General features: G+C 44.1%; 1 protein-coding gene across 1 annotated transcript; it reads left to right on the forward strand.

Annotated features, from left to right (window-relative positions):
* The first annotated feature begins 14,242 nt into the window (after window positions 1-14,242).
* LOC130864362 (histo-blood group ABO system transferase-like) lies at window positions 14,243-59,257 on the forward strand. Its single transcript, XM_057754619.1, has 11 exons — window positions 14,243-14,312; window positions 14,401-14,507; window positions 14,932-15,065; window positions 15,295-15,365; window positions 15,848-15,958; window positions 17,019-17,120; window positions 52,578-52,647; window positions 53,293-53,349; window positions 55,119-55,154; window positions 55,644-55,778; window positions 58,417-59,257. Exons 1-11 carry the CDS (start codon window positions 14,243-14,245, stop codon window positions 59,105-59,107), a joined length of 1,584 nt encoding a protein of 527 aa, XP_057610602.1. The 3' UTR covers window positions 59,108-59,257.
* The last annotated feature ends 12,627 nt before the right edge of the window (window positions 59,258-71,884 follow it).

A 71,884-nucleotide genomic window follows, 5' to 3' on the forward strand; every position in this document is an offset into this window, starting at 1 on the left:
AACCTGGAACATGGAATTTTGGCTAAACGGGCTGCCTGGCAATCCCGCAGGATCTCTAAGTCTCTCTCTGCCATTCCCGGTGCTCTGGGGTTGTGGATGTATGTTTTCTTGTCTTCCCTTTACATGGGTGCTGGGTATTTGAATTCATTCATGCCCCGGAAGCACATTATCCACTGAATAGAGTACACATCCCCCACATTCCAGCCCTTACAGCTTCGTTTTAACCATTCATTCAGATCTTTTCCAAATCTGTAAGGTGTTCATTGAGTATCATTATTGTTAGGAAAAATATAATAAGAGGAGTGGCTCTGCCAGGGCAAAAAAGTCCAATTATGTCAGATCAAACTGAATTAAAATGCCCATCATTTTATTAAGTACGGCAATCTCGGGTGGCCAAGTGCATGATGGGGAGACAGGAAAGCACAGAGCCCATGCAAACCCAGAACCACGTGTTTCTCTTCTTGGAGTCCACTTATATACCCTATGGAAGTGGTGTGTCATTAAATTTACTTTGACAATTATTTTTATTGGGAATTGCCTCTATGTTCATCGGGAAGATTCACCCATACCTTTGTGTGTGTGTTTCTAGCATTAGCCTTAGAATACTGTCATGAAGAAGGATGCTTAAAAGAAATCCCACACTAGCTCAGAATTGAGAATAATAGAGGGTTATTTAGAGGTAGACTCACAAATCAATATTCTCTGCTGGAGTGGAGAACAGCACCCAAATCCCGCAGCCAGAAAAGAGGCGGACACACTTTTTACAGCGGCATAAATAGTATAAGAGGCCACACCTAAGTGGGCAGTTACTTAAAGGTTACTGGCTGTAGGATTTTCTACAGCACCTCCAGGTTTGTGAAAGTTAATTCTCTTTCTTTGGTGTTCATCCTTATTTAAAGTCTAGTAGCATTATGCAGTGAATCTATGTTGGCCTGGGCTTTAGTTTTGGGGGATGTTTTTATTACTGTTTCCATCTCATGCTCAGGATAGAACTCTGAATTTTTTTGTTTTCTTTTGAACTTTTAAAATCATGGTTGTCTATGAAATTATCTATTTTTTATAGCTCTCAACTTACTTGAATGTAAGTTTTTAAAGCATGCCTTAATGATCCTTTGACTTTCATTTGGTGTCTGGTAAAACATCTTCCTTTTATCTCTAATACATTAGTGTTTCTTTTTTCTTTTAATTAGTTCAACTAATTTTCTTCTATCTTTTTCATTTTTATTGAAGTCTCACTTTTTGGTTGACTTGCTCTTTCCTTTACTATCTCCTCAGTTTCTCCATCATTATTTCTTCTTCTTCTTCTTCTTCTTCTTCTTCTTCTTCTTCTTCTTCTTCTTCTTCTTCTTCTTCTTCTTCTTCTTCTTCTTCTTCTTCTTCTTCTTCTTCTCCTCCTCCTCCTCCTCCTCCTCCTCCTCCTCCTCCTCTTCTTCTTCTTCTTCCTCCTCCTCCTCCTCCTCCTTCTCCTCTTCCTCTTCCTCCTCCTCTTCTTCCTCCTCCTCCACATATTACTTGGAAACTTCATATGTGAATATATTGGACTTATGTCCAGAAGCCACCCTCTCCCTTCCAATGGCCCCTAGAATCATCCACTGCATCCTCTTCCCAAATTTATGATTATGTCACAGTTTCTCTGCCTTCTCCTCCCAGCCCTTGTTCTCCTCCTGCCCATCCTCCTTCTCCTCCACAAACCATGAGAATATAGTGCTGTGCACATGTGCATGGGTGCCCATGCAGTGAAGCAAGGGCAACCACTATGGGCAACTCCTCTGAAGAAAACTTCTGTAACTCAGCAGTAGCCAACCCCCGACCAAAGCTCCTTTGATTTTCTAGCCGACAGCTCTAAAGGCTTTCTAAAAGCCTAAGGCCCACACACTCAGGGTTCTCAAGGTTCCTTTTTTAGTACCAGTTTCTTCTGTTATTTCATCTTCTTGTTATTGGCAAAATGTACAACAGAAGCAACACAATGGAGGAGGAATTTATTCTGACTTGTGTTTCAGGAGCTACTATGCCTCATGGTGGGGGAAGGCATAGTGCCTGAAATAGTTGAACCAGGGCAATGTGAGATGGGGTCATGGCTTGTTTACATTTTTTTAAAAAACATATTTATTGATTCTTTGGGAGTTGCACATCCTGCATCCCAATTCTGTTCACCTCATCAACCCACATATTCTCCCATCATCCCTTCCACACCCCCTTACAAAAGGAAACAATCAAAGTAAACAAGAAGCAAACAAAAGCAAAAGCAAACAAACAAAAAACCCAAACCAAACCAAAACAAAAGTCACAACAGAAAATTCTCTTTGTTTCTCTTTCTTTCCTGCTTCTTCAACACCTCTACATTTTTCCTGGTGGCAAGGGAGGCTTCAGTGTGTCATACAGTACACCTCTTTGTACCATCAGTTTTACTGTCAAATGCTCATTGCAATGGGTCACCGGTCTGGTTCAAAGCCTTTGGTTTCTGGTACATCATCATCACTGGATTTTCCCAGGAACTCCTCTGGGATATCCTGTGACTGCCACAAGTCTTGAAGATCCACAGGAACAGACCTTCCACCAGCTCTAGCAGGTCCTAAGTGGGGTAGATGCTAGGGTGGGTCAACTCAAGGCCCTGCTGTGGGCCTGGATGGTAGCCAAGCTAGTCAGCCCAGGCCCCTGGAGCCATCTGCCTTGGGTGGGGGGGTGTAGTCAACTCCCCTACATGCATGACTTCAGGATCAGTTCACCCTGGCCTGTGGTGAGGGGTGGGGACATCTCTCCAGCATGCAGGGTCCAGTTCTTTTGCTGTAGTGTCCAGCGAGAGGCAAGGCTGGCTTTCCCAGGGCCAGTGAAGGGCGTGGCCATCTCACCATGGCCCTCTGATTTCATTTTGCATGGGTCCTAAGGCTTCCTGAGATGACATGAGCTGCAGACATCCACAAAGACCCCAGTTGCAGCTGGCCTAAGGACCCAGGCATGGTCTTCTGCGGTAGCTTTGGCTCGGTTGGCTCTGGGTGGAGGGTGGGAATGGTTGCAGCCCTAACCTTGAGCCTCCATGTGACCTTTGGTGGAAGTGTAAAACCCTGACTTCAGCACAGACCTCAGCCATGGAAGAATCATGAACCCTGACATAGGCCTTGATGCTTGTTTACATCTTGAGGGATCAAGAACTGCTTAGACTCAGGTGGATTCTGCTGGGATCCCGTGTCTTCTCAGGCGGCTTCAGAGCCAAAGGTTTATGTGTTGCCCAGAAAAGTTCCTTCATCTGGTGCTGATGTGTGCAAATACAAGAACCTGTGGGAAACACCCAGGTAACACACACACACACACACACACACACAGGGACATAAGCACAGATACGTATGCCTAGATGCACAGAGATTTGCACACACAGACCCTCACACACAAATGCACACACACAGAAACAGAGGTGCACATACAACCACATATATACAACACATACCCTAAAATGCACAACGACACAGGATCACACACAGACACACACAAACATGATACAGGTACAGATATGAACACACATACACTGATCTGTTGACACACAGAGACACATCTGGTCACAACATGCAGGCTCACAGACAGTGACATGGAGAGATAGGTACCCACTTACCTGCACAGACAGAAACAAACTTGTGCACTCTTGTATTTGTTGCCCAAAGACATATGCAAAGGCAAACACACACACACATACACATATATACACACACATACACACACACACACACACACACACACACATATATATATATACACACACATACACACACAGGCACACATCTCCACAAAGCAGGACAATGAAATTTTTTTGTGATATGAAAAAGAAGAGGGAAGTGAGGGGTGAGGACCCCTGAGCAACTGCAGTCCTGGCCTGACTCCCAACTTCTCTTGCAGTGTGGAGAGAGGAAAGGCAGTTGATCTAAGTACTGCTATAATTGATTTGGGCACATTGTTGGGAGCCAGCTTCTGGGTGACTAGGACCAACAGCATGCGTGTGGAGGGCAAGAGATGTCTTCAGGGACCTTATGAGTCTAATGCAGTGGGGAAGACAGGACCCAGGAGTCAGGGTGCTGGAGGGAGAGGGCACAGCTCAGTTCTCAGAACACAGTTGTGTGTCCAGCACTGCTATGTGGAGAGGGAATGGTGTGTGTGCTTGGTTCTGGGAGTTCTGGGAGAGACTGGGACTTCAGTCAGTGCCCTGACACCCAACCTCTCTCAGAGTCTGGAAAGAGGAAAGGGAGAAGCTCTGAGAGGAAGTGATCATTTTTATAGGAGACACATGGCTGTGCTGTCACTCATTCTGACGAAGTCCATCAGGGGGAGAGTGTTATCAGAGTCAGAAGTTCTGCTGAGAATCTAGAGTCTGAAAGAGAACCAGGGCTCCCGTGCTCCCACCCTCATATAGGTCCCATTCCCAACAGAAAGGGAGCCTCTATACCTCCCAGTTTCTATCTTTTAAAAGAAATCAACTATTTAAACAATTGAAGTAAAAATTTTGTGCTGTGTCAATCAGTCAGTGCTGGAAGGTCATTTGACAAGATTCTGAGAAAGAACTGTGTGAAGAAGAGTCTCACCCTAAAGCTAGCCACCAAGGGTCTCTTCCCTCATTTGGCCATTTCCTTCTCCTGAGGCTGACTACCAAGGTCCAGTTACCAAAGTATTGACAGCTAGTGACCAAAAGTACTCTTTGGCTCACCTAATTAATGAGTGCAATTAAAATTAAATACATCATCCTAACATGGGTTTCCTTCTCATCTTTAAAAACCACCGTTTGCCTATGGACCACAGCTGTCTATTCAGAGCCAGTCCTTTGTCTCCCCCAACCCCTCTTGGGACAAATACTCCTTTTCCCTCTCCCTTGTTCCCTTCCCCTTCTCCCTCATCCTCTGTCTCCTGTCTTTGTCTCTTATTCCCTGCCCTTTGTTCCTCCAGGACAAGTTAATCTCCTCTTTGCTGAGAACTTGGTCTTGTGGTGTCTTGAGCCCAAACTAGTCCCTCCAGTAGCAACTATCCGGCTTGGTGAGCCAGCAAATGAATATTGTTCTCGTTTGCAGTGTGTGGGTGAAGTGGTACTCAGAGGTGATGGAGGAAGGTCATTGGCTAATAAAGAAACTGCCTTGGCCCATCTGATAGGGCAGAATTTAGATAGGTGGAGTAAACAGAATAGAATGCTGGGAGGAAGAGGAAGTGAGCTCAGATGCAAGACAGCTCCTCTGAGAGACAGACGCCATGCTCTCCTCTCCAAAGCAGATGCGATGAAGCTCCGACCCAGGATGGACGTAGGCTAGAATCTTCCCGGTAAGCGCTCCTTGGGGTGCTACATACATGAACAGAAATGGGCCAAGCAGTGTTTAAAAGAATAGAGTTTGTGTGTTGTTATTTTGGGGCATAAGCTAGCCAGGCAACCATGAGCCGGGCTGTGGGAAGAGGCCCACAGCTCCCTACTACACAGAGGGGTGTGGGTGACCCCAAACCAGCTGAATTACTTAAAAGTCTTACCACAGCTTGTTGGCAGCCCCCCTACATGGATAGCTTGTCTCTTTCAGCTAACTTTTAACACTCATATTCTAAAGCACCTCCTGAGATGGGGAGACCTTGTGTAGCCTCGGGGAGACAGAACTTCGGGAGATGGTCTGTTGGTGCCACCTCCTCCTTCTGCGAGGATCCCTGGACTGGCCTGGTCTTGATGGCTTCTTGAGAACCACAGCTGTCACACACAAATGGTGGTAGGTATTAGAATTGGGGGATAGTGTTCCACAACAGGCCTGTCCAGGAGCTCTACACTCTCCTTTCCTATGCAGGAAGGAGATGGTTAGCCCATTCTTCTGGATCCTCAGTGTTTGAGAGCTACCCAGGGGTTGTGAGCTCCCAGATGCTCATCCTCATTGAGTCAAATGCCCTTTGCACCCTACATCTGGGGTGAGAATACTTGTGTTGATTTCTTTGGGCATTGGGAAAATGGGCGTGGACCTTGACTGGTAACCTGAATATCCCTGAACAATGGACCCCACTGTGAAGCTAGGCTGACTTTCCTCCATTGAGAGAACACAGACCATGGGATGGAGACACTTGCAGGCGGGCCCTGTTCACAACAGCTCCTGACAGAGGGGAACTGTTGTTTCCTTCAGAAGGGTTTCATGTACCCTGGATGCAGACACAGGATTCATGTGTATTGAAGAGGTTTTGCTTGAGAGCCAGTAGATGGGTAAGAGACTGAGCTCTCTGCTGTGGAAACTCACTGGAGGGCTCTCCTAGATTGGGGTGTGTTACGAGGAGGAATGCACTTTAGTAGCCAGCCCCACAGTGACCTCAGGGAGATGAGGACACCTTGTGGAACTCTGATGGAGGAAGGTCATTTGTCAATAAACAAACTGCCTTGGCCCATTTGATAGGCCATTCCTTAGGTGGGTGGAGTAGACAGAATAGAATGCTGGGAGGAAGAGGAAGTGAGCTCAGATGCAGGACAGCTCCTCTGAGAGACAGACGCCATGCTCTCCTCTCCAGAGCAGATGCGATGAAGCTCTGACCCAGGATGGACGTAGGCTAGAATCTCCCGGTAAGCGCACCTTGGGGTGCTACACACATGAACAGAAATGGGCCAAGCAGTGTTTAAATGAATAGAATTTGTGTGTTGTTATTTAGGGTAGAAAGCTAACCATTCAGGAGCCGGGCTATGGGAAGAGGCCCGCAGCTCCCTACTACAGATGGCGCCCAACGTGGGGCACTGAATCTACAGAAAGCCTGAGAAAGCTTGGGAAAGAATAGAGTAAAGCATGTTTTCTTCATAGCAGCAATTTTTTTGGGTCTGCGCTGCTTGCTAGATGCAAGCAAGCGCTCTCATCTAAGAGAGGCTTCCTGACTCAGCTTTAGCTGCAAAAACTTGCAGCTCTCTTAAGAGGTCCTGCCACAAAACACTTAATGGTATTGATAAAAACTGAAGGCATGCTTTTCGGTTTTTAGCCGTAGCAGAAAAAAATGTGCTGTTTAAAAATGCCCTCTTTCTGGGTCGTCCTGCCAGGGCAAACTCTGACTCTTTGAGGCAGGAGGTCAGCTACAGAGAGAGCATTTGAGTGTTGTAGCTTGTTTGCTGGCAAGGACCTTGAAACGCCACAGAGTTGTGGTGATAAACATGGCTACAGCCGGTATCTCCGCCATGAGGCTGGAAAGCTAAGGAATGGGCTGGATCTAGCCGGCAAAGCCACGGCTTTAATCCTACCCATATTGCTCAGTAATTTGAAGGCTCATGTGGTCAGATAAAAAAAGAGAGATATGCAGTAAAGAGAGACTCAAAAACAAAACAAAAGAAAATTTCTAAATGATTTACAGTGTGTAAAAAATATATGCAGGCTAAAAGACAGAAAGGAAGAAAGTAGTTGGGTGTGGTAGTACACACCTTTAATCCCAACACTTAGGAGACAGATGGAGATTGACCTCTGTGACTTCAAGGTGTGGTAGCACACGCCTTTAATCCCAATGCCTGGAAGGCAGAGACAGAAGGATCTCTGAGAGTTCAAGGACAGTCTGGTCTACAGAGTTATTCCAGGACAAATATATACAGAGAATATAAAACAAAAATAAAAATAAACAAAATAGAGTTAAAATAAAGCTGAACAAAGATGGAAAATACACAGAGAAACTTGAATCTTGATACTGTATGCTATTATGCTCTCTTTGAATTGTTTGAATGCTGAGGAAGGAGCAACAGATGCTGAAAGATATTTGTTCATAAATGCTGCTGAACTAATCCAAGATAGATATTTTCAAAATACCTTGACTTCAGAATTTGGATCTAAGGATATGATACTTTGAAAAAGAGTTTCTTCTTTTGTTTTCACAGAGGATGGGACACTGTGGATTGCTTTTATCCCAATATGGTATGATGGACCACGTCCTCCTGAAGGGTTGCTGTGAACACCTTCAAAAAATTACTTTGCTCAACTGCCGACTGAGAGGAACCTAGCACACAGGTTATACCATGAAAGACCTGATTAACAGCGCCCCCATTCAGCAGGAAGCAGTTTGGAGAGAAAAAACTGCGCCCATGTTCCCAAATATTGTTTATAAATGTTCTTTTACATTTAAAGAGGGAGATGATATAGATGTGAATAATTTGCATTGATATGAATCTTGGTTTACTGATATTAATTTAAGGTCAGTTTTGTTATATGTATATGTATTTCTAGTATTGATTAAGGTATTGTGATTGTGCAGTTCACTTAAAAATGTAATGTATATAGGTTGTTTATGGATAATTATCAATAATAGTCAAGCTTGTAGTTATGTTAGTTAGATTTTCTAGATGTACAATGTTTTAATAACTTAGGGTTTTTCAAGACAATGAGACACTCTGCTCCTGGCAGCACCAATCTACTTCAAGAAGAAGATGATGGGCATCGAAGAGGATCCTTATGGAGTTTGATAGCCATGTGGGCAAGAAACTGCTCTTGCCTGGACTGTTGCATAAACTGGACACAAAGAACCCGCAGAGAGAGGACTGCTGAATTTGCCTAAAGGTGAGATGATCTTTCAGGGTTCCTGATTCATGAAAGAGTCTGCAAGACATTCTGCAGGACACAGCAGATAGTGATTGAACTGCCTTTGAAATTTCCTGCTTCGTTGAAATGTCTGCTGGATACTATGGGCCTGAAGGCCAAAGATGGATGCCCCAATGGTACAAGAGAACTTTGGGTGACTGTCCAGGCAGCGAGATTTCTCTGTCACTTCTAGAGTTTCAGAAGTTTCTTGTTTACTTAGGTAATATTATATCCTTCTGGAGTCTTTGATGGAGTTGAAGAATAGTTAGTTATAGTTATAGTTTTCCTTAGTTATGATAAAGATAAAATAGATGCAAATACTGTAATTTTTACTTGGTAACTGTTTTGTTATATGTAATTTTGCTATGTTAAAGTTAAAGCCTTCCTTTTTTTTTGTTTAAACAGAAAAAGGGGAAATGATGGAGGAAGGTCATTTGTCAATAAACAAACTGCCTTGGCCCATTTGATAGGCCATCCCTTAGGTGGATGGAGTAGACAGAATAGAATGCTGGGAGGAAGAGGAAGTGAGCTCAGATGCAGGGCAGCTCCTCTGAGAGACAGACGCCATGCTCTCCTCTCCAGAGCAGATGCGATGAAGCTCTGACCCAGGATGGACGTAGGCTAGAATCTCCCGGTAAGCGCACCTTGGGGTGCTACACACATGAACAGAAATGGGCCAAGCAGTGTTTAAATGAATAGAATTTGTGTGTTGTTATTTTGGGGCATAAGCTAGCCATGCGACCGGGAGCTGGGGCGGCATGAACACAGCCAGCAGCTCCCTACTACAGAACTCAGTGTAGAGAACAGCTTGGGAGGCTGGGTCACAGGGTGGCTTGTCTGCTGGACAGGGTGGAGGTGGGCTGGATCTAAGGGCCACAGGGTGTGTAGCTGGTTTATTAGGCTCATATGTATTGACTAAGCTTCTAATGTAGTCAGAGCTGTATGCCTGGTCCCAGAGTGAGGGGAAACTATGGCTGTGCTTTATTGGTAAGGTTCTGGCGTCTTTCTCCTTCAATAGCTATGTGGTGTCTGCCTGATTCTGCCTTCTTTCTCTTCTCTCTCTGCTGGATTTCCCACCTTGCTATATTCTGCCCTGCCATAGGCTAAAGCAGCTTCTTTATTAACCAATGGTAATAAAACATATTCACAGCATACTGAGGGGAATCCCGCATCAGCGGCCCCCAAATCACCGTTTGTGCTATCCCCTCTCTAACCTGGTCTCTGGCTATCTTCTTCTCCCTGTCCTACCATCCACTCCCTCTTCTCTGCCCTCCAGTCACTTCCTGTTACAGCTAGGCTCTGTCTGCCCCTTCCAGGCTCCACTGAATATTCCTCCCTCTGGGAGTCCTCCTCTGCTTCCTCATTCATGTCTCATTCCCGTCACTACCCTCAATTATGTCTTTAAATGTCCCCTTTGTACAGATGACTCAGACAACTGAATCTACAACCCCTTGTGCCCGTAGTGATTGATCACCTTGCTCATGGCATATGCCACACTTGTAATAATATATAATTAAGCAATTAGGAGATAGGAGCACCTAATAGAGCAGGGATAGTTGATACAATGAATACCGAACAATACAGTGTAAGGAGAGCTAAGACATTGAGGGTTGCAGAAAATCAGTGTGGAAGGTGTCATATATGGGGAACCCAAATAACTTGACAATTCTGGTTTTGTTTGTAGACTTACTGGATTCTTACACAGAGACAGTTACACCATCCCCACATAGGGTCTTTTCTCTTCTTGTAAATCTATATATTTTTTATTCTCCTACTAACCCTGAATCTATATTTGGAACTGAAGAGACAAAACTAAAGCCATTTTAAACCTAGGGCCCATCTTTGTGAGAGTGTAACCTAGCAGGTACCTCACCCCATGTACTTGTGAATTCAGAGAAAAGCCACAACCAGCCTAAAGACCACCTGGCTGCCCAGAGACTAGAGGACAGCCCATCAGAAGCTAGACAAACAAGCTATTTTTTTTTTACAGTTACTGGATGGTTTTGTGGAAAGTTACAAAAATCCCCTCTTGACTTAGCACCAGCTATCCCCATGCCCCAATCAGTAATGCCAAGGCACGTAACTCCCTGTCTGTAATTTTTCCCTTTAAAGATCCCATGCGCTGTGAGCTCAGGGCCTTTCTCTCTCGCCTGCTACATTGGTGCATGGGACAAGGCCCCTGCTTGCAAGCCTGTACAATAAATTGCATGGGAAGTTGGCTCCGTGGTAGTCTTGCTGGGAGGGGGGTATCTCACGACTCAGGCTCAACAGAACCTTCTGCATTACATGTACACAGGGAGAGTGGGCATCCTCACTGGTCCTTGTTGCTCTATAAAGGGCCATATTGCACAGCAGGAGTGGCCCAGATCTTTTGTAGAAGCTCTTCTTCAATGTAAGGGTGAGACTCTTCTTCACACAGTTCTTTCTCAGAATCTTGTCAAATGACCTTCCAGCACTGACTGATTGACACAGCACAGAATTTCCTACTTCAATTGTTTAAATGATTGATTTTTTTTTTAAAAAAAGACAGAATCTAATGTAGCTCAGGCTAGCCTAAAATTTAGTATGAAATTGAGACTGGCTTTGAGCTCCTAATCCACCTGCCTCTGCCTCCCAAGTGTTGGGACTGTGCACTACCACACCAGGCAGCTTTTATCCAATTAGGAACTGCCCTAATTAGCTGTAGTAATTCATGACACACCTGGGCTTCACCAGAGCGCACTACTGGAAACAGAAAAGAGGAACACAGGCACTGAAAGTGAAAGTGAGATCTATGATGGTTGTGACAGGCACTGTCTTCAAAAAATGGCAAGAGAACCAGGTTGGTTGGTCATTGTCACTTAACCACAGCCCATCTCCTGACTGGCCGCTTATGCTTCAACCCGAGTGTATTCTATGGGCGAACATTCAGAGTTACGGATACACACCTCTCAATAATGAATGAGGGACTGGAGAGTTATCTCATCTGTGAAAAGCAGATGCAACTCTTGTAGATTACCTGGGCTCCATTTACAGTACATACTTAGGGCTGCTCACAACTGTCTGTAATTCCAGTTCCAAGGGGAATCTAATGCCTTTTGCTGACCTCTACCTGCAACTGTGTAGGGCACATATATATGTGGGAAAAAAGACTTATACACATAAAATAAATGAATCTAAAATGGCTAAAATAATCCCGTTTAGGGAAACAATCTTTAGTATACACGATGTAGGTAATCTTTTAGGTCAGACTGCTCTCCAGGAGTCTCAGATGCATCTTGTTCTAGGTAATTAGATGACAAGTCAGCACAAGCTGGGGTCATCTGGGAAGTGCAAACATCAACCAGGAAAATGCCCCCACATTATTGGCCTGTAGAAAAGCCTGTGTATTTTCTTAATTGGTGGTGGATGTGGGAGTGTACAATTCAATGCGGGCAAGGACCACTGGACTGGAGGTTCTTGGTGCTATAAGAAAGCAGGCTGAACAAGTCATAAGGAACAAGTCATAAGGAACTCCTATGTGACCTCAGCATCAGCTTCTACCTCCAGGTTACCGACTTGAGTTCCTGCCCTGACTTCTCTGGGTGACGGATTATGAACTGAAACAAGTTGCTTCTGGAGATGGTGTTTTCCCACATCAACAGAGACCTAACAAAGACACACCTCAGTCGCAGACAGTTCCCCTTGTGCCTGGTGCTGTTGGCACCAACAGAAATTGTATTAACCATCTATTCTGAGTAAAGCCCAGCCACTGTCCTTTGCAGCGAGGTACCTAGGAATTAGCCAGACAGAGAAGGGGTGGTCAAGTTGAGGTTAAAACTCAAGGTAGTGAGGGTCACAACCTAAAGCAATGAAAGCTGGAGCCATGGAACTGGCAATCCCTGCAGGAACTGCCACCAGAAAAAAGGGGAGGCCTGAAGAGAAACGCCTTAGGCCGTGGGAACAACACAGGCCAGGACTTCTTTCGTCTCTGGCTTACCATCTCCATAAGGTCTATCCAGGCCTGAGCACAAACGCCTGTTGACTCTTTTTTTTTTTTTTTAAATATTTTTATTTATTATGTATACAATACTTTTTCTGTGTGTCTGCAGCCAGAAGAGGGCATCAGATCTCATTTCAGATGGTTGTGAGCCACCATGTGGTTGCTGGGAATTGAACTCAGGACCTTTGGAAGAACAGGCAGTGCTCTTAACCTCTGAGCCAGCTCTCCAGCCCCGCCTGTTGACTCTTGAGAGCATCTACCATGAGTAGATCTCCACTTCCTGTCCTACCTCTTGTCCTCCCAGGGTTACCTGCAGTTCCCTGCCTGCCCCCCATTCCTGATGGTGTCTTTTATCACTTTAACTTACAGGTGTCTATGAACATAGCTTGAGAACTTGGTAGAACTCAGTCCACTGGGACACAGGGAAGGACAGGTAGATAGATGATGGGAAGTGGCTGTTAACGTGCATCAGCTGCCCTTCTTATTGCATAAGACTCGTGGGGGCAGGCCTCACCTGTCTGTCATCTGCATGTGGCTCTTATGGTTTGGCTAAGGGAAGAATCACACACACCACTGCCGTAAGTGTTGACATCAGTAGGTCCTCACAGTGATGTGGAAGGTGTCTATGGCTTGGTCAGCAGGACAAAGTACACAAAGTCCTTGGCACCCTGGGTGTGGAGACTCCAGGCTGCTCACTAATCTCTGGTGCTAAGGAGCGCTGGCCCCACCCTCTCACATCCAGGATGTCAGGCTTCCTGTGCAGTAGCACTGACAGGACTGGATTATGGCAGCTCCTCAGGGCAGTCCAGGGCTTGCCATAGGGTGCACATTCATATTGTTTAGATATCCTTGAAGCTGTCCAAACTTGGTCTACAGAGGCACAAAGGCGCCTTTGTGGGACTAGAACCTCTCTCTAGAGCTCAGGTCAGATGGGACGCAGGACATCAGGATGGGGAGGGGCAAAACAGAGTTCCTGATGGAGAGTGAGCTAGGCTGAGACCGGAAGATGAGGTGGCCAAGGCACCAAGGCCTTGTTGGGGATGAACTACAGTGGGCACACTTCTCTGTAGTGGGCACAAATTGGTGACTGGTTTATAGCTAGAATTTTCCCAGCTTCTGGAATAAAGGGTGAACCCCAGGGCTCAAGGCTCTACTCGGGAGCTTGGAATATAATTGGGTAGATAGATGGGTGATGGTTCTAGAAGGGAAACAATAAGGGTGAGCCTCTGTGAGGTAAGAAGTGCGGTAAGAGAGCAGAGCTGCCTGGTGCACAGCGTGAAGCTCGTCAGGTGACTGCGGTCTCTAATGTTCCTATGTGGTCCCTCCCTCTAAGAGCAGTCCAGGTGCAGGAGCTCCTGAGCTGTCAGCCAGATCCTGACACATCAAATGTGTCCCTACTCACATCTGGGGCAGGGTCACCAAGTAGCATAGGGCCATGTGGCGGGTGCTTAGTGCACAGCTTGTGCCCGGGCACTGACGGGGTTGTGTGTGGTTAAGAAGCTCAGTCCTTTTCTCGGCTTCTGTGAGAGAGAAGCCAGCTTCTAGATAAGATGGCCAAGGGAGCCAGGGGTGGCTGGGGAGCGAGCGCGGGAGTGGAGAAGGAGTAGGAGCAGCCAGGTCCCTCCCTTCCTGGCTGCCTGTTCTCTACTCCCGTCCAAGAGTCATTTCTACTCCATTGTGGGTTCTGTGTATGCAGCACCTTTGGACGGTGCAGACATTGTAGGGCATTGTGTCTTTAATCTGCAGTAGATAAAGAATGATCATCATATCGCCGCACAATAACCTCCATGCCCATGACGGACATGGATTTGTCGAGGTGGGGTGTGGTCAGTGCCATTTGTGACCATAAAGGGCATTCTCCAAGGAGCCAGCACAGCCTCATTTTGTCATCCGTGTGACCTGCCTTGTCTATAGGACAGAGCCTGGAGATGAAGAGCCTGCTTTTGACTGTTACACTGTTCGTCCTGGTGACTGTCCTATGTGCCCAGGATGACCTGCCTTTCCTCTCAGAAGACAAGAACGTGAGGCAGGGAGCGATGGTGGAAGGGGATAGAGAGAATGCTTGACTGTTGTCCAGTGCCTAAGGATTGGAGCCGGCACTCATAAGCTTTTTAGTTCTCTGAGCCTGGTCTCTAGCACTGCACCTCAGCCTGGAGTCTTGTCTGCTCTCTACTGCTCTGCTGTCTCTATTGCTGTTCCAGCAGGCATGGGTCCTCCTGGACTACAGAGATGGACCCACAGAGATGTCCACAGACACATTCTGCCTAACTAGAACATGGGTTTTTGGTGAAACTTTAAGGAACACAGAACTGGGGAGTGGGGGCCAGACCATGTCAGGGGCTTCAGACTGGGCTCTGAAATGTTTTTCAGACTCCTTCCCATGTGCTGGAGCTTGGACTGGGGTGTATTGGGTGTACACGGTATACAGGGCTCTGTTCATTACAGGTCTCAGGGATCTGGTACAGGAAAGTCATAGTGAGTGACCAGAACATCACAGAGCCGAAGAGCCATGTGGAATCATTCCCTTTTGTGGTGAGAGCCCTGGAAAAGGGAAACATGGAGGTTACGGTCTTTTTCATGTGAGTGTTACCACCGTGAGTCTTCCCAGCTCCCTTCCCCTCTCCTCTATGCTTTGAGTGTTGATGACAAGTAGCTTCATGCTTTAAGGGGACACCATCACAGCAATCATTTGAAAAATCCTGCCTGCACTTGAAATGGGGTAGACAGGTCACTTACTCATCGTGCAAGCCGAGCAGAACGCAGGTGTGGGCCCTGCAAGACACTGCTGCTGTGCTTCCTGTTTTCCAGGTTTGAGGAGGAGTGCAAACAGATTGAAATCATGCTGGAGAAGACAAAGAAGCCTGGCCAGTACAGTGCCTGTGAGCTCGTCTGAATTTCTTCTCCCATTGCCGTGATAAAACTCTCTGTCCCAAAGGATTAGGGAAGGGGCGTTTATTTCAGCTCACTGTTCAAGGTGCAGTCCATCCTGGTGGAGAATTCATGGCAGCTGGTGCTCGGAAGAGCTGGGTATATCCCATCTACTGCCGGAAGAAGGGAATGAGGGATGCATGCGTGCAAGTGCTACCATCCTAGACCAGTGGTTTTCAACCTGTGCGTGGTGATCCCTTTGGGAGTCAATATCAGATATCCTGTTTATCAGATATTCACATTATGATTCCCAAAAGTAACAAAATTACAGCAATGAAGTAATTTTATGGTTGGGGTCACCACACGATGAGGAACTGTCTTAAAGGGTTGCAACACTAGGAAAGCTGAGAATCCCTGCTCTACCCAGCTCCTTAGCACAGTCAGAACAACGTGTCTGGAACACTGCTGACCTGTTTTCTCTGTTTATCTACAGTTTGGGGCACGAATCTCATGTACATCTATGAACTGCCAGTGATGGACCACTACATCTTCTACAGTGAATGCCATTTTCTTGAGCAGAAAGTTTATATAGGAGAGCTCATAGGTAGGACCCTGGGTACCCCATGTCCTGTGTGATCTCCATCACCAGAAGCCAGAGGATGTGCAGTAGCTACAACTTGGCACTAGGGACTAGAATGCTTAGTACAGAAGACTTGATGTGTATCTAGGTTCTGGACACCAGGTGCTGCCTGTGCAGTGGGCAAGATTTGAGTGAGAAGGGTCAGGTTGATGGGGACGTTCAGAGAAAAGGACAGATATAGCCCTCAGGGCCATAACAACTCAGGGTGGAAGTTCCAAGCAGTGAACTATAGGCTGACTTTTCCTGTCCTGACTGCTTGTTCCCAAATAACCAGCAATCACTTCACAAATAACTGACTCAAAGACTTAATATAAAGTATAAATGCTCAGCCAATAGCTCAGGTTTATTATTAACTAGCTCTTACAACTAAACCCATTTCTATTAATCTATGTGCTATCCAAAGGCTTGTGGCTTTTACCTCTACACCATTTTGTGTGTCCAACTAAGTTTTCATCTGGCTGAAAATTCCTCTGACCTCACCCTTCCTCATCCCATCATTCTCAGTTTGACTTTTCCACCTAACTTTATCATGTTTAACTACTGGGCAGTCAATTTTATTGTTTATTAAATCAATCATAGTGACATATGTACAGTACCAGTGTACCCAGTGTACAGAAGGATTAAGCCACTGAAATAAACTGTCCAGTACCATTTTCTGGGGTCTCAAATTTCAGGAAGGTCAGATCAAAGGGTTGGGTCCAAAAAAAGACCTTTGGTTGGCAATGTCCCTTTGGACTTGAGAGACAGACTGGTATCCCTGTGACCAGGGTGCTTCCAGGTCATGGTGCAATTCTGTGCAGCCATTCAGAATATATCCCATCCTTTTGTACCTCCCTGCAGGCTATGTCCTTCTTCTCTATTCATACCCCATCTCCCTGTCTTCTCTAAGTGCCCCCTCCTCTCCTGCCTGCACTTGGCCCAGGGTAACGCCCCTAGTGCTGGGCAGTGATCCTGCCCTTGTACCACTGACTCCCTGCAGCACTGTGCAGTCACAACCCTGTGCTCATCTGGTCTCTGCCCCCAGGGAAGGATCCCACAGAAAACCATGAGGCCCTAGAAGAGTTCAAGAAGTTCGCACAACAGAAAGGCTTCCCACCAGAAAACATCATTGTGCCTGAGCAGAGAGGTGAGAAGGTGACTTTAGAGATCACAGACTAGACCACAAGAGACCATACTTTCCTGTAGTTACATAGAACTGTCCACACTCCTCCTGTTCTTCTGTGTCAGCCATTATTCAGAAACCCTTGTGTTTCTCCATGTCCCTGGTGTCTCTTTCTGTCTCCATTTGCCCTTCTCTTCCCTCACCACATTCCAGGTCTTGGTCATGATGACATCTAAGCTGTGTGTGTGATGGGCTCTAGGTCTTTTTCAGCACACATCTTCAACCCTGGATTTTTCTTTGTTTCTACAGAAATGTGTGTCCCTGAAAACCACAATGGTAAGTGACACCTGGAAGAAACCTAGGACAGCTCAGACTCCATAGTACTTGAGTTTTGTGGTTCATCTTTTGGATCCTTAAACTGAGATACGAGAGACTCTTTGTATCCAGGTATGAGTGGCCTTTCAAGGATGTAACCACAAGCAAAATCCCAGGACACTTGGGAACCCATTCTTTTTACGAGACTCCTTCCCATGCCATGGACTCCTTGTGGTCTCATCTCCCACCCAACACACCCCCTACTTAGTGACCTACTTAGATGCTTAGTGACCTGCTGGTAAACATGGAAGGCTGTACTTGAGGATTATGAGTGTCTGGCAACATCTCCACAGTGTCTGTGGGAAGGGAGTTCTCTGAATGGCATCTGTTTCCTATGAGTTCCATTCTACTGCTCTCATTGTAGAAGGAGGGGCCTCATCTCTGTCCTCTTCCTGTCACAGCTGTCCCTTGGAACTGCAAATTTTGAGTCAACTCTGCACCAGTTAATCGCACTGCCTCTCCCAGAATACTTGTCTCCCTGGACCACCCAACCCTGAGACACACCCCTCAAGACCATCTCTACCCGCTGGACCACACTTCTGCTAGGACCCTTTGTCCCACTCTAAACCCAAGTAAAGCCTTAAGCAACCATTTTGGACTCAGTGTGTGCTTTGAAGTCTCCTCTAAGCTCCTCTAAGCTCTATGACAAGGTTGAGGAGCTCTGGGACCCAGTAGGTACCAGATCCCAAGGTCTGACTACCTCAGTCCTGTAGGATATAGGACATCCTAGAAGGTCATATGATTGGACAACCCCTGCCCTCCCCCCTACGGCTTCAAAAGGTGTTTGACTTTGTGGAGAACTTGGAAACCTACTGGGTTGGGAACAGCTGGGGAGATGGTGTTACAAGTGCAAATGTGTGCAGGTTTCCACGGGGATCTTACTCCAGTGGGGACTTTGGGGAATCTATGAGAGGCCATGTTGTGGGCTCTTAGCGCACAGCTTGTGCCCGGGGCACTGACAGAGTTGTGTGTGGTAAAGAAGCTCAGTCCTTTTCTTGGCTTCTGTGGGAGAGAACCTAGCTTCCAGATAAGATGGCTAAGGGAGCCAGGGGTGGCTGGGGAGTGAATGCTCCTATTCATGCTCTTAGCCCTGTGCTCTTAATGGTTTTTCTACTGTGTGGGAACCCTGGAATCGACCTGTCCCAGGAATGATATCTCCCACTCAAGGTCCCTGTCCTAGACTGACTAGATCTGCCTGCTTATGACAGAGAGAGGCTAGCCATGACCAGGAATCTTCCTCATTTTCCAAAGTATCGTGTTCCTCCAGGTGGTACTGGGACCCTACCAGAGTCCCCTCTGCATATCCTTCCATCTCATCTCCTACCACGAACCCCTTTGCTTGTTCCGCCTCAAGGGTGGCATCCCCCTCTAGCTTCTAGGCAAGTGGTTCATAACTCGCTGGGCAGGAAACCTGCAAATTCATTATAGATAGCTATTAAAGCCTGGTTTCTGGAAACCTAAACCTTACAAGACTCCTGTGTAGTAGGAAGCATTGTGTTGAAGAACATGTGTGTGCGTTGCCTCTGCTGCCAGAGTGAAATCCAGCAGGACTGACAGCTGCCTGGGTAGCACGGAGTCTCATAGGAAAGTTGCCTGTTCTAAAGACTCTAGAAATAACATAAAGTCTGCCAAAACATAGAATGGCACAATGTTCCCCTTGGCCTTTGTCTTCCCCTTCCCGTCCTGCCCTGAGGGTGTGTGCTGTGCATTGCTGTGTGGTGGACTCTGTCTGTCACACTGTGCTGTGCACCTTGAGTCACCTCAGTGGACACTGCTGGGTGGAGGACCCTGGGAGGCTAAAGTGAGATCCTCATGAGGTCCTTTGTGTTTCTGTCTGGTTACTGGGTTTTCTTCATCTCGTGGTAAGACATAAACTTACTTTCCTTGTCTGAGAAACCTTTTTTTTTTTTTTTAAAATCAAAGATTGTTAGGTCATCAAAGGCCCATATTGTATCAATCACTCCCTTCCCCTTTTCACTGATTAGCCAGTTTTGTAAGATTATGAAGACATCCACCCACCAATGTGAAGAGACACAGTCACCACCTACACTCAGGATCAAAGACAGAGTTTGTTTTAGTTACTTTTCTTTTTTTTTAAATGTGTTATCTTTAGGTTTTCTTTTTTTTATTAATTTATTTATTTATTAAAGATTTCTGTCTCTTTCCCGCCACTGCCTCCCATTTCCCTCCCCGTCCCCCAATCAACTACCCCTCTCTCATCAGCCCTAAGAGCAGTCAGGGTTCCCTGCCCTGTGGGGAGTCCTAGGACCTCCCACCTCCTTCCAGGTCTATTAAGGTGAACATCCAAACAGCCTAGGCTCCCACAAAGCCAGTATGTGCAGAAGGATCGAAACCCAGTGCCATTGTTCTTGACTTCTCAGCAGTCCTCATTGTCCACTATGTTCAGTGAGTCCGGTATTATCCCATGCTTTTTCAGACCCAGTCCAGCTGGCCTTGGTGAGTTCCCGAAAGAACTTCCCCATTGTCTCAGTAAGTGGGTGCACCCCTCATGGCCCTGAGTTCCTTGCTCGTGCTCTCTCTCCTTCTGCTCCTGGTTTGGACCTTGGGGTTGTAGTCTGGTGCTCCTATGTGGGACTCTGTCTCTGTCTCCTTTCATCGCCTGATGAAGGTTAATATCCAGGAGGATGTCTATATGTTTTTCTTTGAAGAAAACACTATCCTGAGTGAGGTAAGCCAGACCCAAAAAAAGGAACATGGGATGTACTCACTCATATTTGGTTTCTAGCCATAAATAAAGGACACTGAGCCTATAATTCGTGATTTTAGTTACTTTTCTAGTGCCATGACAAAAACACCATGGCCGAGGAAACTTACAGAGGAAAGCATCTAGAGGGCGCTTACAGTTTCAGAAGGTCCATGACCACCATGGTGTGGAGCATAGCAGCAGGCAGGCAGGCCTGGTGCTGGGGAGTAATGAGAACTCACATCTCTTGATCCACAAGTAGATGGCAGAGAAAGAGAAAGACTCAGAATGTCATAGACTTTTGAAACCTCATAGCCCACTCCCAGTGACCCACTTCCTAATCCTCCCCAAACAGTTTCTCAATCTGGGAACAAATTATTCAAACTATGGGTGCCATTCCTTTTTTAACAAGTTTTTTAATCGATTCTTTGGGAATTTAATATTGCGCACCCCAATCCTACTCATGTTCCAGTCTCTCCATATTTGCACTTCACCCTTGTAGCATTCCCCCACAAAAAGAAAATTAAAAAAGAAATCATAATAAAAAACCAAAAAACAGAAATAATAAAAGAAAAAATTAAAATATCAAATAAAAACAAATAGACATAGAAAACAAAACCAAAAACAACAAAAAAGCAAAACAAAAACAAACAAAACCCACTTCCCTCCTCTGTCTTGCCAGTGTCTCCATCTCCTCTTCATGCACTGTAGTGTCACTGAGAACTGAGGTGTGTCACCAAGTAGACACTTTGGTTCAAATAGCTTTACTTGCAAATACTCACTGTGTAATGAGTTGTTGGTCAGGTTCAAGGCCTCTGGTTTCTGGTGAATCATCAATACTGGACCCTTATAGAAATTCCTCTCAGATACCCTGCTGTTGCCCTGAGTCATGGAGATCCTGAAGCTACGTTTCTGCAGGACCTGCCCCTTAATGTGTCCCAGCAGGTTATAAACGAGTTAGAAGCTGGTGTGGGCTAACTCAAACCTTGGCTGTGTGCCTTGATGGTAGCTGAGTTGGTCAGTCTGGGCCCTTGGGACCACCCCCTCAGGCAAGGGGTGGAGTCAGCTTTCCAACACCCTTTGTGAGGGGTAGCACCAGCTTTTCTAAGTGTGGTGTTGGGGGAAGCTCTCCTATGAGGGGAGGGGTTAGCTCTCTTGTTTTGGTGGCCATTGTGGCCAGCTCTCTCAGGGCTAATGAGGGTAGGGTCCAGCTCAGTATGACCCTAGGACCACAACACACATGGTTTACATGGGTCTCTTTGTTAACACATGCAACAGACATCAACACAGACCTCAGCTGCAACAGGACCATGGACCCAGCAGAAGCTTGGGCCTAATTGTCTCCATGGTCCCAGGCAGTAGCACAGGTCAGTCAGGTCTTTATGGGCCCTGGTAGCAGTGTGGTCCCTGGACTCTAACATGGCCTCAGGTGACAGTCAAGACCCCTGGCATCGCATGCCCTTGATGGTAACAGGAACCCGTGGAGGCCCAAAAATGTGAGCCTATTTCCACCTTGACCAAAGGGAAGAGAGTTGGAACTCACTCCTATTCCTTCAAGGTTATTGTCTGTTTCTACCTCAAACAAAGGTCCCACCTAGATTTAGATCAGAGAGTTCTCTGAGGTTACTGTCAACAGATGTGGCTAATATCCAGAACTTGTATTTCAGGAATAGAGAAGTAGATATGTTTCTACCTCAAACAAAAGTGTAACAATCCAACTAAGGATTCCACCTAGGGAGTGGTTTGCCTACAAAATGTTTTGGTCTGGGGTATGAATGTGATTTGTTTTGTTCTAGCAACAAAGTGTTTTCCTAAGAATGTAGCCTGCAACCTTCAATTGGTATGTTGACTTCTTTGTATCATGTTAATGCAGTTTTTTTAAAAAAATCTTACTCCTACCTTTTGGGGTCTACTTATGAGTGAGTATATACTTTGCTTGTCTTTCAGGGACTGTATTACTTCACTCTGAATGATTTTTTCTAGTTCTATCCATTTGCCTTCAAATTTCCTGATGTCACTGTTTTTTTAATAACTGAATAGTACTCCATTGTGTAAATGTACCACATTTTCTTTAGCCATCCCTCAGTTGAGGGCCATCCAGGTTATTTCCAGGTCATGGCTATTATAAATAAAGCTGTTATGAATATAGTTGAGCAGGTGTACTTGTAGTATGATTGAGCACCCTTTGCATATATGCCAAGGGTGCTATTGCTGGGTTTTGAGGTAGATTGTGTTGAATCTGCAGATTGCTTTTGATAAGATGTGTATTTCTTTAAACTTTCTTTTTATTTAATCTTCATGCCTTTCACATCATGCATCTCTATCCCATTTATTCCCCATCTCTGTGTATCTATACTCTGCCCTTGCAGCCCCCTGACAAATAAAATTCACAGTCTTTTGTTTCTTGTGGAAACAAAAACATAACCTCTTCCCCAATGCAACATACTTTTTGACTTACATTTTGAAGTTAAGACATTTTAAAAATATATATAGGTTGGTTTAATTTAATAGCTTTTATAATCCAATGCCTCTCAACAGCTATTGTTTGCTCATAATCAATCAAAAAATTCTTTATTTTTGACAAGCTAGCAAGAAAATTTATTTCTTAAAGATCTTATTTTTGTCTTTTGTTAAGGTTAGAAGCAGAAAGAGCCTTCAATCTTAACATCACACTGAAAAGAAACATTACAATTTTAATTGTTTATTTCTTGAACATCTCATAGATAATAATTGTGAAATGCATTAATTAGTTGAGAAAAACTGTATAAATTGTAACTCTTGTTGCTCATTAAGCAAAACTGCATTCTGCATTTTAAATTCCTGTTATCAGGAATAACAGTTCAAAGAATAATGAAATAAGTCATTTTCTTATATTCATAGCACATATTTGTTATTGCCAATTTCTTAGAAAAAGAAGCTTACACTGATTAATTTGAGTGCTTTTTCATTAGTATAAATAAGATGTTAAGTAGTGTAAGAAATTGCTGTAATACTGTAGACTGAAGCACTTTCAGTGATGTTTTTCTTTTCTTTTAAAAAAAGAAAACAAACTATCTTCTTTCATTTTACATACCAATCCTAGTTCCCACTCCCTTCCCTCCTCTCAATTCCTCTACCTCCCCCCCAATCCCCTATCTACTCCTCAGAGATGGTAGGGTACATTGCTTTGGGGAAGGTCAAAGGCCCTTCCTATTATAACTAGACTGAGCAAGGTATCCATCCAAAAGAATAGGTTCCCAAAAGCCAGTACAAGCAGTAGGGATAAATCCTGGTGACACTGCTTTTGTTGGAGGATGCTTGTTTGTTCATGCAAAATAATCACACAGAAACTGTATTAAATAAATCACTGCTTGGCCTATTAGCTCTAGCTTCTTATTGGCTAGCTCTTACATCCTAAAATACCCCATCTCCATTATTCTTTTTTATTGATATTTATTGAGCTCTACATTTTTCTCTGCTCCCCTCCCTGCCTCTTCCCTCCCCACTTCAACCCTCCCCCAAGGTCCCCATGCTCCCAATTTACTCAGGAGATCTTGTATTTTTCTACTTTCTACTTCCCATGTAGATTAGATCTATGTAAGTCTCTCTTAGTATCCCATTGTTGTCTAAGTTCTCTAGGATTGTGGTTTGTAGGCTGGCTTTCTTTGCTTTATGTTTAAAAACTACCTATGAGTGAGTACATGCGATAATTGTCTTTCTGTGTCTGGGTAACCTCACTCAAGATAATGTTTTCCAGCTCCATTCATTTTCCTAAAAAATTCAAGCTGTCGTTATTTTATTTTATTTTTTTTGCTATGTAGTACTCCATTGTGTCATTGTACCACATTTTTCTTATCCATTCTTCGATTGAGGGGCATTTAGGTTGTTTCCAGGTTCTGGCTATGACAAACAAAGCTGCTATGAACATAGTTGAGCACGTGTCCTTGTGGCACAATTGAGCATCCTTTGGTTATATACCCAAAAGTGGTATTACTGGGTCTTGAGGAAGATTTTTTTCTAATTTTCTGAGAAATTGCCACACTGACATCCAAAGGAGTTGTACCAGCTTGCATTCCCACCAGCAATGCAGAAGTGTTTCCTTTTCCCCACAACCTCTCCAGCATAAGTTGTCATCAGTGCTTTTGATCTTGGCCATTCTTACAGGTGTAAGATGGAATCTCAGAGTTGTTTTGATTTGCATTTCTCTGATGAGTAAGGATGCTGGACATTTCCTTAAGTGTCTTTCAGCCATTTTAGGTTCCTCTGTTGAGAGTTCTCTGTTTAGGTCTGCATTCCATTTTTTTTATTGGATTATGTTATCTTTTGGTATCCAATTTCTTGAGTTCTTTGTATATTTTGGAGATCAGACCTCTGTCTGATATGGGGTTAGTGAAGGTCTTTTCCCATTCTGTAGGCTGTCGTTTGCCTTGTTGACCATGTCCTTTGCTTTACAGAAGCTTTTAAGTTTCAGGAGGTTCCATTTATTAATTGTTTCTCTCAGTGTCTGTGTTGCTGGGGTTATATTTAAGCAGTGGTTCCCTGTGCCAATGTGTTCAAGTGTACTTCCCACTTTCTCTTCTATAAGGTTCAGTGTGGCTGGCTTTATGTTGAGGTCTTTGATCCATTTGGACTTGTGTTTTGTGCATGGTGATAGATATGGGTCTATTTTCATTTTTATACCTGTTAATATCCAGTTACGCCAGCACCACTTGTTAAATATGCTTTCTTTTTTCCATTTGGTATTTTTTGCTTCTTTATTAAAGTTCAGGTGTTAGAAGATGTGTGGATTGATATCTGGGTCTTCTATTGGGTTCCATTGGTCCTCCTGTCTGTTCTTATGCCAATACCAGGCTGTTTACAGTACTGTAGCTATGTAGTAGAGTTTGAAGTCAGGAATTGTGATGCCTCCAGAGGTTCTTTTATTGTACAGGATTGTTTTGGCTTTCCTGGGCTTTTTGCTTTTCCAAATGAAGTTGTGTATCTTTTTTTTTTTTTTTTTGAGGTCTTTGAAGAATTTTTCTGGGATTTTGATGGACATTGCATTGAATCTGTAGATTGCTTTTGGTAAGATTGATATTTTTACTATGTTAATTCTGCCTACCCAAGAGCATGAAAGGTCTTTCCACTTTCTGGTGTCTTCTTCATTTTCTTTCTTCAAAGATTTAAAGTTCTTGTCATACAAGTCTTCCACTTGTTTGGTTAGAGTTACTCCGAGATATTTTATGCTATTTGTGGCTATTGTGAAGGGTGTTGATTCTCTGATTTCTTCCCTAGCCCTTTTATCATCTGTGTACAGGAGGGCTACTGATTTTTTTGAGTTTATCTTGTATCTTGCTACATTGATGAAAGTGTTTATGAGTTGTAGAAGTTCCTTGGTAGAATTTTTGGGATCACTTATGTAAACTATCATATCATCAGCAAACAGTGAGAGTTTGACTTCTTTTCCAATTTGTATCCCCTTGATCTCCCTTTGTTGTCTTATTGCTCTAGCTAGGACCTCAAGAACTATATTGAATAGATATGGAGAGAGTGGAAAACCTTGTCTTGTTCCTTATTTCAGTGGAATTGCTTGGAGTTTCTCTCCATTTAGTTTGATGTTGACTGTTGCCTTGCTGTATATTGCCTTAATTATGTATAGGTATGTTCCTTGTATCCCTGCTCTCTCCAAGACCTTTATCATGAAACTGCCACACTGACTTCTAAAGTGACTACAAATTTGCACTCCCACCAGCAATGGAGGAGTGTTCCCTTTTGTTCCACATCCTCTCCAGCATGAGTTGTTGCTTGAGTTATTGATTTTAGCAGTTCTGACAGATGTAAGGTAGAATCTGAGAGTTATTTGAGTTGCATTTCCTGGATGGCTAAGGTGTTTCTCAGCGATTTGAGATTCTTCTGTTGAGGATTCTATCTTTAGATCTGCACCCCATTTTTAGATTGGATCATTTGGTTTGTTGATATCTAATTTTTTGAGTTCTTTATATACTTTGGAAATCAGCCCTCTGATGGTTGTCAGGTTGGTGAAGATCTTGTCTCATTCTGTAGGCTGCTGTTTTGTCCTATTAACAGTGTTCTTTGACTTACAGAAGCTTTTCAGTTTCAGGAGGTCCCATTTATTGTCAGTCTTCATGTCTGTGCTATGGATGTGCTGTTCAGAAAGTTGCCTCCTGCAGCAATGCTTTCAAGGCTACTTCCCACTTTTTTTTTTCTTTCAAGTTCAGGGTATCTGGCATATTTATGTTGAGGTCTTTGATCCACTTGAACTTGAAATTTGTAAGTCAATCTTGCAATCTTCTACATGCTGACATCCAGTTAGACCAGCATCATTTGTAGAAGATGCTTTCTTTTTTCCATTGTATAATTTTGTCTTTTTTTTTTTTTTTGGTGCCCATAGGTGTTTGGGTTTACATCTGAGTCTTTAGTTAGAGTCCATTAATCAGCTTCTCTGTTTTTATCTCAATATCAAGCTATTTTTATTACTAATGCTCTGTAGTAGAGCTTAAAATCAAGAATGGTGATGTCTCCAGAAATTATTTTATTTTACAGGATTGTTTTAGCTATCCTAGATTTTTTTGTTTTCCCTATGAAGTTGAGTATTATTCTTTCAAAGTATGTAAATATTTATGTTGGGATTTTAATGGGGATTGCATTGAATCTGTAGACTGCTTTTGGTAAGATGGCCATTTTTACTGTGTTAATTCTACTGATTAATGAGCATGGGAGATCTATCTTCTTCTTTTTTTTTTTTTTTACAAAATATTTATTTATTTATTATGCATACAATATTCTTTCTGTGTGCATGTCTGCAGGTCAGAAGAGGACACCAGACCTCTTTACAGATGGTTGTGAGCCACCATGTGGTTGTGGGAATTGAACTCAGGACCTCTGGAAGAGCAGGCAACGCTCTTAACCACTGAGCCATCTCTCCAGCCCCAGGAGATCTATCTTCTAATATCTTCTCCATTTCTTCAAAGACTTGATGTTATCATACAGGTCTTTCATTTACTTGGTTAGAGTTAGACTAAGATATTTTATATTATTTGAGGCCATTGTAAAGGGCATTGACTATATGATTTCTTTCTCAGCCTGTTTATCATTTGTATATAAGAGGGCTACTGACATTTTTGAGTTACTCTTGTATGTAGCCACTTGACTAAAGGTATTTATCAGCTGAAAGAGTCACCTGGAAGAGTTTTGGGGGGCCATTTACTATCATAGCATCTGAAAATAATGATACTTTGACTTCTTCCTTTCCAATTTGTATCCCTTTAATTTCCTTTAGTTGTCTAATTGCTCTAGCTAGAATATCAATTACTATATTGAATAGATATGGAGAGAGTGAACAAGCCTGTCTTGTTCCTGATTTTAGTGGAATTTCTTTGCATTTTTTCCCTTTAATTTGATGTTGGCAATTGGCTCACTGTACTTTGCCTTATGTTTAGGTATGTTCTTTGTATCTAATAGTGGGCAATAGAGTGAATACTTGTGAGCTATTATTTATGGATAATTTACATTGGTATAGTTTTTGTATACTGATACAATTTCAAATTATATTTGTTATTTTTGTTTACATTATTTATACACCTATGAAAAGTTATTCTATCATGTTGTATTTATGTATGTTTCTACTTCTGTTTAGGACATTTTTTATATGGATACAACTTTTAGGATATATTTTTATATTGCATTATATATTACTCCTACCTCTGATCAAGATACTTATACATTGTTTACATTTTGAGGTCATTATCCTCACTTGTTGCACATTTGTGTACAGATTATTTAATATTCTGACATGAAGTCTTAGTATGTAAGTTATACCGGTATTAAATATTATAGGTCAACAGTTGTTTATGTTTGTTGTACATACAGTCAGATTGTTTAGGTTTTTTAGATACATAGAGATTATATTCTGTTTAGATAGGTAATCCTCAACCACTTCAAGAATCTGTAGAACATGGCATTTAAATAACTTAGGGTTCTATTGATAGAGACATGGTTGTTTGTGACAGCACCAATCTATTCCTGAGAGAATGTTAAGTGCCAAAGATATTCCACTCAGAATTTGTTTTCTTCTTGGCACAATTTGTCTTTGGGCAAGGAACTGCCTATACCTCAATCACTGACAAAATACATGGTATCTGGAAACGGCTAAGCAGGACATAAGGCAAAAAACTGTCAAATCTTGCCAAGACAGGGCAAGATGGTTCTGAAAAATTTTCCACCTCTGAAAATGGTCTGTCAGTTATGTTAGGCCTTAGCCAAAGTTGGTTGCTTCAATGTTGCAAATGAGGCTTTGGGTGATTGCTCAGGTAGCTTATTGTCTCTGTCATATATTGCTCTTTGGGAGCTGCTTGATTGTACTTCCTGCTCAAGTAATATTATCTCCCTTTTCAAGCCTTTGATGGGGTTGAAGATTACATAGTAGTAGTTACTGTCCTCTTATGATCTAGCCAAGTCATTTCCTATACAAGACTTAGACTCCTTAGGATAGTGTGGGGGCCATCCATGATAAACTAAGTCTGGGCAGGGCACCCAAAGGAAGTTCTTTACTTCCAACCGTTATCACCTGGGACTCTGGCCATCGATGAATTTAAATGGAATCTGAAGTCTCAATAATTTACCCTGAGACAATGCCTGGCAGGCCAAGATTGCCCAACCCCCACCCAAGAGCAGACCATTTAAAGGAAATGCTCTGGCATTCCAAGAGCTGAAGATAGAGACACCTGCCAGTGCACCTCAACAGGACACCCCTAAACAAATGTCAGCCAATCAGGGGCCCTAAACCTCAGAGACCTCTCACCCCCACCTCTACTACTATAAAAACCCTATTCTAATTGAGCTTGGACTCTCTGGGTATTCCACTACGTTGGACATGCGGAGAGACTGAGTTTGCAAACTTGGTTAAAATAAAGGCTCTTTGCTTTTACATATGTGACTCTGTCTCCTTTGTTGGCTTTTGTGGGGACCCTGTGGATTTAAGCATAACAGACAGAATGTTTATTAAAACATTTAGCACACATTCCTTGTTTAATATTGTTTAAGCTGGTTGTAATTCTAATTATACTTGACATCTGTTCCTAGTGTATATACTTTTGTATTGGGTTTGGAACTCTCTTATTTAAACAAAAGAAGGAGGTATTGTGTGAGCTCATTCTGCTCTTTCAGCCAATAGCATTTAAGATACCAGCCCACTTGGGTGCGGTCTCTGATACTGTAAATGCAGCTGTAAAGTGTGCTCTCTCTCTTGCTTCTGGCTCTCACTTCCTGCTCTATTCCTGCTCACGTAGAGAACTGTTATCTAGGACAGTGATCTGTAAATTTCCCTTAAATAAATAACCCATTATTCATAATTCTGAACTCATGTGGGATTATTTTGTGACTTCCGCCATCATCTGGATATCTCCAGAATCTTTATTAGGAAGAGGTGTTGGATTTTGTCAAAGGTATTTTCAGCATCTAATGAGATGCTGTATTTTTTCTTTCATTTTTTATGTGGTAGATTATATTGACTGATTTTTATATGTTGTACCATTTCTGTGTCTCTGGCATGACGCCTGCTTGGTCATGGTGGATGATCTTTTTGATGTGTTCTTGGATTTTGTTTGCAAGTTTCTTATTGAGTATTTTGCTTCAAATTTCATGAGTAAAATTGGTCAATAATCTCTTTTTTTGTTGGATCTTTGTGTGGTTTGGTCATCAGGGTGACTGCTGTCTCATAGAAAGAATTTGACAATGTTCCTTCTGTTTCTATTTTGTGAGTTATTTGAAGAGTACTGTTATCATCTCTTCTTTGACAGTTTAGAAGAATTTTGCACTAAAACCATCTGGCCCTGGGCTTTTTTTTTCTTTTTGTTTGGAAGACTTTTAATAACCGCTTCTATTTCCTTAGGGGTTATAGATCTTTTCAAATTGTTTGTCTGCTCTTGATTTAACTTAGGTAAGTGGTATCTATTAAGAAATTTGTCCATTTCTTTTAGATTTTCTAATTTTGTGGAGTACAGGTTTTTGGTGTACTACCTAATGATCCCCTGAATTTTCTAGGAGTCTCATGTTGTCTTCTTTTTTGTTTCTTATTTTGTTGATTTGGATGTTCTCTCTCTGACTTTTAGATAGTTTTGATAAGGATTTATCTATTTTGTTTCTCAAAGAACCAAATATTTGTTTCATTGATTCTTTGGATTGTTCTCTTTGTTTCTATTTTATTGATTTCAGCCTTCAGTTTATTTCCTGTCTTCTACTCTTCTTAGGTGTGTCTCCTTTTTGTTCTAGACCTTTCATGTGTGCTGTTAAGTCACTAGTATGGGATCTCTCCAAAATCTTCATCAAGGTACTCAGTGTTATGAACTTTGTTTTTAATGCCACTTTCATTGCGTCTCATAATTTTGGGTATGTTGTGAATTCCTTTTCATTGAACTCTAATAAGGCTTTAACTTCTTTATTTCTTCCTTGACCCAGTAGTAAGTCAGTAGAGAGTAGTTCAGTTTCCACGAGTTTGTAGGCTTTCTGTAGTTTGTGTTGTTTTTTAAATTCATCTCTACTCCATGGTGGTCTGATAAGATATTGGGTTATTCCAATTTTTTTATATCTGTTGAGACTGGCTTTGTGGCTGAGTATATGGTATATTATTTTGTGTTTGTGTGAAATGTTAAACTATCTCTTATGCTCATTTGATTCATAACATCTGTTAGTTTTGCTTTTTCTCTATTTAGCTTCTGTCTGGATGACTTATCCATTTGTGAGAGTGGGGTGTTAAAAGTTTCTCACTATTATTGTGTGGGGTTCTATGTGTGATTTAAGCTTTAGTAATATTTCTTTTACAGTGTGGCTGCTTTTACATCTATCTATCTATCTATCTATCTATCTATCTATCTATCTATCTATCTATCTGGTTTTCCAGGCAAGGTTTCTCTGTGTAACAGCTCTGACTGTCCTGAAACTCAGTTTGTAGACTAGGCTGGCCTAGAACTCAATGAGATCCATTTGCCTCTTTGACCAGTGTGCAGAGATTAAAGACATACATCACCTTGCCCAGCTTATTTCATGTTTTAAAAGATGATGTTTGAAGTTATAGCTTTTGAGGGTATACCATACATCTATCCACACTATATCCCTGCTATTGAAAAGTTGACTTTTGTTTTATTTATTTCTAGTGTAATTTTGAGACCAATCTTTTTGAAGCAGCTCTTCATGTCCTTTTCATGCCTTTAAGACCAATACCACCAGGGTTAACTCTTACACTATCAAGTTTAAGTGCCAGAAGGAGCTACAACCTTGGCCACCTTTGGAACATAGACTCCATGTTCTTGCAGCAAACATTTCCCAGAAGATTTCACCTCATTGATGCCGGTCTCCTCTTCATCACCACTAATTTTTCAGCTCCAGCTGACCTGTGCCAAATATCCCATAAAACAAGGGCTTTACTTTAGTGACTCTGGCCTCTTGTTAATTACTGCCAATTCCTCAGCTCCTGCTGACCAGAACTACAGATTCTTCACACAAATAGCCTTATAGAATCTTTGCTCTCCCTGAAACTTCATAAGCCAGGCTTCCATTGTCTGTACTGCTCTCAACATTCCTGTCTTAAAAGCTCTGACAAAACAGCTCATTAATCTCTCTCAATCACACACACACACACACACACACACACACACACACACACACACACACAGTACATATGGGATTCAGTAGAATGGCTTATAGACTGCAGTCCAGCTACTCCAACGATGGTTGGGTGTGAATGGAAATTCCAAGAATACGATTGTTGCTGTGTCGATGAGACTGAGTATCTCAGCTGGTCTTCAGTATATGCTGGAATCACAAAGAAGCATACTCCAAAGCCAGTGAAGAAATGGGCTTGCTATCAAGGTAAGAGCAAGTAGTAAAAAAGCGAAAACTTCCTATTTCCATGTCCTTATACAGGTTTCTAGTTGAAGGTGTGGCTTAGATATAAGATGTGTCTTCCAGCCTCAATATCTGGATTATAGGTATGTGTATTACCACCTCAACATCTGGATTAGAAGTAGAACTTCCTAATTCAAATAAAACAAAATTTCCTTCACTCCTATGCTCTCCAATTTTGGATTTTAGCTAATTACAGAGGTTTCTAGACAATATTCTAGACAACAACAAATAGCCACCACAGGCCAATATGGACATCACATAGTCTGTGCTGCCCATTATAACCACAATCACCAAGCTTTTGGTGATTCTGAGCAGCCACCTGGTCTCTGCTCCCTTGGGGCCCAATTAAACCCATTTCACTTAAATAATACAACTGAACAGCAGCATCTCCAGCCCTAAATTCTGGCACAAGGAAGAGTGATAGCAATGCTCTTCAGATGTCCTGGTGACCTTCTCACCATTTTGCATCTCATAGGATTAGAGAAGAACATGTATTCTGGGCCTCCCCATTGTGGAGGATATGGTTTTAGACAGTGTGCCCACTCTAGCATTGCAACTTTCCTGAGCCTTAAAATCCCCTCATCAGCACTAAGCCAAGGGATATCAGGCATCTCCAACTCCTTTTCAGTAGGCCATCTTTTGAAAGATGCTTTATCCAATCATTCAGACTGACTTTTGGCACCCCCTTTAACTGTGCAAGCTTCCATATTGATCCCGGAATCTCCACTCAGAGGACCTGTATCAATAAATTCAACTTGATATAGTTTTATGTTCCTTCTACCATTATCCCACAACCTTAAAAATCCACTTCCACACATATTCTTCAGACTTCTGCTTGAATGAATTAGCAAATTTATTAAGCACTTTGGTAGTGCAAGATATCTCCTCATGTACTACACTTTCTACCTCCCCTCTAGGAACCTGCTTTGCCTCAAGTTTGGTGTAGGTCTAGAGGCAACTAATGGTGGGCCCCAATATCCGTACTGCTTTGCTTGGCATTTCCTTCAGAGAAAATCACTGTTGGTTTAACAGGCAATGAAGAATTAATTTCCTCAGTCAAAGGTGAAAAAGGCAATATTTCAAGGGGTGGACCTGAGGATACTATTTCAGGTGAGATTAACTCTTGAGAATCTGAGGGTTCAAAGTTCTCATTTTCATTAGGGTCACCCTACACATCCTTATCCCAAAGTACACAATCTCATTCTTTACCAATTAATGCTCTTACCTTAACCACTGATACCCTCTGACACAGGTATGGATGTTGGGGTCCCATATTGGGTTCACATCTGTTGGGGTCCAGCCTCAATTGGGTTCTCATATTTCAGGATAGGGGTATCTGGATTAGAAATATTAGATAGGAGGAACAGAGATACAAAAGAAAAGAACAGTGATGCAGACTAGAACTGGGAAAGTAATCCAGTGAATACTGAATTCACCAGCATCTATTTTTCATATGCTTATATACCCCAGTCCAAAAGGGAGGGAAGAAGGCAAAAGACTGCTTTAACATGATACAGTGAACAAACAGAGCAATTACCTGCTTCAATTTCTGAAACATCAAGCAACTATACCCTGAGTTAAGCGTTCTGTTTTTTAGGCAGACCAAGCATCCTATAGGCAGCCACTCCCCAGGTCAAATCTCCTGTTATATTCTTAATGGAGAAGAAATAGGCCTGAATTCTCTAATCTTTGGTCAAGGTGGAATGGATCCAACTCTGTGAGTCATTTCAATATCCAAGACACTAAACAACCGTATCCTAGGTCAAGACACCTTGTTTGTAGACATACCTTAAGTCAGGACTCTTGTAAATAATCTTAAAAGAGCAAGAGCAGGCTTAAACTCTCTGACCTTCAGTCAAGATAGTTCTTGTAGTAGGAGGCCGCTTGCTCACTTCCCGGCCACCCAGACTCCTGAAATAATCACACAGAAATTATTATTAATTAACAATAATTATTATTATTTAAATCACTGCTTGGCCCATTAGTTCTAGCTTCTTATTTGCTAACTCTTACATCTTAATTTAATCCATCTCCATTAATCTGTGTATCACCACGAGGTCATGGCCTACCAGCAAAGTTTCAGCCCATCTCTCTCCGGTGGCGGCTCCATGACTTCTCCCTGACTCTGCCTCCTTTCTTCCAGCATTCAGTTTAGTTTTCCCCGCCTAGCTCTAATCTACCCTATCACAGGCATAAGGCAGTTTCTTTATTAACCAATGATATTTATAGCATACAGAGGGGAATCCCACATCAAGTGCAGACCCACTTCTGTGGGCCCCTACATGTGGAGAGGAATTTTCACTGTAATTCAGTCATGAGAGACACATTCGCCAGCAAGAAACTAAGGGAGTCAAACATGTGTAAGGTTCTTCCATGGACTCCTCTCTATCTGGGCCACTTCACGAAGGTGCTGTCCACTCAGTTATTACTTCCTGGAACTGTCTTCCCAGTGATATGTCTTAGTCGGTTCTAGATCTTACGAAATTGACACTTAAGTTTAAGCACCACAGTAGAGTTGACTGGTTTTATAAGGGTGGGTTTTATGAATTCTTTATGTACTTTGAATGATAGTCCTTCATCAGATAATCAGTAACTCTTATTGTCTACATTTCCTCCTGAGTTATCGTCTATAAACCATATTTGCATTTAAACCAGTGAGCTGTACTGGATTAACTTTTATGAAGGCTGGGCAGTGTCTTACTTACTCGTTTTATGTGTGTGTGTTCAGACAACCCAGCACTGCCCTTTCTCCACTGTATTGACGTTACTTCTCTGCAAAAGACCAGTGAGCTGATATCTGTGGGTCGATGTCTGAACTCTTGATTCTGCTCCACTCGTCTATGTGTCCAGTCTTTCAAATACCACACTGCCCCAGGTAGTGTGAGTCCTAAGGCTTTATCCCTCATTACTGTGTCAGCTTGGATTTTTAGCTTTTCCACATATATTTTTAAAATTCAGTCGTTTTTTTCTTCCCTAGACACCATCTTTTACCTCAGGCTGATGTTGGACTCACTACGTAGCCAAGATGACCTTGAAATCTTGATTGTCCTGCCTCCACCTGTAAAGTGCTGAGATCAAACTCTTGCTTTGTATATGCCAGCTGAGACAAATTCCCCAGTCTTAACTAGCTGTTTGATGCTTACAAAAATAACTTGCTAAGATTCCGATGGTGCTCTATTGATTCTGTATCACAGACTGGGAAATGCAGGTATCTTGGCAGTTCTGAGTCTTCCAGTACATAAACCATTCTCTCTCTCTCTCTCTCTCTCTCTCTCTCTCTCTCTCTCTCTCTCTCTCTCTCTCCCTCCCTCATTCTCTCTCTCTAATGGGCCAAGTGAAGAGAGGAAGGAGAGAGGAGCCTTGGGTCTTGCTTGGCTGGTTTCCAGTTTCAATAAGCTCTCAGACAGATAGTGGAAGCCTGAGATGGAGTGGCTAGGAGGGAAGTGAAGGTTGATGGTGAGCTATGCTGTGGGCCTAAGCTCCAGCTTTCTGGCTCACAGTATGCTTCTATGCAATGCAAGGTTGAGGCCCTGGAGCCCAGGCCCCACAGGAGTGAGAGGATGAAGGCAGTTGACTGGCAGTGATTAGATTATAGAGAAGAAACATGAATTCAGAAAAATTAATCAAGGTGAATGGGGCACCAAATTTCATTCTGTTGGACCTTGTTGTCTCTGGGTGATTCTGGGTTTCTCACCTGCTAAAAGTGGATCAGAACATCATTGAGAAGTAGATGTGCAAAGGAGTCTCTAAACAGGCAGGGAAGTACCACCTGGAATAGGGTCCCTACCTGCACTGAGTTCCTTGTGCACCTGCCCTTGCTCTTTATAGGATTTAATGTCCCCGCCCTGCCCTAGGGGCCATCAGCCAGAGAACAAAACTCTCTAGGGACCTTGGGGTTGGAGCTGCAGAAGTGTGCAGCTGAATTCTGAGACCTGGAGTTGCAGGGTGTAGTTGGCCATGAGTGTTAAGGGTTTCTATTAGGAGCTGGAAGATGGGAGAGAATATCAAAAAAAAAAAAAAAAAAAAAAAAGACAGGAGAGGAGAACTTTGGGGAGGGTTGATAGAGTAGGAAGGAGCCAAAGTTGAAGAAGACAGTGGGGGCAGATCTGGGGGACCACAGCAAAGGCAGTGGAGCCTGACTGCAGGGGGAGACATCCACAGTCCCTGGGCTCTTAGATGTCGGTGAGATACTGCCTGTGCCTATGGGGATACCTGGCTGAGGCCACTTGGTTCCTGGAGACACACCTGGGCAAATCAGAAGTCTGCTAGAGTTCTTAACCCGCCCACAGGTGTTCAGGTCTGAGCTTTCTCTCCTGAGGGTGGGGTCCTGCAGTGTGCCTGAGGTCTGGGCTGTGCCTAATGACTTACTGCTACCCAGGAATTGAACCATGCTGGGCCCTGCCATGGACCTCCGAGGTGAGCTGAGGGGTGAGGAAGGGGGCTGTGGGGTCCCTCGGTTTATTGCTCATCGTCTGGTTGGGGCTGCATTCCTGCTGTACCAGGGGCTCAGAGGCAGCAGGGCCAGGCCTGCTGGGCTGTCAGCACCCTGAGGGTCCCTGGATCTGTGTGTTTGTATTTGTGTACTAGTGAGGAGAGTGTAAGTGGGGCAGAGGTCTGGGTCATGTGGAAAGTCCTAATCTGACTAGGCAAGGCTGCCCTGAAAGTACGTTGAATGCAAGTGGCCTCTTTGTCTCCTGGTCATCTTCTCTATCTGCCTAGGCATTCCAGGACAGAGGTGGTGGCCAGTGGCCATGAAGCTAGCCTTCGAGGGGCTCAGCTAAGTCCATGTCTCCTATGGGAAGAAGGGGAGGATGGAGGCCAAGGGAAGAATCTCCAGGTGGCTGCATGGCCAGTAATCCTTTAGGGGTTACTGGGCTGGAGGGGAGGTGTGATGGGAGGGAGCATGGGGCTGGCTCCCCAGGATTCACCTGCCCAATCCAGGATCATTTTGATAAAAAAGAATACTCTTGGTGTTGTACAAAAAAAGACATACAATCAAAGCAAAATTAATCCAGGAAGGGAATTTCTTTTTGCACAAAGAGTGTGCTACCTGTAAAGTGGGATAACAAAAGACACCCCACCCACCCCATAGGGTGAGTAGTGACTGTGTCTCACCCCATTGGTGGGAGCTGGATTTTACAATCTGATGCTGTTGGCTTATTACTAATCAGCACAAAGGGTAAGGGTGTGATAGAATCAACAGGCGCATACACCAGGGTTTTACAAGCAGAGGGAGGCTGGAGAGTGTTGGCTAGTAACCTTGGTAGGAAAACTAATTTCTCATACTCCCTTTTCCTCCTGTGGTAAAACACAGACCAAAAATTACCATCTTAACTGCTCCCCCACCATATCAAATAAGATAGTTTATTTATGTGTAGGATGTGTCCTCGTGGGCGTGTGTGGCAGTCAGAGGACAGCTCTGTGGAGATGCTTCTCTTCTATCTCCTGGGCTCCAGGGCTCAGACTCAGCTTATGCAGAAAGGCTCTCTATACCGAGCCATCTTACTGGCCAACCCTAGTATTTTTAAGTGCAAGGCTCCGCGTCTTTAGACACATTCACACTAAGGTCAGGGAGGAAGCTCACTGCTGTCCCCTAATCCCCAGCAAGGGGCACTGAGGCCTGACAAGGTTCAGTGTGGGTGCTGCAGGTCTCCCATACTTTCATGGCAGGGCCCAGGATGGTTCAGTTTCTGGGGTGTGAGTTGGGATGGGGTTGCAGCTGGGAGAGAAAATAAGTTGTGCTTGAAGCTGTAATCCAGGGTCAGGCAGTGAAGGTGTGTGTGTGGGGGGGGGGCAGGGTGACCCAGGATAGCACTGGGGTGCTGTGGGGGCAGGGGAGAAAGATGATACAGAGGAGTGACCAGAGCAGCTAAACCAGGAGTGTGTGGAGGGCTGGAGGCCCAGGGGAGCCAGTTTGTCCTCCACTGCCAGCCATGGTTGCTGTGTAAACTCTCAGAGGACAGAAGAGAGAACCAGGTCAGCCCCCCCCCCCCCCCCCCCCGGTGCCAGGAAAACTATTTTAGAGGCCAGGACTGGGGATGAGCAGATGAGAGAAAGCTGGGGCTCCTGACCTGGGCAGATTTTTCCAAGTTTCTCTACAAAGACAAGGACAGACATGTTGGAGTTTGGTGGTGGAGGAAATGTCACCATTTGTTGTCACCATGTGTTGTCACAGAGCTCAGTTGGTTTCCTGTAGTAATTTATATCCTGCTCAGTTCTGAGATCTCTTATTGTCCTGGGTCCCCACCCACCATGCCTAGTGCCTAATGCACCTAAATGCCTGCACTTTCACCTATTCTATGGATCTCAGCGTGGCCAAAGACAAAGTAAGCACAGCCAAGACGTAAAAGGGAAACACCATCGCCCATGACAGCAGAGAAAGAATGGGGGTGCAAAGCAACGTACTTCCTGAGTAAATCAAGCTTTCAGTAAGGGACATGCGCAGTCCTCCAGAGCTCACCCACTCCTGAGCAGAAGCTCACATGCTGACACAGACCATGGCTTATTTGGTGCTAGGTTTAAATGGGTAGCATTTGAGTTGTCTTTCAGTGATCATTGTTACACTGTTACCACCCCCCAACCTCCAGAGATGGTCCTGCAATAGGACCAAATCTCATCCTAAAGGTGGATGACCAGACTAACCCACCTGTAACACTTCATAGTGTTCCAATGAGTGAATCACTATGCAATGAGAGTATTTAAATTTCATTGTGAGCTCCTATCCCAACACCTAGTTTTCTCCATTCCCCAATTGTCTGTGTGCTCCTCAATCTATCACCTCCCTTTTAGCTATATTTTTATTACAATGATGTTTGGTAGCACTCTTAGACCACATTAAAAGCTTACCTGTGGGCTTCCATTGCCTATGATCAGCACAAGAAGGCCTATTTGTAGTATAAATGACCTTGGTAAGGATCCCAGGCTCAAATGCCCAAGCTATTACAAATTTTAGCATGGCCTTTGATCTTTCTTGGTACTCTGGCCAGTCTGTAATCCTGGGTGATAAAAAATAATTTAATAAGAGCAATACATAATGGGTGGAGGGGGAACGTGAAACCAATATAGTTATAAGGAAATCCATCCGTGGGTACTGTGGCAAGTAAGGGTTCAGGCAGGTGTGCAGTATTATTTAAAAATACAGTCGGGATCATCAAACCAAGTGACAGGATGAATGGTAGCAGGCTTAGCAATATGTGCACGGAAGCAGAATCCACTGAATGTCTGCTGATGAGACCCTCACAATGGACAGATTTGCAGGGGAAAAGGCTGGCCCAGGTCTCCTAGTTCCTGCACCCTTTAACAGGTGTCTCTCTCTTTTCCTTGCCTCCAGGCCAGGGGCAGGGTGTTCAGGCAAAGACATTTTACAGCCTCTGTAGGAGGCTCTGCTGGACCAGGATTGGACATTTTATCCCCCTGAACTACAAAGACAGTTATATTCATGACTTATACAGGCATACCTCAAGTTAGAAGGTCTTGAGTCATTTTCATATGTGCCTGCCTGTGGATTTTGCCAGAATACTTATAGGTAATGTATGAGAGGAAAATCCCACAAAGTGCCTTTACAGAAGAATATCCATCATCACCTAGAGAAAAACATTAGGGTTATGAGGAGTTACTCACCCTCCTTTTCTGATGCTGTAGTTTTAACAGTTCATTAGCCAGCTCAACAATAGTCCTGCGGGATTGCCAGGGACGTCAGTTTTGTGCAGAATACCTGGAAAGGAACAAAAGTTTGGAAAACTTCTGAAGTACATATTGCTGTTGGTAGGCTGGAGCTGTGGCGTGATGAATCAACCACAGAGCTCAACAAACCCACATAGGGGTTCATTAGAAACAGGGTAAGGGGGAGAAAGTGTGGTCGGCCGGGCCAGGAGTGGAAAAGGGACAAATGCGCAGGCAGAGCTGATGTGAGGAGTTTTGTTGGGGAAAGGGAAGGGAATGGGAAAAGGGAGAGAGGAGAAAATAGATAGACAGAGAGAGAGAGAGAGAGAGAGAGAGAGAGAGAGAGAGAGAGAGAAAAGAAGCAGGAAAAGTCCTGTCTGCCCTTTCAGAGGAACAGTGAGAAAGAGAGACCAGGAGTGGGCAGAACTTACTTAAAAGGGAAAGCTCGCTCATGCGTACAGAGTCATGCACAGTCAGGCAACGCATGACGTAGCCACAAATGGTTGTAGGGCCCGTGGGCTGGCTAGGTGTTTGTATGAATGCCGGTGGACCAGGGTCAGAATAATGCTGGAATCCTAACATTTCCATCTTTTTCTTATTTTAAAAAGGTGGGGAAATTAAAGGGGCTAGCAGATGGGACAGCGCTGAATTTTCAAGACAGCTTGCAGCTGACTTAGCGGGCATTTTGGGGGCCCTGAAAGAGCTGGGCTGTTGGTAGATGGTCATTTCACTGCTTTCCTAGGCTATGTGGAACCTCCGATATTTCTTGGATCTGGCGAGATGCTGTCAGCAGAAGATAAAGTTAAATTTAGGAAGAAAAAAAATTTTTGTTAGGTCCTGGCAATTGAGGGAAGGGCATGTCTGACCTGTTCGAAGTGAATCCAAGTCGACCTTTAGCTTTTATCTTTATATAAGTAAACCTTAAAGTACCTGTTCCTTTCCCCATATTATGGCATCACCTTAACCTTCAGGAGAGACAGGTGATTGATTTTGGAGGGTACCCAAGCAACTTGACGGTCTTTGTGACTCCAGCTCTGTGGCTAACAACTGGGAGTCCTGTAACAACAGCGAATTGATTTGATTAGGAGTTTTGAATGGGTCATTGGGGGTACATGGAGGGCAGGTTAATGAAGCAGGGTGTAATTATTAGAAACAGGAGAACATGGATCAGCCTCGGGGGAGGAACGGGGAGGAAGGAGAGCGTCTGGAGTTCCCAATCCAACAGAGTACAATTGTGAGGTGAAGACTCATTCTTCTGAATTTGGTGTCCTCCAAAGCTTAAGGGAACCGGGTGCTGTTGGGGTTACTGTGTATGGAGGAGGATGAGCTGGGGGTGGAGGAGTAAAGGGTTTGAGATGAGATAAATGAATCCAGGAGGGAGGGCTTCAAGCTTAGCAGCTGTTGGAGTTACCTATCATTTAGGGGAAAGTGGTGAGGGGCGTTGATCTGGAGGAGAGAGAAGGACCTGATCTCCAGTGTTGACTTGAGATGGACAAGGGTTGGTACATGGTCACGTAGGGTGTCCCCAGTAGGGAGGGGAGATGATAAAGTAGGGGTTCAATTGAATGACAATGAGGGAATGGTGTTTAGCAACAGAAGGGTTTTGTGTGTCCCAGACTCTGGGTCCACCTGAGAGGCTATCAAAGGAGATGATAGGTTAGAACCAGTAGGATGGGTGGCTAAGAGGAGAAGGAGAGGAGTTGCTGGGCAAATCTGGGGTCAGGTGAAGGTGGGATCAAATGAGATAAAAGCTCCTACTTTTGCTAAAAGATTCCTTCTTAGGAAGAACACAGGACAGGTTGGCACTACCCAAAATGAAGGAGTGAGAGGAATACCCCCGAAAATGCAATTGAGTGGTGGGGTCTGATGAGGTAGATAAGGCTTTCCCCTTACCCCAACTATAGGGAGACGAGGAGAGGTGGGTCCCCAAAACTCTCTCATGACCAAGTATGTGGCACCAGTGTCCAAAAGAAAGGAGATGGATCACCCTGATACCATGATGTCCACCCGGGGTTCCCTATTGGAGATGACAGTGGTGGTCAGGTCAAGAGAGCCTGGGCCTTCTCAGTCATCCATGGTCATGTCTAAGAAGTCAACTGGAGCGTGGTCTGTGTTTAATGTCTCCATGCCACAAAGTGCATGGAGATAGTTCGCTGACCAGTGTCCCTCTTGCTGGCACTTTGGATATGGTCTACATGGCCCACAGGTATTAGGGAAAGCCCAAGCTCAGTGCCCATTTTGATCACATTTGAAACAAGGACCAGGAGATCTTTGAGCCCCAGAGGGCAAGGGATCCTGGGCAGACTCTGAGCCAGGTCAGATGGACTTGGCCAGCATCTGGTATTTATGTTGTGGGCCTACTCATCCCTCTCATGGTACACCTTAAAGGCCAATGCTAAAACCTCTGCCTGTAGGGTAAGGGGTCCTCTCTCTCCAGATGCCCAAGCTTAGTCCTAATGTCAGAGAAACTCTGGAAAAAATAAGTCATAAGTGGTTGTCTGGTCTCTGGGTTTTAGGGTCTAAGTTAGTATACTTTAAGAGGGCCTTTGTAAGGTGTTCTAGGAACTGAGATGGATTTTCCTGTCTGTCCTGAACTATTTCCTGAAGTTTTTCATCTTTTACTGGGTCGAGGGCAGCCTCACAAAGTCCTTCCAGGAGGCAGGTTGTAAACTGATTTCTAGCTAAAGTACTCTCCTGGGGTATTATAGTCCCAATGGGGGTTACAATCTGTGACAGCCTCTGCCCTAACTGGATGAGCTGCATTAGTCTGATGAACTTCATGTGCGTGGGCTCTAGCCTACTCCTAAACTCACCTGTGTTCCTCAGGTAGTAGTTTGTTAGTTAAAATCATATACATATATATAGAAAGGTGAGATCATAAGACTGGGTGGCATATTGGAATTCCTTTATAAAAGTGGTAGAGTTAGAGGTATAAGATCCCAGTTTCTTTTCTATTTGAGAGAGTTATGCTAGTGAGAAGGCGACATGAACTTTAACCAGTCCATCCACCCCGGATACTTCTCACCAGGGGAGAACTGGACCTGACTTGGTTGACTCAAGCAGGGGCTCATAGCAGCATGAGAACAGGTAATGGTGGCTGAAGGACGGTGCAAGTGTTGGGTGCCAAGAGTGGCCTGGTGCTGGAGAGGGAGAAGGAGCTGGGGGGCAGTTGGATGTTGAGGATGAAACAGTGGGCATTCATTAGCAGGATGTAGGATCTAAAGTAGTAGGCGTTTCCTCTGGCTCAGGTTCATATCTAGAAAAAAAATGAGATGGAAAAGATAGAGATGACGTTTTGCACTGAGACAGAAGAATGCCTGAGCATATGGTAACTCCTTCTGTTTGCAAGTTTGGACAGATCCCTTAAATTTCGGAATCTAAGGAGCCATAAGGCAGCCAATTTGAGTTATCTTAGGGGATATTTGGGCCATTTCTTAGTACAGAGGCGAGTGAGTTTAGGGGCCTTTATACATGGCATTAAGTGGAAAGGTTTTAAGTTTTCTGAAAGGCATCCCAGAGGGGCGGATAGGCTTATACTTTCACAGCTTTGTTTCCCATGAGTGTGGCAGGAAGATCCAAAAGCTTTTTTTTTTTTTTTTTTTTTTTTTTTGCAAGTAAGGATCAGTGCTATTGTCTCAGGCCATCAATTTTATTAGTCAACGAAGTTATAGGGACCGAGGGGATGTATACTCCAAAGGCACAAGGCCAAGAAGGTGACCATACCCTGAAAGGACCCGTAGATCCAACAAGTGAAGCCATCACTCAGTGAGGGCAATGCTAAGGCACTATGCCCAAAAGCCTCACTTGAAGGAAGTATGCTAGAGGTGACTTTTGATGAAATGGACCATCCATAGCCTTGAAGAAAGTGGCTGGGTGTTGTTATGCCCAAATCCACGAAGTCCCACAAAAGCCAAAAAGGAGACCGAGTCCTGTATGTAAAAGCAAAGAGCCTTTATTTTAATCAAGTTTGCAAACTCAGTCTCTCCGCATGTCCAACGTATTGGAATAAAAGGAGAGCCTGGAGCTAAGTTAGAATTGGGTTTTTTATAGTAGTAAAGTTGGGGGTGAGGGGTTTCTGAGGTTTTAGGACCTCTGATTGGTTGACATTTGTCTAGGCGTGTCCTGGTGAGTGTGTTCTGGCAGGTGGTCCTATCTACAGTGGTTGGAATGCTAGACATTTCCTTTGGATGGTCTGTTCTTGGGTGGAGAGGTCCGGTAATCTCAGCTTGTGTTTCCTCTTGCAACCAGGTATTGCCTCAGGGTAAACTACTGAGACTCAGGCCTCTATTAATTTTATGGATGGAGCGTCCTATTCTGGCAGGGGATAATGGTTGGAGGCAAAGAACTTCCTTTGGGTAACCTGCCCATACTTAGCTTATCATGGCTGCCCCCCCCCCCCACAGGTGTGACCCCACTCCCAGGAATATCGGGAGGGTGCTAGATATTCAACAGCCACTCCCATGGGTTCAAGGAAATGTTTATGCCAACTGGGGGTAGGGGAATTTACCAGTCGCAGCAGATATTGTGTGGAGTATCCCAGCAGAGGGGTAATTGGAACATGGGTTGTCAGTCCAGTCCATGGTCAGGGCCCCACATGCCTTAAGCCACCTACCCATGGCCAGGAGGAAACACAGAGGGACCCTGGTGAGTATCACTATATGAAAGGTTGTTGGAAGGCTGGAACTGTGGCAGTTAGGAATTAACCACAGAGCTCAACAACCCACGTGGGAGTTTATCAGAAAAGGTCAGGGTAAGGGGGAGGAAGTGTGGTCGACCAGGCAGGGAGGGGAAAAGGGACAAAGAGGCAGGCAGAGCTTATGTGAGGAGTTTTACTGGGGGAAGGGAAGGGAATGGGAAGGGAGGAAGGGGAGAGAGAGAGAGAGAGAGAGAGAGAGAGAGAGAGAGAGAGAGAGAGAGAGAATAAAACCTGGGTTTCCATAAAAGAATTGGTCATTTTCGTCCCTTTTCTATGAGATATGAAATTAAGTTAATGTAAGCAGTAACATTTTGAGATGCTAAATTTGTCCATTCTATGATGCCAAGGGCAAGAGTCAATTGTGCCAGAATACCTATAGGTAGTGAATGAGGATGAGGACATGACTAGTCCTAGGCATGGCTGAGGTGCAAGTTCTTAGTGTAGATATGGAGAAGAATTCAGCCAGAGGCACCCATAAGAGTCCAGACTAAACAGGGCCAGTAGACTAGACCAGGTCATGAGAAGAAAGAGCAATGGGGAGAGTGAGAGAGGAAGAGAAGAGAGATAGGAGAGCGGGAAAATGGACAAAGAGAGATCCAGAAGTGGAGCAAGAAAGAAGAACCAAGAGAGTGGGGAGTGCTGAATTGTGTGGGAAAGAGAAGCTGGGGGAAGGGAATTCAAGCTCAGGGGCTGGAGAGGTTTAGGGTAGGGGTGGAGCTGAGAAGTGCTGAGAGCAGCCTGGACTCTCCAATAGGTACTTGCTGGGAGAGACTGGAGGCCAGAGTCTGCTTTGATGTGTTAATAAACACCTCAGTTAGCCATTTGTCTAGCTTATCCACAGGACCTATTCTAGGCTTTTGTTGATGCTGTGGGGGTAACATCATCTCTTCTCTAAGTGCTCCTGAGCTGAAATTGGGGCCTTGCTGGGGTTGAGGGTGGCAGGAAGGCTGGAATGATGCTCAAAGGACAGGAAAGAAGAGAGGACTGCAGGCTGGGGTGAAACCTGTTTTGCTTGCTGCCCAGGTTCTAAGAGACCACAGGGGTGGGGGGGTGGGGGGAGCTGGTGAAGTGTCTGCTGCGGTGGCTTAGACTGGTAGAAAATTTCTTTTCTTTTTCTTTCTTTTTTTTTTTTTTTTTTTGAGACAGGGTTTCTCTGTGGTTTTGGAACCTGTCCTGGAACTAGCTCTTGTAGACCAGGCTGGTCTCGAACTCACAGAGATCCACCTGCCTCTGCCTCCCAAGTGCTGGGATTAAAGGCGTGCGCCACCACCGCCCGGCTGGTGAGGCACCTAAGGCTGCCTCATGTGTAGTAGTTTTCAGTCTTCACTTGATTGGAAATCTGCTTTGATAGACACAGACTAGAGAGAGAAGGGAAAGTAAGGAGCTTAGGGGATTTTTTTTTTTTTTTTTAAATCTTGGCTGTATATTTGAAACTTTTAGGCCTGTGGTCATGGTAACTGAGGGAAGGGGAAGAATCTAAAGACCAGGGAAAGGGGACATCCCATCCTCAGGAATATGGAGATGGGGCTGTTGATTAACAGGAGGACTTATTTGGGGTCCATATGTGACCAGTGAGAGGAGGAGCCTGAAGCCTCAGGTGGCTTCCTGTAAGCTTACATGAATTTCTTAAGTTTACAAAAAGAGATAACAGTTTTAGATATATTAGTATTAGCACTATTTGCAATCTGTACTGAAATCCACACTGTAGAGAGAGCACTAGACTCATGTTTTGAGTCATAGTAAAAGCCTGGGAACTCAAAGAAATGAGTCTGGGCTAAAAGAATTAATATTCTCTTCTCTGTCCAAGGGGAATGGATGTATAGATTGGACAGAGATGTTCTCAGCATGGCGAGGAGCACTTTTATGTCTATACTTAGCAGACAACAAAAGGAAATTTAATCTTTTGATCTTGTGACTGTGATAATAGCAGTCAGTGTGTTACCAGGATTGAGTAAACTTATCATAACTCCAGTGATTAATGTTAAAACTCTGCATCTTTGGAGTCTTAATATAACAATAATATAGTGAGAAGGCAAGAAGTCTGAAACTTTATTCACATACTTTAAATCACTCATTTAGACCTTTATATTGACACATTTTAAATCACTTTCTTAGACCCCCGTAACTTAGTTAACCTTTTACCTCTTGAGACCTTAATGTCTTGGGTTTACACCCCTTAAAACATTTTCTTAGACCCTCAAACATAAACTTTTAACCTTTTCCGTCTATTCAATCATTTACTAAGAGACACAGGTGGTTGATTACTGAGCGAAGTCATTATAAAGCAATTCCTTTAAATAAAGGAATAATGTAAACACTCCGTTGAAACCTGTTTTGTGAGTTTGTCTTTTAGTGAAGTTTGTCAGCAGATAAACTGTGTGTGTGTGTTTCTCAACTGAAGACCTAGTACCTCTAAAAAGAACTGAGGCCCAATTTTACCTATGAAGTGAACAGACAAGGCATCTGCAGCCTTAAGAAGGAGCTGTGTACTTGTTGCCGCCAAACTTAGAAAGGTCCAGTTGATCTTAAATACCACTATTGATCTGAGAAGGACCGGAAGTATAATCCAAACTGACTATGTATCAATTAAAAAGACAGAAATTTACCACTACCTGGGTTACCCTAGGTTCCCTCTGAAGGGATCTGTATGGGCTCATAGCCCCTAAGACTAAGTTTTCAGCACAAAGGAGATTTATTTGTTCCTAAGGGACAAATGGCAGGGAATAGGGGCAAAGATAGGAGATAGAGGAGGAGGGAGAATAAATGGAATGGGTAAGGGAGAGAGGGAAGGAGTATTTGTTCCAGAGGGACAAAGGATTGACTGCCTCTAGATAGAGAGGAGACAGATGTGGCCGATAGACAAGTGGGGTTTCTAAAGGTAAAATGAGAAACGCCATGTTAGGATGAGGTGTTTAGTTTTAACTGTGCATGTTAATTAGTTGAGCCAAAGGGGGCTTTTGATTGCTGGACTTATGGTGGAGGAAATGTCCAAATAAGGGAATAGACCTTGAGGATTAGCTTTAGGAAAGAATCTAATGGTTTTTATCAAGGCAGAGAAGGGCAGGGTCTGCTAGAGTCCTGTTTGCCGTGCTCAGGCTGACTAGAGCCCCTTCATTCCCTCCTATTTGTTTTATTGCTGGGTGTTGGGGAAGTGGGCCTCATTCTCTCTGGTTGCTTCCTGCTGACGTTTGTGCATTGTCTTTAGGGGACCCAAGGAAGCTGGGTTGTTGGTCTCACGGCCAGGAAGAGCAGGCACTGTAAGTCAATGTCCAGGCTATGTGGGACTGTCTGAGGCCAGGGAAGTATAGTCTGGTGAGGCTGCACCAGGATGTCGATTTTGAGGAAATAGCTGGGCAGTCACTTGAGTTGCCTGAGTGGTCTGTAGATGATTTATAATCTATTGGGACAGATAAACTAAGAGCAGAGCTAAATTAGAGAAATTAAGAAAAAATTCTCTTGGGTATACATTTGAGTGCTAAAATAGGAATATTTTAGGGTGAGGAGTTGTGTCATAGAAATGATGGGTTTGAGATCTAGGCAGGGGCTGTTTAAGGGTAGGTGGCATTAGAGTTTGGAGAAGTAGGCAGAAGGATCTTTGAGTATAATAGAGAGAGGTTTATAGTGTACATCAAGGGAAGGACAGGTAGTATCTCATACAGTGGGGTTGACTGAAGAATCGGGCGGAGAATAAGAAGGTTTGGGGGTTTGGAGAATGGGAGAGTGTGCAAAGAGAGGCTAAGGAAATGAAGAGGGCTGATGCAGGGGTGTCCCGGGAGCAGTTGTTGGGGTAAAAGGCAAACTTTATTTAAATTCTGGAGAGGACATTCTTTCCTCGCAAGGGAATAGCATATGAGGGAACCAAGGAGAGAAGCTCTGAAAGGAACAAGTCAAGGAGACGTCTGGAGGACTGGTTGTGTGTTTTGACAATGGATGAAGGAGATGGGTAAGAGGAACCATGCCAATAGCACAGAGAGAAGGAAATAAGTCCGAAATAACTTTTCATGTACCTTTAAATCACTTCCTCTGACCCATAAATTAATTCCAAAACTTTCACGTCTTCAGACCTTAACATATATTCTTGGATTTTCCTAACTTAAGACTTATTCTATTTATAAATATTAAATTGCTTTCTTAGAACTGCATAGCTTGTATCATTTATTTTTCCTTGACCTATATAACTTACTTGTCTGTTTCCTAAAACCTTTAGAAACTCCAAATATTTGTTAGTGTGAAGCCTGCCAGCAAGGTCAACTGTACACATGAAATGGGCTGATCAGGCAGCTGGGTGTTTGTTGTTGTTAAAGCTACAGTTGCCATCAATGTCATCAGATATCTGAGAAGGGGGAATTTGAGTAGGAAGTATAATTTAAATGAGTTTGTGTCAATTAAAACAACAGAATCTTGCTTAGATGGCCATTTAAGGTTTACATATGTTTTTGGCAGAAGCAGTACTTGGTACAGGTAGTGATTGATGCTCGGTAATGCTTAAAACAACACCATAGCCCTGGCTAGTCTGCAAGTCAAAGAGATCCAGCTGTTACTGTTGTTTTGATTTGTGCTTCCCTAAAAGCAAGAAATGCTGAGCAGCATTGTTATTTCTTAGTATGCCTGGCAAACTTTTTATTTTTTTATTTTTTATCTTTTTAAGGAAGTTAAGATATCCTGTCATTGTTAGCATTTTTATTGCTGTGCAGAAACACCTTAAACACGGCAGCTCTTATAATGGGAACCATTTAATTGGGGTGGATTGCATTTTCAGAGGTTTAGTCCATTATCATCGTGGCGTGACATGGTGACTTGCAGGTGCACAAGGTGGCTGAAAAGCAGCTGAATGGTTTGACCTCTTGACCCACAGGCAACAAGAATTGGTGATGGACTTGATATAGGAGACCTCAAAGTCCATTCCCATAGCGATACACTTCTTCCAGTAAAACCGTACCTACTCCAGGAAAGCCACACCTTCTAATGGTGTCACTCTCTCGGAGCACATGGGAGTCGGTTACATTCAAACTACTACATATCCCTTTTTGTATTTTATCAGTTTTCAAGTCCAATTCTAGAGGATCCGATGTCCTCTTGTGGTCTTCAGGGAATCGGCACGCATGTCGTTCACAGAAACACATGGCAGTAATACCCACCCACCCACAAAAACAGGCAGACAACCCCCCCAACAGAACCAAACAACTTAAAATGAGGTAAAAATTAAAAAAAAAAGAAATTAAAAGGATTTAAAATAATGGCTAGGTGCTGGAGAGCGAAACTGGGTGGAGCTTTTCTCTGAAAAGGGTTTTCACACCTGCATACAGACTAAGTCGGATCCTAGGCTGGCCAGGGTACTACCTGGATTTATCTTGCCAGGTGACAGGGGTCAGCATAATGCCTGAATCTTAACAGTATCAGCAGGCACTCTGATCCTCTGAACTGCTGAGTCGTCTTTCCAGCTGGCTTTAAAATATTTTTTTCCTTTTTAGGATTTATTTTTTATTGACTGAGAATTTCATACATGCATAGATAGGTTTTGATCAAACCTACCCTGTATCCCTCCCCTCCATCTCCTCCTCTGTTCCCTCACATACATTTTCCCCATAACTTCGTGTGACTTTTCAAATAACTCACTGCATCCACTTGATGCCACCTGCATGTGCTTGGGTGTGGGGTCATCTCCTGGCGCATGAGGAGTCAAGAGGCTGCCTTCCTGAAGAAAATGGACTCTTCTCTCCCTAGTAGCTGAGAGTTACCAGTAGTCTTTAGCTAGGATGGGACTTCCTGAGCCCCTACCATCTGTGATTTTCAGTTAGTGGTTTTTAAAACATGTTGTGTGCATAAAGAGACCAGGAGAGGGCGCTGCTTGGCCTCCTTTATCACACTTTACCTATTCCTTTGAGGTAGGGTCTCTCTCTGAAACCGAAGCTCAGTTTTCTTAGGCAGGCTGGAAGCCAACAGACCCCTTTGATCATCCCCCACCACCGCACACACACTTGGAGTTGAGGTTGCGGGCTGTCATTCGTGGGATGCCTGTCATGCTACCTGCTTACTGGGATCCCAGCTCAGACCCTCATGATAGTGCAGCAAGTGTGTTTGATTCCTGAGCCACCTCTCCAGCTCCCACCTCGTGGTTTTTGATGACTGCTAGAATGACGTGATGGGAAAAAAAATTATTTTCTTAAATGGCTGGGACTATTTGGGCATTTTTAAAAAGCAACAAGAAAGAATGAAGAATGTTCACATGACCCTGTGGTAACTATTGACAGCATCGAGCTATGTAAACAGCCAGCCAAGAGGGCACATGTGTAGATGAGGAGGGGGATGTGGGGACATCCACAACAAGGGGTTCCTTGTTCAAAGTTTATCAAACAATTTCTAAATGGACACATTTTATTAGCTATAAAATAAACTTTTAAAAAGCTTTGTAGCCGGAGGTTGATGGCAAATGCCTTTAATACCTACACTCACGAGGAAGAGGAATCCAGTGTGGTCTATAGACATTTCCAGGACAGGCAGAGCAACAGAGAAAAACAAAACAAAAGAACAAAAATTAAAAAAAAAAATGAAACAAACAAGAAAACACAAGAAAAGTGCACATTCCTTTCTGTTTTTGCATTAAAAGTCACGATTTCCCCTTTTTTATTACAGCAGGTATTTTTCTCTTTTCAAACTCTTTATTTTTGTGTATATGAGAGTTTTGCCTGCACGTGTCTATGTATCACTTGTATGCTTGGTGCCTGAAGGGGTCAGAAACTGGAGTAGATCATGGCTGTGAGCTGCCGTGTGGGAGCTCTCTGGAAGAGCAGTCAGTGCTCTTACCTGGTGAGCCATCTCTGCAGCCCCAAGAAGTTATTTTCAAAAAGCTAAAAAGTAGCAACTCTTTCAACATTGGGCAAATGTTACCTTCAGTTAGATTTCTCTATAACCTGTGACCACCAAAACACGGAGGAGAACATAATGAGGACAAAGAAAGTTCGCATGTCAGTTTCTCTTCGGTTCTAGAAGTTTTAGATCTCAGTTGTTCCCTTGCAGGAAGCTGTGGAGACATGGAGAGGAAGCATAAGAAGTGACAAATGGGATGGCTCAGTGGGTAAAGGTGCTGGAAGACAAACTTGACCTGAGTTCAATCCTTGGAACTCACAGTGTGGAAAGAGAACCGACCTTTGCAAGTTGCCCTCTGACCTCCATTAGTGCTCTGAGGCACGCACAGGTGCACACACGTGCAACTAAATAAGCAAATAAAATAAGAAAGTACCAGATCAGGTGGTTTAAAGGGGAAAGTAACCGGCTGGGACAGAGAGACTAAGGCTTTTTAGACATAAACCTTTAAAAACACACCACGTGTGTGCAGGTGTGCCTGTGAGTGACAGAGTACAGCCGTGGGGGAATGACAGGGCCTTTCACCTTGTTTGAGACAGGATTTCTTTGTTGTTCCTCGTTGTGTGCAGCAGAGCTGGCTGTGAGCTTCCGGATTCTCCCACCCCCTCCCATCTCATCACAGGAGTGCTGGGGTTCCAGATGTCTGGCTTTTCCTAGGCTCTGGGGATCTGAACTGAGGTCCCTATGCTTGTGTGGCTGTGACAAAAGCTTTCCCCACTGAGCTCTTCTCCAGAGCACATACCTGAGGCTATTTAGATCTATGTCTTTTAGGTCTATTTGAACTTGATTATGAGAATACAAAATTTCTAGAGACGTGACAGTCATCTGAGCTATTAGGGGCATAGGTCAGTGGTGAAACACTTACCCAATACTCATGAGCCCTGGGTTTCAACCCAGGGTCCTAGAACAGACCAGCTGCTGGCCCTGTGGATGTGAGCCTACAGGGGACAGAGGAGGAACTGCCCTAGCCTCCTCTGATGGAGCTGCAGTGACCCCAAGATATTCATTTGGTTCATTTCTATTTACCCAGGGAAGGGGTGCTCAGTGGCCTGAGGACATGGGAGCCCTAGGGAACCTTGAGGGCCCAAGGGAGCAGCTGGAGTCAGGAGCAGGAAGTAAACAACTTTCCCCTCTGAGTGCTCAGTCAAGCTGGAGGCTCATCAAGGATTTGGGCTGCCTGAGATAGGGCACAGTGGTTGCTGTGGTCATGAGGATGACCTCTGAATCTCAGGAGAGGCCTGGAGGGAAGTCAGGCCTAAAAACGGCATGTGTAACTGGATCTCTTGCTTCTGTTTTTCAGGAAAACCAAAATGCTTCTCGCTTCACCTCGGAATCCTTCCCCTCACAGTGTTCCTCTTGGTCTTCTTTGGGTAAGAACCCCGGATGGTGAGGAACAGCTCCTGAGTCCCTGATGGGGATCCTGAGACGTGAGCATGCCCGTTTCCATGGTAGCGATGAGGATGCTTTTGGCCACTCCCACAGTGACACATCCACCTTTTGCTTCTCCCCAAAGTGAAGCATCTCTTGCAAGACTCTTGATTTCACAAAAGGGGTCTTGGGACTGGATGTCCTGTCATTTAACCCTAGCTATGTGGGTGGGTCTGGGGAAGGAGAGGAAGGCAGGCCTGGTGGCTCCGAGGCATTTCTGTCTAGATGCAGATGGTCTGAGAAACCTCACAGAGCAAAGTCACTGCCATGTCTACTGGGGCTTTTGTAGACAGTCTGGAAATACAGTCTGGTGTAGTCTTGGGTTTATAGGTACCTGGCATGGGGGCGGGGCATCTGCAGCTGTTATAGGTGTTCACATACAGGACTTGTGCCCAGGGTCCTTCCTCTCGCCACCTCTTTTTCTAGTGTGGTGGGCATGCTTAGTCCTGTTACGTGGCCCTGCATCCCCACTGAGAACTTCTGTGTTCACTGTGCTGGGTGCAGTGGTGCATTTTGGAGGTGGGGACAACCAGCCGGTCTCAGGTCTGTGTCCTGAACAGCTGCCCCTATGCACACCCCTCCCACAGCTATGGGTTCCTGAGCCACAGAAGTCAGAAATTGAGAGACCCGGGAGCTGTGACTAGGTGAGTGTTTGTGGGATATATGTGTCATATATGTATGTGTGTCCTATGTGCGTATGCGTATGGAAATGTGTATCATGTATAAGTGTCATATGTGTCTGTGTGGTGAAGGGTTACTGACTGGGTGAACATTCTGCTTCATGCTGTCTTGTGCCTCTGCTTGTACTTCTACATAGATGGGTCTACTCCTGCATTTTGGAGGTGGGGACAACCAGCCGGTCTCAGGTCTGTGTCCTGAACAGCTGCCCCTGTTCAGGAGCACCCTGAATTACCCCATGCTGTGTTCACTGTGCTGGGTGCAGTGGTGCATTTTGGAGGTGGGGCACCCTCAATTACCCCATGCTGTCTTTTTAAAGGGAGTGTTGCGGGGGGCACTATTATCTTTCCTGTCTTCAGCCTCGTCCTCCCTCCTGAACCTGCCTGAGACAGCTTCCATTCCCAAAACACCTTCCCTGCAGCCTGCTGAATGCAAGGGTTTTATTTTTCCTTCTATAACTAGAACAAAGTTGTACCCTCAGGAACTATACTCCTTCTTCCAGTCTCTGTGTACCTGGTAGAAATCTGTCTCCTGTGTTCTCCTTTTGCAGTGTGGATGTCAGAAAGCTGGATGTCCAGGAAGCTGCAGCCCTGTCAAGGTAACCTGCCCTCACATGGTGCTCGCCACTCTAGACTGAGGGATGCAGATGGAGGTGTGTGTGTGTGTGTGTGTGTGTGCAGTTATGAGTAGCTGGGATATCCCTTCCTGTACCCGAAGTGGAGCACCTAGCCCTAGACTTTGCATTGACTAACTGCATGTCATTTGACTTTTAAATTGGCTGCCTGGCTCCTGTGGTACAGAGCTGAGTTTACAGCTGTTCACCCCATTCCCAGGGCAGCACACACAGCATGTGAGTTTACTCATTCAGCATAGTAAGCACATTCATGCTGCGGTGCAGCCATCACCACCATCCGTCTCCAGAACATCCCATCTTGTAAACTGTGTCCATTAAACACTGACTCCCTATTGCCCAGCCCTACTGGGGGTCCTGCTCAGAGGAACAACACAGAACAGGCAAGATGGGTGCCAGGACCCCCAGTAGGGCTGTGTTTTATGTGTATAAATTTTGCCTACATGTATGTCTGTGTACAACATTCATGCCTGTAACCAATAGGTGATAAATGGTTTTGGGTCCCCTGGAACTGGAGTTTCAGACTGGTGTGGGTCTCCATGTGGGTGCTAGGAACTGAATCCTGCTGCTCTGCAAGAGGAGTCTGACCTCTTACAGCTGAGCATCTCTCCAGCCCTGTATCTTTTTTATAAGCAGTCATAGGGCATGCAGCTCACTAGTAGAGGTGGCTCATAACCCTTGGGGCTTGACCTTTTGAGGGAACTTTACACTGACTTCGGGACTGGTCTCTGTTCAAGACAGAGAGCCAGGAATCTGTGTGCCATCAACCAGGGGAGGACCATGGCAGGCTGCAGGATCAGGCTAAATGGTCAGCATCAACCCGGTATAGAAATGTTCAGTGTCATAAGACCTGTGATTAAAGTGTTCTCAGCTCTCCCAGCCTTAAGTGGGGGAGGGGAATCATGATTTCCTCTTTCTGCCTCGTGTCAAGTAAGACTGTGATCTTCCTACTTCGGTCCATCCTAGGCTCCCAGGATTATGGACAGGCTCAATGGCTTGGTTGCCACCACTTGTTCAGGTCTGTGTGTCTGGTACACAGCTGCCATTGACATGCATTCCAGGGACTTTCTTGTCACCTTGAGTTCTGATGTTTTCTTATTGCAGGATGGTCTACGCCCAGCCAAAGGTGCTAACACCCAGGTGAGTAGATTTAGTCAGTGCATGTGTAGTGCAGGAGTCGCAAAGGTACGGAAGGACGATTTGCTTGCTCTGGGGAATAGTTCAGCAGCACACCTGAGATCCTGGGTCAGTCTCCAGCACTGGAAAAACCAAAAACCCAATTATGATTCTCTTTGCATGCACTTCATCAACTATTTCCGAGACTTAAGGTTGTCTGATTCTGGAGCCCAGAGCATCTTCTGGCTCTCATTTCTCATCTGGGCTTCTGTTCATTGTTTCCTGTTTCTGTCACCAGAGATTTCAAAGATGTGGTGGTTACAGTGGCAGTAAACTCAGTTGCTTCTAGAGCTTGGTGGAGTGGGGTTGGGGTAGTCAGTGAGAGCTGCTGATTGGCCCAGTCCTCACTCAGGGATGGTGGCAGCCCTGGGGGAAGATGAGGGTGTGGAATCTGAGATGGGTTCCTGCAGACGTGTTTGGTCACATGTTGCCTCTGGCTCTCTCCCTTTGTAGTAGAGAAGATGTTCTTGTCTTGACTCCGTGGCTGGCTCCCATCATCTGGGAGGGGACCTTCAACATCGACATCCTGAATGAGCAGTTCAGGCTTCTGAACACCACCATTGGACTGACCGTGTTTGCCATCAAAAAGTAAGCAGAGAGTTCTGGAGAGATGGCTAGAGGATAAAGTACTTTCTTCAGGGATGTGAGGACCTGAGTTTGATCCCTGACACCTATGTAAAGGCTGGACATGGAGTCACACCCCTGTAATCCTAGTACTGTGGCTGTTGGGGAGAGACAAGTGGATCCGGGCAGCTTTCTGGACAGCACAGGCAAACATTGAGCTTCAGAGTCAGAGAAGGGACCCTGTCCAAAGAACAGAAAGAAATGACAGAAGAAGACACCCAAAGTCAACTTCTGGCCTCCACACAGGCACACAGGCAAGTAAAGATGAACATATACAATGGGCAGGCACACACACGCACACACACACATATAATAGTCAAGGTGGACGCCAGTCATACCAAGCTCCATTCTTGTATTTAATATGAAGTGGGCATGGGGCTGGTTCACTCTGTCACCCTGGTTAACTCTAGTGGCCTCAGAGGTGAATGAATCCAGCTGTGACACGTGACAGAGCCCCTGGTCAGCTGTACCTCACTCTGTGATCCTAGCCAGGTGCTATCTTCATCCCCCAGCACACACACACACTTCAGTGTGTACTTATACCCTGGTCTGGTGGCAAGGGATGGAAGGTCCGCAGAGCTGCAGCCACTCATGGTGTACCAGGCTTTCCTTCTTAGGCCGCCACCAGCTCACAAATCATGACATGGAGACGTAGTAGTAGTTTTGAATGCTTGACTTAGCTTACCTCTCATTTTAATGTGTTTCTCTTTATCTACGTTTTGCCGTGGGGATTTGTTTTTTTAACCTTTCTACATTCATTCGTTTGTTCCTTCCTACCTAACTTCCCCCCTTCCTTCCTTCTTTCCAATCTTCCTTCCCTTTTCCCTTTGACTCTGTATATCTTACTTTCCTGCTGCCTGGCGCCCGGCCCTGGGCATGTCCCTTTTTTTCTCCCTTGTTTTGTTTTCTAATTCCTCCCCCTCCTCCTTCTCCTCCTCCTCTTCCTCCTCCTCTTCCTTATTCTTTTCCTCTTCCTCCTTCTCCTTTTCTTCTTCTCTTGTTCTCTCCTATTTATTCCCTCTGCCCAGCAGCCCCACCTAACCATCTTTTGCCTAGCTATTGGTTGTTCAGGTTTTCATTAGAACAATCAGGTGCCTTAGGCAGGCACAATGAAACATACGTAATACCTTTTTACATAGTTAAACAAATGCAGCATAAATAAGTGGAACACATCTTTGCATAGTTCGAGTGATATCCATAACAGATGTGTCCTCAGATGCAGGACAAGGTGGACAGCAAAGGTTGGGTCAAACCTTTCACTTTAGTCTTTTGGTTGGAGTCCAGCAGACCTGTAAAGCCCTGAGACCCTGGATCAGGCTGACTTTAGGTCGCAGACAAGAAACTTGCCCTGTGGAAGCCTGCAGAAGCGGGACAGAGGGGCATTACAGTGTAGAAGGCTGTGGAGGGCTGAGAGATGCTTTTGTGCAGCCTGCGAATGAGAAGGAAGGGGCTTTATCCCTCCCTGCAAGGGCTGGGTGAGACCCAAGGATAGCACTGAGGCTTTTATACCCATCAGTCTTGAGAGAGGTTTGGGGCTCAGCTGGAGGGATCTTGGGCACCTTGAGAATGTCTGCAGTGCTAGGGACAGAGAACTTCACAGTAACAAGACATACACACTACCTTGTCTGGGTGCTGCTGGGTACGTGAGCAAATGCCTTTCCAGGTGTGGGTAGGTGCTTGGTGGGAAGAAGGCCTCTGAGGGAACTACCTGGGAAATAGCATGGTCACTTTTGCATAAAGACAACAGACACGTCTACCTGTATTCTGCCATGGTCCCCACCATGACGATAATGGTGTGAACATCTGAAACTGTAAGCTGCCATCTCAATGAAATGTTTTTCCTTATAAATATCTCCATGGTCATAACGTCTCTTTACAAAAATAAAAACCCTAAGTAAGACAGAAGTCTTTTGCCCTTGGACCAGAGAGTTTGGCTTAGGCTTGACCTTCCTTTGAAGGTGCCTGTTTCCCCTTCCCTGCCTTCTCTGTGAGACTGATTCTTGCTTGGTGGAGACCCTAAGGAAAGAAGACTCATTGGAACATGAGAGAGTTACTGAGTGTTGTCCACAGGCAATTTCAAGTCTCTTTTGAGTTAGATCTGGAGGGTGCCACAAAGGAGGGGTGCAGGTCCCAGGCCCTTAAAAATCTACCTTGGCCCACCAGAGCTTAGAATGTAGGACCCTGTGCCCAGGCTCTGCTCAGGCCAATGCAAGGGTGTGGGATGTGGAATGTGTTGGGATGGAGGGGAGGGTGACAGACTCCTCGAGAGGTGGCCTGCTGGGGGCCTGCCAAGACAAGAGATACCTGCAGGATGTCTGCCTGGATCCCCATGTCTGGACTCAACTCTGCTGCCTGAGTAAAAGCTTCCAGGCCTCTACCTCAGCGTTTCTTGCTTAAATGTGGTGCTGATGTTACACCCTTCTGAAGTAAAGGAGTGTTAGGTGAGGAACAGCCTGCAGACTGCTCAGTACAGCTGTAAAGTGGGGATGTTGTTGCTTCAAGACTCCAGGGAGCCATGGTTTCTGCAGCCTGGGCCCCTGCCCTGGTTAGTCTTGACCTAGCTGTGTTAAACCTCTGCTTACCCCTTTGTCATCTTCCACAGGTATGTGGTGTTCCTGAAACTGTTCCTGGAGACAGCAGAGCAGCACTTCATGGTGGGACACAAGGTCATCTACTATGTCTTCACTGACCGTCCTGCCGAGGTGCCGCAGGTGCCCCTGGGGGCAGGACGGAAGCTGGTGGTGCTGACCGTGCGCAACTACTCCCGCTGGCAGGATGTGTCCATGCACAGGATGGAGATGATCAGCCACTTCTCTGAGCTGCGCTTTCTGCAGGAGGTGGATTACCTGGTGTGTGCAGATGTGGACATGAAGTTTCAAGACCACGTGGGTGTGGAGATTCTCTCAGCACTCTTCGGTACCCTGCATCCTGGCTTCTACAAAAGCAGCCGAGGGTCCTTTACCTACGAGCGCCGGCCGAAGTCCCGGGCCTACATTCCCAGGGACGAGGGTGACTTTTACTATGCAGGGGGCTTCTTTGGGGGATCAGTGGCAGAGGTGCACCGTCTCACCAAGGCCTGCCATCAGGCTATGGTGGAGGACAAGGCCAATGGCATCGAGGCCGTGTGGCATGATGAGAGTCATCTGAACAAGTTCCTGCTGTACCACAAGCCTACAAAGGTGCTGTCCCCAGAGTATGTGTGGGATCAGAAGTTGCTGGGCTGGCCCTCCATCATGAAGAAGCTGAGATATGTGGCTGTGCCCAAGAACCATCAGGCAATCAGGAACAGATAGCTGAATTCCTATCAGAGAGGCCAGGCTTATATCCAGGGTCTCTCCAGGCTGTGTGGAACTGGGAAGATTTGAGAGACATTCATGAAGTGTTGCCATCTACCCCACTTCAGGGTCTGGCAGGCCCAGTACCACTTGTTTTACCCTACACTGAGCCCCTGGAGTGGCAGCCACCCTCAGCTCCCACTGTGTCTCTAAGCTCTTTCTACTCAGTGAGATGTAGCAGGAGCTTGCAGAATATGGGGGAAATTCTGTCATGCAGTTACCTGAGGCTCTGGGCATCCTTATTCAGGCACATGCCTTCCTCTTCTGGGAGGCTTGACAGATGTCCAGTGCCCTTAGGAATAGGCAGGAGGGCAGGGAGACTCACAGCCTGCAGGCCTCAGAGGTGCTTAGCTCCTGCTCAGCCCTGCTGGTAGATCAACACCCTGTGACCATTTTCTCTGCTCAGTTTTGGTTCATTTGGGAATAGCTAATTATTCATCCTGGGAATAAATATATTTGTTGATGATATAGAAAGTTTAAATTTTTTCTTTTCTTCTTCTTCTTCTTCTTCTTCTTCTTCTTCTTCTTCTTCTTCTTCTTCTTCTTCTTCTTCTTCTTCTTTCTTCTTCTTCTTCCCCCCCTGCTCCTCCTCCTCCTCCTTCTTCTTCCCCACCTCCTCCCCCTCCTTCTTCTTTTTTGAGGTACTTGGGATTGAACACGGGCCTCACGGATGCTAGTCAGACATGCTACCACTGAAGTCCAGGTCAAGAGACACATGACTGAACTTGCTGTGTGTTAGGTCCACTGCCTCATTTTATACTCCAGTTTTTATCGGAAATTTCCAATCTAAAGAGATTGATACTTTTTTTTCAGTGTTGGGATCAGACTCAGGTCCCAGCCTCCAGTTTTACATTTTTTAGATGGTAGAGGGTATTGTTGCTTGTCTTTTTTCTTTTTTATTGAGGCAGAATCTCTAGTAGTTTCAACTGGTTTCAGCCTTAATATGTGTACAAGGATGATCTTGAACTCCTGATCCTTCTGTATTTCCCTCTGCAGTGCTGGGGTGATAAGCATGTCATGACACCTACCTCTGATGTTCTTAATTTTCTTAAAACCCCAGTGATATTGTTCCAAAATGGTTTCTTGGCCCCAAAGTCCTTTGTGTCCTTGGCTGGCTTTTCATTTCTCACAGTGTCAGATTTTGTTTTTTTTTTTTCTGTGACAGGATCCCTATGTATCCCTGGGTGGCCTGGAATTTGCTACTAGACCAGGATGGCCTGGAACTCATAGAGATCCTCCTCTCTCTGGCTGTTACCACACCTGGCCAGATTTTTCCCTCTCCATCAAAGGTGGATAAACCACCAATGTCCAATATTCCATAAACCTTTGCAATCTTGACAACCCATGTATGTGCTGTCTGACAAGCCCTGGATACTCTTGAGACTTGACTTCCCTTCATACCCTACCTTTCTCAGCAATTATGAATTAGCCAATCGCATTAATTCTGAGGTCTGGCTCCCATCAATGGAATGAAGCCCAGTCATGACCTGTGTTACCACAAAAACAGGTGAACATCCTGCCTGGTGTGCTTGATTGCTCTGTGTGGCAGAACACTCTTTTCAGAAAGAAATAGCCTTGACAGGTTGTTTTTGACTCTCTGTGTGCTTGTGAGATACTGAGAATGTTCTCCAGAAACGTGAAAGCTAGAAGGAGTGTCTTTCTGTCTCTTCTGTGATTGGTGGATTCCCTGGATTCTAGGCCTCTCTGCAGGATCTCTAAAATGTAAGGTAGAAGGTGCGGACAGGGTTCCTTGAGGCCAGGAGTGTCATTTAACCTCAGAGATTATGGTAATTAAGAGAGGGTGTGGGGCATTATTTAGAGGGGTTCAGACAAGGCTGGAGACTTGGAGGGCCCCCATAGCCTTCTGTGGCTTCTATAACCTCTTCAATATCTCTGTCTTCATTCCCACTCAGGGTTGGTTCTGGTTTTCTGGTGCTGGAAGCTGAGAGTTGGGAGTGTTTAAGGTAATAGCTAAAGTAAGGTACAGATCTGAATATTAAGATGGAAAAATTCCAATGGTGCTTCATGTTAGGAGCTTCCTGGGTGCCGTCATCTTTCCCTTTTCTCTAAAGTTCATACAAGCTCCCATCTCCATTTGAGAAAAAACAAAATAAGTGTTTTCACAGGGACATGCCCCGGGTTCCTTGTGCACTCCACTGTCCTATTCCTGAGACCCCTTCTGGAAAGAGAGAGGGGAGAGAGAGAGAGAGAGAGAGAGAGAGAGAGAGAGAGAGAGAGAGAGAGAGAGAGAGAGAGAGAGAGAGAGAACCCAAACAAAAGTCAATCCAAACAAAGAAGGTTAAAAGGTTGTCCAGCTGGATCTAGGAGCACACACCTGTAATCACAGAAGGATTAGTAAGTAGCTCAAGATCACCCTCCACTTCTTATCAAGTTTAAGGACAATCTCAGCTATTTCTGACCTGGTCTCCAAATATTTAAAAAATAGAAATCCCACACTAGCTCAGAATTGAGAATAATAAAGGGTTATTTATTCTCAACCTCGTCAAAGGCTTGAGAAGGGAGATAATATTACTTCAGCAGGCAGAAAGTACAATCAAGCAGCTTCCAAAGTGAGCAATATACGACAGAGACAATTATTTACCTAAGCAATCACCCAAAGTTTCATTTGCAACATGGAAGCAACCAATTTTAGCTAAGGCCTAGCATAACTGATGGACCATTTTCAGAGGCAGGAAAAATTTCATGTCAGAATATTAAATAATCTGTATGTGCGACAAATGAGGACAATGACCTCAAAATGTAAACAATCTATAAGTATTTTGATCAGAGGTAGGAGTAATATATAATGCAATATGAAAATATATCCTAAAAGTTGTATCAATATTCAAAATGTCCTAAACAGAGGTAGAATCATGCATATACACAATCTGACAGAATAACTTTGCGTAGGTGTACAAATATTGTAAACAGAAATAACAAATATAATTTGAGCTTGTATCAATAAGCAAAAACTATACCAATGTAAATTATCCATAAATAATAGCTCACTCTATTACCCACTATTACTATCCTCCCCCTTCCTTTTTTTAAACACACATAGTTTTCACCCCAACCCTCTATCTAATACAAGTAATAATCAACAACCCCTAAACAGTGTTCCCAACCCTATGGACAAACTTTTTTGGGTTGGGGGTGCCGACTTCTCAAATTGCTTCCTGCTGTCATGGGGGCGATGTTCTCTTTATGGGATCCTGCAAAATTAAAGTGACGGTTAAATTTCAAAATTACTGTCTAGTATAGTTGCAAAAAATTTCCAAGCAGTTAATAGATAGTATTTTCAAAGTTCTTATTTGGAGTTCTGGCCAGAATGTCATGGGAAGGCGCACCATTTCAGCAGCTGGTACCCCAAAAGAAGCAGTCTTATAATAGCACTGTCTGCATCGTGATGTCGTCTCAACTAGGTGGAGTGGTTGCTGTGGGGCCCCATCTTCTTCCTGGAAACTTCAAAGATTACTGCAGGAGAAGGATCTGTAGAAAAATCTGTTGTTCATCATGAAAATCTTAAACATCATTCATATGAACATACATTCAGTGAAGAATATGATATAGGCAAAAAAGGCATGGAGAAAGTGAAAATTTTCCTAAAGTCTTTCTTCTGTCCCATACCAGATGGCTCCCTATATGAAACAGAAGCTCTGAATGTTCCTTTTGACAACATGCTTGGATTTAGAGAAGTACAGAGCCATTGTCCAACTCCAAAACCAGCTTGAATATATATATATATATATATATATATATATATATATATATATGCACACGTGTGTGTGTATTTAAATGTAATATAACCCATACCTGATTTATAAACCATATCCTGTTTTCTAGATGCTCCTTAGTGGACAGTTATTTTTTCTTCTGTCAGCATTCAGACAGCCAGGGTCTCTTGAATTTTGATGGTGTGTATTTTCCTGCAAAGATAAGGGCAGAACCCTGCCCTAACCCTTATGAGCTTTGCCTACCACCTGTGTGGTTGTCATCATTGTGGCTGTGATATCATTTCTCTTTTTCAAGAGGTTTCTCCTTTTCAAAGCGAATTTTTATTGATTTTGATGGTATCCATAATTTTTCTTCTCCTGTGGAAACAAGAGCAAAAACCCTTCCCCAACTTAGTATATCTCCTGATTTCCATTGTGAGGCCAACACATCCTTAAAATATACTGGTTGATTCCATTCAGAAGTTTTTTTCCATTATCCAATGCCTCTCTGCTGCTGTTGTTCCTTTCTCATTAGTGTTAAGAAAATTCAAGGTTAATAAAGCATTATGCAATCTATTTCTGGGGATATTTTCCATCCCTTTCTGTTTGTTCAGCATATCCTTTATAGTACTATTTGACTGACCTGTAGGATTATTTGGTATACCTGTAATGTGCTTTATATTATAATAAACAAAAAAAACATTTCATTTTCTTAGATACATATGCTGGACCATTATCTGTTTTTATTTGTGCAGGTATATCCATGATGGCCATAACTTCCAATAAATGTGTGATTACTGAATCAGCCTTTTCTGAGCTCAAGGCAGTTACCCTTTGAAAACCTGAATATGTGTCAATGGTGTGGTGTACATATTTTAATTTACCAAATTCTGTAAAGTGGAACACATCCATCTGCCAGATTTCATTCCTTTGAGTACCCTTTGGGTTGCTTCATGCAGGCAACGGTGTTTGATTATAGAAAGAGCAAGTAGTGTATCTCTCTATCATCTCCTTAACTTGTTGCCATGTAACAGAAAACTCCTGCTTTAAACCTTTGCTATTGACGTGATGTTGTTTTAAGAAATTCTGAGGCCTGCAACATGTTTCCAATCAAAAACTGATCAATTTCTGCATTCCCTTGTGCTAGAGGACCTGGCAGACCCGTATGGGATTAGATGTGTGTTATATACATAGGACAAAGCCTATTCTTGATTATGTCTTACACCTGGGTTAACAATGAAGTCAACTCTGTATCATCTGGTATAAATTCAACAGTTTCAAAACGTAAGATAACTCTTTCTGCATATTGTGAACCAGTCACTATACAAAGAGGTTCTTTAAAATCCCTTAGCACCATAAGAATGGCATATAATTCTGCCTTCTGGACAGAATTATAAGGGCTTGGTTCCACCTTACTCAATTCGTCTGATTTGTAACCTGCCTTCCCTGATTTATTAGCATCAGTATAAAATGTTCGTGCTCCATTTATTGGTGCATCACGTACAATTCTAGGAAGAATCTAAGAAGTTCTCTTTATAAGGTTAAGTCTACCACTTTTGGGATAGTTGCTACTAATTTCTCCCCCCAAATTAGCACAAGCTCTTTGCCATGGTTCATTGTTTTCCCATACCTTTTTTATTTCATCAGTAGAGAAAGGCACTATAATTTCTGCTGGGTCTATACCTGCTAGTTGATGAAGTCTCAGTTTACCTTCTATAATTAATTCAGAGACTTTTTCCACATAAGTTTTAAAAATTTTTTTAGTTTTATTCATTTTTTTATTTTTCCATTCAAACATTTACACTTCCTCTGGTCTTCCCATTCCCCTTCCGCTCCTCCACTCACCCTTCTCCCTCCCCCTCCCTCCTTAAGACAGGGCAGGGAACCCTGTCCTGTGGGAAGTCCAAGGTCCTCCCCCCCACATCCAGGTCTAGGAAGCTGTGCATCCAAATAGACTAGGGTCACAAAAAGCCAGTATATGCAGTAGAAACAAGTCCCGGTGCCTTTATCAATGGCTTTTCAGTCAGCCCCCATTGTCAGCCTCATTCAGAGAGTCTGGCTTGATCACATGCTCCTTCAGGCCTGGTCCAGCTGGATTTGGTGAGCTCCCATTAGAACAGGCACTCTGCCTCAGCAGATGGACCAACCCCTCACAGTCCTGACTTCCTTTCGTGTCTTCTCCCTCCTTCTGCTCTTCAACTGGACCTTGGGAGGTCAGTCTGTTGCTCTGATGAAGGTCTCTGTTTCTATCTTCATCTGTAGCTGGATGAAGAATCTATGGTGATATTCGAGATAATCATCAGTGCAAGGATAGTTCAGACACCCTCTCCTCTGCTGTTCAAGGACCTAGCTGGGGACATCCCCGTGGACACCTGGGATCCCCTCAAGTCCCTTGCCAACCCTAAAATGGATCCCTTAATGTAGGTATCTTTTCCCCTGCTCCTATATCCGCCCTTCCTCCATCTCCACCCTCCCACTCCCCCAAGCTCTTGCCTGTCCTTTCCTTCTCCCTTCCCTCTCCCCCTCTCTCCTTCCCCCAACCTCATCCCCACCCCTGCACCCCCATGCTCCCAACTTTTGCCTGGCAATCTTGTTTGCTTCCAATTTGTAGGAGAATCTAAATATGTTTTTCTTTGGGTTCACCTTGTTACTTGGCTTCTCTAGGTTTCTGAACTATAGGCTTAATGCCTTTGTTTATGGCTAGAGTCCACTAATGAGTGAGTACATACCATATTTATCTTTTTGGGTTTGGATTATCTCACTCAGGATAGTGTTTTCTATTTCCATCAATTTTCATGCAAAATTCAAGATGTCATTGTTTTTGTTTTGTTTTGTTTGTTTTGTTTTGTTTTGTTTTTTTCCACTGAGTGGTACTCTGATGTGTATATATTTCACACATTCTTTATTCATTCTTTCATTGATGGGCATCTAGGTTGTTTTTAGGTTCTGGCTATTACAAATAATGCTGCTATGAACATAGCTGAACAAATGCTTTTCTAGTGTGATTGGGCATCTCTTGGGTATATTCCCAAGAGTGGTATTGCTGGATCCTGAGGTAGGTTGATTCCTGAGAAACCGCCACACTGATTTCCAAAGTGGTTTCACAAGTTTGCATTCCCTCCAGCAATGGATGAGTGTTCCCCTTACTCCACAACCTCTCCAGAATAGGCTGTCATTGGTGTTTTTGATTTTTGCCATTCTTACAGGTGTAAGATGGTATCTCAAAGTTGTTTTGATTTGCATTTCCCTGATCACTAAGGAGGTTGAACATGACCTGGATCTCCTCAGCACAGGAACATGGGCTCCTGGTAGTCCAAGGATCCTGCAGACAAAAGTGCAAACTTGGTGGGGAAGCAGGGTCATGTGGAACAAACAAGCCCCTGCAGCAGGAGTTGGAAGTGCCTGCACTCCCTTCCAGGGACCTTCCAGCTGGTCGGGCATATACTTACCCCTCTGGGTGGATCGCCTCAGTGCAGGAGCAGGAACTGTTCCTGGGCCAAGGACCTCGCAGACAATAGGGCAGGCTTGGGGAAGGCAGGGTTGTGTGGAACAAAGGCCCCTGCAGCAGGAGCTGGAGGGGCCCTGTGCTCCGTTCCTGGACCGTTCACCCTGGGCATGCACGCACTCACCCATCTGGATGGATCTCCTCAGCTCAGGAACAGGGACTCCCACACTCTTTCATGAAGCAGGAACCCCAAAGGATCATCTCACCTTTACACAAGTTCGGTAGTCATTTCTCTGGGTACTGCATGTCCAGTTTAGCAGTTCAGGCAAGAGCAGTTTCTTGCCCAAATGGCTAACCAACTCCATAAGGAACCTCTTCAATGTCCATCTTCTTCTTGAAGTAGCTTGTGCCATGAACAGATGTGTCTCACTGTCATGAAAAGTCCTAAGTTTTAAATGCTATATTCTGAAGGTCTCTGAAAGATTTGAAGAATACCTATTTAACTGAAATATATCTTTATACATCTAGAAAATCTAACTAACATGACTACAAACTTGACTATTAAAGATGACTCTCCATTAACCTGTATTTCTTTTTTTAACCTACATTTCTTAATTATACATTACCTTTTAAAATGAGCTACACAATTGCAATACCTTAATCATGATCAGAAATACATATAGATATAACAAAATTTGTTGCGGGAGCTCCTTCCTCCATCAAAAATTGACCTTAAATTTGTATCAATAAACCAAGATCCCACCAATACAAATTATTCATATCTACGTCATATCCCCCTTTAAATGTAAAAGAACTGTTTCCTGCTGTTTGGGGGTGCTGTTAATCAGGTTTTTCATGGTATATCCTGTGTGCTAGGTTCATCTCAGTCAGCAGTTGGGCAAAGTAATTTCTTGAGGGTGTTCACAGTTACCTTTTAGGAGGCCTTGGTCCATGAAACCATATTTGCCTGGGTGCAATTCATAGCTTCTCATCTTCTATGAAAACAAAAGAAGAACCTCTTTGCTAAGCAACGTGTTCTTAGGCCCAAATTCTGAAGTCAAGATGCCTTTACAATATACATGCTGGTTTAGCTTAGCAGCCCATACAATGAAATTTTCTCTGTGCTTACCTCATTTACAGTTCAAAGATTCAAAGAAAACACAATAATATGCATAATCTAGACTCTCTATGTATTCTTCATCTTTATGTGGCCTATTTTTCTTTACTCCTTTTAATCTATGACTATCTGTACTCTGTCTCTTTAAAGACATTTTTTAAACAATTTACTTCTTTTCCAATTCTTTGTACTTTTTCTTCTCTCTCCCAAGACTACGTACATTTATCCAACACTGTGACCCATTTTGCATTCTTTTATGTCTGAATCTGTCCTATCATTGTATGGGCTGCTATGCTAAGCCAGCATGTATATTTTGAATCTATAATTGTTTACTGTCCAGGAGTGCTTTTTAAAATGCTTTTATATTAGGGGCATAGATATTCAGGATTGAGACTTCATCTTGATGAATTGTTCCTGTTATGAGTATAAAGTGTCTTTCTCCATCTCTTCTGATTGATTTTAGTTTGAAATCAATTTTGTTAGATATTAGTATAGACACACCCGCTTGTTTCTTAGGTCTGTTTGATGGGAAAACCTTCCAACCCTTTACTCTGAGGTAGTGTCTGTCTTTGAGGTTGAGGTGTGTTTCTTGTAAACAGGAGAAGGCTGGATCCTGTTTTTGTATCCATTCTCTTAGCCTGTGTCTTTTTATAGGTGAATTGAGTCCATTGATATTAAGTGATATTAATAACCAGTGGTTGTTAATTCTGGTTATTTTTTGGTAGTAGTGTTTGTGTGTCCCTTCTTTGGGGTATGCTGGTGGGGTTATCAGATGCCTGTGTTTTTGTGGGTGCAGTTAGCTTCCTTGGGTTGTGATTTTTCTTCTAGTACTTTCTATAAGGCTGGGTTTGTGGATACGTATTGATTAAATCTGTTTTTGTCATTGAATATCTTTTTTTCTCCATCGATGGTGAATGAAAGCTTTTCTGGGTATAGTAGTCTGGGCTTGTATTCATGGTCTTTTAGTTTCTGCAACACATCTATCCAGGATTTCTTGGCTTTCATGGTTTCCATTGAGAAATCCAGTGTAATTCTGATAGGTTTACCTTTATATGTTACTTGACCTTTTTCCTTTGCAGCTCTTAATATTCTTTCTTTATTCTACATGTTTTGTGTTTTGATTATTATATGTTGAGGGGATTTTTTTTGATCCAGTCTGTTTGGTTTCTGTAAGCCTCTTGTATCTTCATAGGGATATTCTTCTTTAGGTTGGGAAAGTTTTCTTCGATGATTTTGTTGAAGATATTTTCTGTGCCTTTGATCTGGAGTTCTTCTCCTTCTTCTACTGCTATTATTCTTAGGTTTGGTCTTTTCATGGTTTCCCAGATTTCCTGAATGTTTTGTGTTAAGAATATGTTGGATTTAATGTTTTCTTTGACCAATGAGTTTATTTTCTCTACAGTATCTTCAACATCTGAGAGTCTTTCTTCTATCTTTTGAATTCTGTTGGTTATGCTTGTCTCTGTAGTTCCTGTTCATTTACCCAGATTTTCCATATCCAGAATTCTCACGGTTTGTGTTTTATTACCTATATTTCATTCTTCAGGTCTTGAACTGTTTCCTTCACCTGTTTGATTGTTTTTTCTTGGTTTTCTTTGAGAAATTTATTAATTTCTTCTAATTTTTTGTTTGTCTTCTCTTCCATTTCTTTAATGGAGTTTTTCATTTCCTCTTTAAGGGTTTCTATCATTTTCATAAAGTTACGTTTAGTCATTTTCTTTTACTTCTTTTGGGGTCAGGATGATCAAGTCTTCCTGTTGTGTGTTCACTGGGTTCTGGTGTTACAATGTTGGTTTTTAAGTTGTTGGAGAAATTCTTTTTTTATTAATTAATTAATTAATTTAATTATTAAAGATTTCTGCGTCTTCCCCGCCACCACCTCCCATTCCCCCCCCCCAATCAAGTCTTCCTCCCTCCTCAGCCCAAAGAGCAATCAGGTTTCCCTGCCCTGTGGGAGGTCCAAGGACCACCCACCTCCATCCAGGTCTATTAAGGTGAGCATCCAAACTACCTAGGCTCCACAAAGCCATTACATGCAATAGGATCAAAAACCCATTGCCATTGTTCTTCAGTTCTCAGTAGTCCTCATTGTCCGCTATGTTCAGCGAGTCCGGTTTGTCCCATGCTTTTTCAGACCCCGGCCAGCTGGCCTTGGTGAGTTCCCGGTAGAACAACCCCATTGCCTCAGTGTGTGGGTGCACCCCTCGCGGTCCTGAGTTCCTTGCTCGTGCTCTCTCTCCTTCTGCTCCTCCTTTGGATCATGAGACTTCAGTCCAGTGCTCCAATGTGGGTCTCTGTCTCTGTCTTCTTTCATCACCTGATGAAGGTTAATATTCAGGAGGATGCTTATATGTTTTTCTTTGGGTTCACCTTCTTATTTAGCTTCTCTAGAATCACGAATTATAGTCTCAATGTCCTTTATTTATGGCTAGAAACCAAATATGAGAAATATGAGAGAAATTCTTGCATTTGCGCCTACCCATCTCTTTCTTCAAATGAGGCCATCAGTGTCTTTGTATCCTGGTCCTATCCTCCCTATGGCTCTCTGAGTGCTTGGGAGTTTTTCTTGATCTACTCTGTACTGTCAATGTCTGTGTCAGAAAGCCTCTGAGGTCCCTATATGCCTGCTCTCTTGGTCTTCTCTCCTGGTTTGCTCTCTTGGTGCTCTCTCTTAACGTTCTCAGTGTTGTAGCAAGCTCTTGGTCTCCTCAGTATTATAGTAGTTTCTCACCTCTTGGGCAGAGTGTGGCTAGTAGCTTGGAAGATCCAGTGGATGGGTTTGGGTTTGGGGGGGCCTAGCCAAAGGAAACTTCCTGCTGGATAGCTAGAAAAGCCAAGAGAATTGGGGGAGGGGTCTGAGGTTTTTATCCCATTGGGTGGGGTCCTATACAGTAAGGTGTCCTGCTGTGTGGCTGTTCTCTCACTCCTTAAGTCCCCTCAGTATTGGAGCAAGTTGTATTTCAGAGTTTCACTGAGGTTGCAGGAGGATAGGTGAGTTTGGGGGTGTGGTGTAGCTAGTAGTTTGGATGGTGGCTGGATGGGTTTGGGTTTGAGGGGAGCCTAGCTGCAGGAAACTCCCTGCTGAATGGCTAGAAAAGCCTAGGGAGTTGAGGAAGGGACCCGGGGTTTTGTCCCATTGGAGAGGTCCTAGAAAGTGGGACTTCTCGCCATGTGGCTGTTCACTCACCTGTTACATCCCCTCAGTACTGGCTGTTTTCCATTTTTTTAAGTGGGAAAAATCCTCTCTTTTTAAACTAATTCCTTCCTTTAAAAATTCAAAATTTTCTCATCAAATGTCCTGAAAATAACAATGAAGATGTGAGGCTGACTGCTGCTTTGTTTTTTAAATTTATTTATTTATTAAAAATTTCCACCTTCTCCCCTCCTCCCATTTCCCATCAACTCCCCCGCTCCCCCTCCTCTTTCCTCTCCAGTGCTAAAAGAAGTCAGGGTGCCCTGTCCTGTGGGAAGTTCAAGGCCCTCCCTCCTACATCCAGGTTAGGAAGTTGTTGCATCCAAACAGACTAGGATCCAAAAAGCCAGTACATGCAGTAGAATCAAAACCCAGTGCCATTATCATTGGTTTCGCAGTCAGCCCTCATTGTCAGCCACATTCAGAGAGGCCAGTTTGATCACATGCTTGTTCAGTCCCAGTCTAGTTGGCCTTGGTGAGCTTCCATTAGATCAGTTCCACTGTCTCTGTATTGGCCAGTGGCTGAATGCTGCTTTGTAGAACATCAAAAGCCTGACTGGATTGCAAGGCAGCTACCTAGTTTGACAGCAACCTAAGAAGGGGGTCTAAAGCCCACCAGGAGTGAAGAAAGGAAAAACTGGCTGGTCGTGTAGTGTCTCCGACTGTGTGTACCTCTGGTCTATGCTGGTGGCTGCAAAGCCAAATGCAAATGGATTTTTAGTAAATCCATACCCCAAATGTTGGGCACTAGATGTAGCACAAATTCTAATTGATATTAATAAATAAAAACCCAGAGTCAGATAAATGGGTTAATGTTGAAAATCAGAGAAGTAGTGTGGCCAGGCACTGGAGAGTTCTTTTACCTCTCTGCCAATACTCAGACTGAAAGAGCAATCCTGTCCTCAGACTGCCTCTCCCCACTGCATTTGTCTCCACCAGACCTCAGATTTCAACTGTCTCCACCAAACCTCAGACTGCACTGCATTCCTGCCTCCTTCTGCCTTATAGTCCTCTCTTCACCCAACCATATCACTCCTGTATCCACCTCCCTAGTGATGGGATTAAAGGTAGGTGGTCCCAAGTGCTGGGACTACCTTTGTGTGAACTCTGTTTCTCTTTTAGACAGATCCAATCTTCTGTATCCTAGGGTGCCTTTAACTAATAGATATTCCTCTGCCTCTGCCTCCTGAGTCCTGGGATTAAAGGACTGTGCTAATACCCTATGGAGTCTAGTGGCTTATCTCTGCTCTCTGATCTTTACCTCTCC

Source organism: Chionomys nivalis, chromosome 22 (assembly GCF_950005125.1).
Source record: "Chionomys nivalis chromosome 22, mChiNiv1.1, whole genome shotgun sequence".
Taxonomy (NCBI): Eukaryota; Metazoa; Chordata; class Mammalia; order Rodentia; family Cricetidae; genus Chionomys; species Chionomys nivalis.

Coding starts and splice junctions, on each gene's coding strand:
- LOC130864362 (XM_057754619.1), top strand. CDS start 14,243: ATGATCATCATATCGCCGCACAATAACCTCCATGCCCATGACGGACAT. Junction 15,366..15,847: donor GCCTGGCCAGTACAGTGCCT/GTGAGCTCGTCT, acceptor GTTTATCTACAG/TTTGGGGCACGAATCTCATG. Junction 52,648..53,292: donor TTCCTCTTGGTCTTCTTTGG/GTAAGAACCCCG, acceptor CCCCTCCCACAG/CTATGGGTTCCTGAGCCACA.